Here is a 72,089-nt window from a genome sequence, read left to right as displayed (position 1 = left end):
GTTTATGCACATTCTCTTTATTTGAGGAAGCGAAGTTGGAAGTCGCGAGTCTATCCAGCATACACTGCTCTCCGTTGCCAGAATAAAGAGAAACCAATTGTATTGACTAATGCTCGACCGGAAAGCGAGCTATAAATGGCTCAGTGAAATCCAAAAGCAAAAAATAGTCGGCGATGGAAGTAGAAAATTATCGATGAAATAAATTTCATGAATAATGGGCAGCAAGAATGGAGCCGAGAACGTAAGGCCTCGCTTTGAAGTGAACACAAAATTTCCCTCACCTTTCCAGGAAAGGGAACGTTTATGGGACAGGGCAACAGAGCTTTTCACTTTTTATTACATAACTTTCAATATAAAGTGAACTCAAAATGAACCCGCAGAATAATAAAACAATAAATTAGGGGAAACGCACGAGAAATGGAACATTAAAAACTGTAAACTGTTGAAAAATTACTTTAGACACCATACGGTTTTCTTACGAAAAAATTACGTTTTCAATTACGCCTTCGAGGATCCTCAAGTCGGCCTATACATATTTTGTCACCCATCGCGCATTTAAATGTGTTTACAAAAGTCACCTCTCGCGTCGCTGACGGACAAATTGATACGAGTTTCACGGGAAAACATGGTGTAATTAGGGGTATTAACAGACATATATACGCATTATAATGTGATCTATCAAATTCATAACTTATTAATGCTATTCTTCACAATTACAAACTTTATAATGCAAAAATTGGAATATAGTGAATCGCATTGCACTCATCTCCGCGCCGAGGGCATTTTTTTAAACCGAATTAAAATACGACCCAAATGGCAGCAGAAATTCAATTCCAAAGAAAGCCTTCTTTGGAATTAAATTGGGCCTCCTCTATAAAGTCCCCCTGAATATATTACTGAATAAAATTATACAGAAAATTTAGCCTAATGGCATCGGTAAGATAGAAAAATAATGATGGCGTAAAACGAGAGCTACGGCGAGACAACCCTGGGATTGATGACCGCCGATGTTAAAAAAAATCGCATTGAGCATTTCAAAGCGACTAGTGAGCTAATATTCTCGCATGAGCGAGAGAATTTCTCATTGGAGAGAGAGAGGGTGGTCGGACGCGAGTACAGAGGTCAGCGGCCCTCTTCCGGTCTTCCTTCCCGATTTTCCTCTCGTCCGACAGAGCCGACCGAGGTGGGGAAGCTGCCGGAAGGCTAATGACACCCAACTTCTGGCTTTTCAGCGGCCGCCAGCTTCGTCGGTGCCAACACATTGGGAGCGGCAGATGGGTGCAGACGGCATTCTGGCGGTGGAGAGGAAGGCTTACGCGGGGGCGGAACAGGAAGGAAGGAGGGTGGGCGAAAAAAACGTGCCAAAAAGCGTATCTGTAGGGTAGGGAGGAGAGGGCAGTGCCTTTTTCTCTGGCCTCCGCGAAGGCTGCGGAAGACTGGTTAAGTTCCGGTCTCGGGGATGAGGAAATGAGAGAAGACTTGATGGCGGGAAGGAAAGCAAACACACGTGTCTGACGGGCGTTTTAGTAAAGGCGAGTGTAACCTTAGCAACTATGGGATTTTACTCTTTTGTCCAATGACAGAAAATCATATCTTTAATTAAAAAAAAAATTAGAACACTTCGATGTAACGTTTAATCTATCTCAAAACGTGTTCTTACGACATTTATATACACACGGTTATGAACACTGATAGTAAAAATTTACCGATTTTTTCGCTTTCGACAACCAAAAGTATACAAGGAAATGGTGGAGAAAAAAATGTCAAGAACTTTTTAGCCCTGGATATCTGATGCCAATAGGAATCAAAATTAGCAATCATGTTTCGTTCGCACCATTTTTAAACTACAGAAACTTAAAGCCAAAGCGCTTCGATTAGCTGTGAGTTTGCTCTGTTGCCGGATGCTCTGGGCAACTTATATGACTTCGAATAATTTGCCTGCCGTAGATCGCGATGTATCCATGTAACCGTGCAAACTCTCGGCCAGTCGGAGCGCTTGGCTCAAAGTCTCTTTAGTTTAAAAATGGTGAACTTTCGACCGAAACATCATTTAAATTTTGGTTACTACCGGCATCAGCTATCCGGAGTTAAAATATGGTGGCACAATTGATCTCCACCCAGTATATTTATTATAATCACTCTATCACTGACAACAGAACGTTACGGTATTATATATATCAACGAGATACGCTTATATTTCGAAGGTTTTTAATTACGAAATAATTTAAACATGCAATGCAAAAATATTACACTCAAATAATCCATTTACACTAACACCCATTTTTAAGGAAATAGGATCGAAGTTTAATACCAATAACTGTAAAAAAAAAAAAGCCTCTAAAAACTATCTTGGCACCACGATTCGCGTTTAATGGGCATATCCTGTTCGTTTCACAATATCTGGATACATTTGTAATTCTTCAGTTCGGGAATTTTTTTCCTTAACAATTAATACCTTGCCTTCTAACTATTAGTAGGCGCCGATTTCCTTTTGAACAGATAATTTCTCAGAATTCCTAGTTTATGGGTTCTGTTCACAAAGGCATTATGTGTATTATACCCTAAATTTAAATTCTGCTTCAAATTGATCCCAGGGTGTAGCAGCATAAATTAACAATTTGATTGGCATAGTTCTGTAGTCTAAATCATGAGGCTTTATCCTCTGCAACAATTTTCTAATCAATGCAAGAATGGTCTCTTGGTTGGATAACTATTGCTTTTATTACTTTAATTTTTTAATTAATCAGGCGTAAATTATTAAAATAGTAATTTACACCTGATGATGATGATGATGATTATTCATCGAAATCTGGGTCGCCTTATTAAAAAAGAAAGAATTGCTCTAAGCAATAGTTATCCAACCAAGAAACTTAAAATAGAATACCGCACAGTTAAAAATGAGTTAGTGATTTTGTTCGTGAATACAAGAATGAACTAAAGGGTCATCACTGATGCCAGATGGATTCCCCAATCTGAAAATACTGCTTATTCTCTGAGAACTGAGGACATTAAGCGCTTAATACAGGCAAACACGCGCTGTTTGCTGAATTGGGCCTTTGTTTCATTCTACACCATTGTCTTCAATGCATTGTTCACGTCACCGTATCCTTTTCAGCCGAACTGGAAGGCCGACCACGCCGCCGCTTGCTCGCAAAAGGAGGGAGGAAGTCAATACTTTTCACCCAAAACACCCTCGGGGCTGTGCCAATGGAGGAAGCGTTATCGGCTAGGTTTTAGCGTGTGAGAGAGTGAGGGAGAAATGGAGAGCTTCACGCATCGTTTAACGGCAGCGCCGAGGTCTGGGCGGAGTCGGCCAGTTTATCTCCCGGGCGACCATCCCTCAGGGCTCACTCGCTCTCACCCTCCCCCCAATGCGTCCACCTCAGCTTGTGTGCGATTTTCTCCCTCCCTATCCCTTCTCCCATCAAAGCTCTCTCCCGTCCCCCTTTAAATAACAATAAAACAGCGAGCGAAAGACAAGTATCGACACTCGAATTAATTGTCAAGGGAAACATTCCCCCGGACCAGGAATCGAATTCTTTGCTATTATGCTAACCTTAAATTGTCATTGATATTAGGTATTATAAAAAGCGTAGTGGTCTACGCCGGTATCCAAAAGTATATTTTGTGCTTCAGTCGAGGGAACTGGTGAAATATATCGTCAAAATAATGAGAAATAGCGTAACGTCAAGGTATTATAAAATTCCCTACGATGAATCAGATTTTTTTCGTACCTCTTCAATGAAAGATATAGTATCGACTACAATACAGTAATATCTTATTTTTATAAATAAAGGGAGTTATAAAGACATACATATTTAATAATCCAGAAATCAAACGCAGATGAAGTAGCAATTTGATTTCTGGGCTCTCTTCGATTTCAAAATTTTTGGTCCGACCGTAGGATATAATATGTACCAATTAGCGTACATATTTATGATTCTAATACATATTTTAAAAAATATGTAATTTAATCAACTACTTGAGCCGCCGCCATTCGACTAAACATAATCTGTTTTGTTTCGAGGGAAAATATCCTGAAACAATTGAGTTACGCTAAGAAACAGATAGGCCTAAAATCAAGCAGAGATTATTCCTCTATGCATTTACTTCACGATATAATCTTTAAAATATGGAGTAGAAACTGACATAAAAAGAGGATATGATAAAAGCATGTCATTTGAAAATTAAAATAAAAAATACGTAAAGGTTTCCTAAAAATGATTCAGGAGTTTCTCCAATTTTCTTACTAATGAAGCCAATAAGAAATCTACTTAAAGCACAATCGAAATTCAAGTAAATACATACCCTTCTTCACGATTTATATTTCCCATTACACAATTTATATTAAAGCAGTGCTGCCAATCGATGGGCCGAAAAAGGGAATTCTCCGTAGGCACACAAATAAATATTCAAGAAAAAACTATTTACAATTTTTCATTGTATCGGTAGATTTTTAATGCCTTTTTCTTCCCATCCTCACCGGAAACACTCTCGCTGTTTGTCGGCCCAATTCCATCCTTCATTCGGCGCCAATCCCTCACTCCATTTACCCTCGTCAATCTCCCCTCGATTCCTGCTCCCCGGCAAAATCCCCGCGCAACTAACCAGTCGCCCCCCGGGAGGCACAGCCATCAATCCATCCTTCCGCCATCCCCACTGCAAAAAAAAATCAAACACCCCCTCTCCCTCTATCTTTCCCCTCCTCCATTGCCCTGAATCCCCGCTACCCCCTTGGGTCCTCAACCCGTAACTTCCGATGCCTTTAGCCCGCTCTTCCTTCCCTTTAAACGAAGGCTTTTACCCCTTTTGCGCTGTCTCGAGCATTCCCTCGTGCCGCTTGCACTCGATTCCGCTCCACATATGCACCACACAGAAATTCCCCGAGTCTCTCACCCCACCGATAACGTGACTAATAGAAATAAGATGACTCTCGAAAAGCCGAATTGATGATGTTCTTACAAAAATACTTTACCTAATCGTTAAGTTCGTTGAAGTTGAAAACGAAATTTGTTTGGTTACAAGAAGATTTTTTCGCTCCATAATCAACTCTACAAAATGCCTGATTAATATCGAATCCAAAATATAGTCACTCAGTGTACAATTTCATGTAGGTAGTAATTGACCTAGTAGGTTTCTCTGATGATATTATTACCATGTATCATTCCCTTGAGTGAGCCGATCGCGAATGGTCGAACGTCGGTCACTAGCAATGCCAATCACGACCGATGTCGGTCACGACCCATGTCGACCACTAGCCGCAAAGCCAAGGGGTGGAACTTTGGAAGCTTCAGCCTCTTCCTCTCAACAATCCCTGTAGAATGACAAATATTATTTATTTTATTGATACTTTTGAGTTAACATTTTGGGGCAAGTAACGACGCAGGGATTTATTTGATTAGTCCTTTGTATTATTTCACTTAAGATATACAAATTTATCTTTAGCACTCCGGTGTTCAAAATAAAGTTTCCCTTCGTAGTAATCGATCTTGATCTAAAAATATATATCCTTCGAAAATATATCTCAACGCCACATTAAATAATTCATCTCTGATTTAAGCCATTTTTTGATCGCGAAGGATTTTTGGGAAGAGCCGTAAACACTGAGAAGAGCATGAATGTATGAGCTGGTATAAAAATAGTGATGGCCTATGAATGACATTCAAGCCACAAATATCTTTGAAAAATGAAAAAGTAGGAGCAATTTCCACAATTTTACATTTATTAATACTACCGGTTTCGCTTTTCAGCATCTTCAGACCTGATGATGCTGAAAAGCGAAACCGGTAGTTTTAATAAATGTAAAATTGTGGAAATTGCTCCTGCTTTTTCATTTTTCATTATGTCACGTTTCCACTCCATCTCGCCTGAAACCTCAGACTACAAATATCTTTGACGAGTAGACAAGAAAATAAATGGGATACCTGCACCTTCGCGTACGCCGTTTTTGACTTCTCGCTAATTAGGCAATAATAGTTGGCTTAAGGAAAGTATAAACTATCAAAAATCACGGGAGATAACAATTTTCTCATCATTATCCACATGAAACCATTCTTTCTTTATTGACTTAAGAAAATGGAATGTCATCATCGGTCATAAAATTCCTATACTTGGGTAAAATAATCATACGCAGTCACCATATTCCCCAGAACAAACTGAAAAATGCAGTGTTACAAGTTAACTTACAACAACGTTATATTATGCAGCATTACTTTATTTAAAGAATTAGCTGTATTTCACTGATTATATGTTGTTATTTTATTCATTAAGTTATCACATTTATGCAACCAACTTTTTGTTTCGCTGCGAATTTTAGGCACAGCAATATATTAAATTAATTCAAAATGTGTCGAACCACATAACGTCGTCTTCAACCAAAAGCTCTGTCAATACATGGTCAAACCAATGCAGCGAGTTGATAGTCCTGCCCCTCAGGCACAAGCGTCCAAAACTAATTCAAATCAATTTACTTATTCTGACGAAGTAAAATTTTTAGATGGCAAAATTGAGTTAAGGTTAATGAAAAACAACATAAATATTTTTGTTGGTCTTTATGTAGCATTAAAAAAATATTAATTGTAAATACAAGGTACGTTATTTTGTAATAATAAATTAATTTTAATTAAAAGTTTTATTTTATTGGACGAATAGGAATAATAAAGGAATTAACACAAAGAAATGGGGGAAACGAGGGATCCGTGGAGCACCATAAACCAAAGAAGAACCCGGTGGATGTAATAAGACACGCCATAAATGTAATTGAGGGGAAAACTGAAGAAGAACTCCCTGGAGGATGACTGAAAATATATAATCCATTTTTTTCGAAATTAATGAAAAAAGCCGACGCTGGTTGTATTTGAACTTTATTATGAGTGGCCTTTATATTTTTCTAGCTCAGAATCCGCAAGTGACCTTTTTACTTACTTAAGAAATATTTTCAAAATCCCAGATTAAAAAATTGTACAAAGTCAAGATAGAGATAAACTACATGACTATTTACAGTGCTCAAAACGTATTTCCTTTTGAGAGTATATTCATGTTTATTCAAAACAAAATGCCTTTTTATCACTAAATAGATGGAAATGCAAAAGAAAATGGTAGAGGGTCATAGAAATTTTTATAAATCTCAGAGAACCTTTATATTGTCCTATTTTGCACTTTTGATTAAATGAAGTAGTAAATATGGTGACTAGTCTTGTTTATGACGTACACACAAAAACGTTTAATTTTATCATTTCTCACTAAGCAATAAGAATTATTATTGTAAAGCATTACCTTGCGGTGTCAGTCCCGTATGCGACGACTCTCCCCAATTTACCCTACAACGAGCTTTTCGCAATACATCTGTTGAGGAGACCACTAGTCCAGGGGCATCTCCTCTCTGGAACTCCATTTTTCGTTATGACTACATTTCATAAAGTCAAACGAGCAATGATTTTAACTTTCAGCGGTATGTAATCAGGCACTCATAGTCATGTGTATGAATTGAATCACAAAACAGCTCAAAAATCAATTTAAATGCATAAATAATTTTCAAATAATGAATTGAAACATATTATTCTGAAATAATACTCTAATATTAATTATATAATCAAAATAATTATAATTATTCGCCGCATTTGCTTGAAAAATAGAGTCCATTAACAGAGGGAATGATGCTTTCGAACGCTAGGTTGCCTTAAAAGGATTTTAGGACCCTACTTACGTATCTCCATGGAATGGTATTTTTTAGTTCAAGCTTAGTTGTAGATTTGATCAATTTTCAAAATATTTAGATTCTACCATTAAATATAATGCATAGATAACTTGTAATTCATGCAATCACTCAATCATTCTCATCAATAGCACATAATGCTATAAAATATGTGATGCAACAGCTTTATCAACAGAATAGGTCTTTTATCATCATTTTGTTATGGAGGTTTTAAAATTGACACTGTTTTTAAGAGTTAACCTCAAAATATACGAAACAAAATTTTAATGGTGAGGTGGAATAAATACGTCAGCCCAATAACCACTACACAAACAGGATAGTACCCCGATAGAGTAACTTTACCCTTACGTAATAAAAATTTATATTGCCTTTTTACCTGCAACAATTATATTACCTCCGTAAAATATCCCACTCTCCAGCAAAAAGAATAAATATCCCATGCAACATAAAAATGCCCTAGCAACCGCGAAGCACCCCCTAACTCATCGGCAGCCTCCATCCGTCCCAAGATTTTTAGTCTGCTTTTTCGTACGAAATTGGATTTTTGTCGTACCACCGTCCGCTAATTTTCTCCGAAAGAAATATTATGGGTGTCAGAGGGAGTGAAAGAGAAGTGTAGGATATGGCTTGGATGAGGGGGATGGACTCCTTTGGAATAGAACGGGTGGAAGGAAGAAAAGGAGGGATGATGCACTCGGGAAAGAATAGAAAATAATCTGGCCAAAGTAAGAGAAGGGCTTTATTGTGGCCCCACTTTGTTATTATGCACTTTCCATTTCAGAGACTCTCGACTGTGGATACAGTTAAGGAAATTGGATTCATTGGCTCTTTTCTTCCTCCTTTCATCACCCCTCGTAGCAAGACCATACCTTCCTACTCATCATTCCCTGCTTCCCTTCTATCCACCCCTAAAATCTCTTTCCCTTCTTCTACTAAAATGGCTGTTCAAGAAACTTGTCAAAAGGGGTGCCGCTATGAAGGTTTAGGGAGGTTAACTTTGTGATAGGGAAGTTTCACTGACTTTGATAGTTATTCACTATAACTGTTTTCATACTTTATAAATTTGGCTTAAGCAGCGAATTTTAACGTTTAAAACAACCGAAAAAAGATTCTTTGAACATTATATCAACCATTCAAGCTTAAAAAAAAGTATTCCTTTCCAAAATCAAGAGCAGCATAAATGAACTTGATCCCCGGAACTTAACCTGGGGTGGCCGTAGGCAACGAGACTGGGTTCCCAAAAAAAACAATTCTCGGGACAGTTTTCGATGGCCCATAATTTGGCCATGAAATCGAACCTGGGGGGCTGCAACCCTTTCCATTGCTATTTTCTACCATTCCTACTGTTTACTCCTGCATTGTCCCTCCAATAATGTTTTTCTATCTTGAACATGCTTTTACAATTAGTGTTCGATTCAATGTAAGGAATGAATTTATGATTTTTCTTGGTGAAATAAGGATACAACCTTGGTTGAAAAATTAAGAGGTGAGAAAAACTTGGCTCTCACGTAGATTTTTTCTGTAAAGTTACCAACCGTGTAAAGATTTAAAAGTTCTTAAAAAATCGTCCATAATATAGCGGTTTCTAACTTTAGCCTTAATTATTAAAACATAACAACTAGTAACATATCACAAAAATAGGTAATAAAGTAACTGTGTTCACGAAATAGGCAAGATTAACAGACAACAGCGCCACTAACCGCATTGTAGCAATTGACATTAATGGTCTTTTATTTTGCCCTCGATCCTTTTTTGGATAATAATTTATTCATTTCTAGCAGCCTCTATTCTTTAAAGTTCATTTTATTCCGCACTCACAGCATGACATGAAATGAAAGATAAAATATCACTCGGAAAAAACCGCACAAAATTTTGCACAAGCAGCTATGACCCAATGATCACTGCAAATACGTACTGCAATGAACAGCCTGCAATCGAGATGATGATTGCTGAGCCGAAATTACATCTTCATATTTACGGCGAAACAGAAACCAACATGGTACCAATGTTTCAACAATGTCAGAATACCAAATTAAATTAGCAGTTGCCCCAATTTTGCGAATAAAATAGCAAAAAAAAACAATTCCATCAAGGTTATGCTGGCCCTACGTTTTGCTTGATTCAATATGCAGTGTACATTGAAACGCGGGAATTAATTAATTATTGCTGCGAATTTGTAATTCAAAACACACTGCCACAATTACCTACTTTTCAACGTTTTCCACCACACGCAAAACAAATAAACCACCTATGTTATTTACATTCCTGTACCTCATTTGAAAGTCCACCCTCATGCATAAAACACGACAAAATACAGCGATTGAACTTCTTATGATTAAATCAGTTTATTACAAATCGGTGAGACGCAGTAGATGCATGGAAAAACTGGCTTGGCAATGATCAATATCAATAATTCGAACTAAAAATACTTCATTTGGTAATAAGAGGTGGTAGAATAATTTGGATCAGCAGTTTTACATTACAAGAAGCGTTAGAAATACTGGTTCTCGCTCAATTTTCCCAGGCAATACTAAGCAAGTCAAAAATGCGATGGCAGAAAAATAATTATTTCGTGATTGATGAAGTTGTGATAAAAGAATCTTTGATAGGGAAATGCATTCTTGATATTACTGAGGTGAATTACGTAATGTTTTCATAGTCTAGACTCCCCAAAACATAATAAATCACAAAAAGCAGCGTAATTTCCCAGATACGAGTTTAATATTTCAACCGGCTAGAGAAAAAAACTTTAATTACTTCAAATCAACATTTTACGGGCTGTAATACACGAGAAGCCATCCCATAAGGTGAATGTATGACTAATAATAAGGATTTCCTCCACTTCATAATACTGCTTCTTGAATAAGCATATTATTTCTTTCGATAGGCATGCAAGCACCCTTCTCTAACCAGAGACCGTTCCTTCCACTCCCCCATTCTTCTTTTCCACTCGGTTACCACGACGAGATTTCGCGGTGAGTGGGGAAAAATTTTAATGGCGATACAAAGTTCCCGTCACTCATCATTAGCCTGCCCCGTAATATAAACGTCTTTTTTTTCGTCTTCGTGAGAAAAGGGATGTGTTTTTATATTTTCCCTCACGACGCGTCGCCCCAAGTTACTCCCCAGGAACGACCAAGAGCGAAGGAAGCGAATGGTAAAGGAGGAGGTCGAAGGATGGGAGGAAGCGGCAACCGACCAATAGGAAGACCTTTCCGGTCCACTCTACTCTTCTCCCTCCCCTCCTTCTCCATCCCCATACAAACACATACATCACCCCCGTTTCTCTTTCTACACCCCTTCCCCCACGTTTTTATTACCTCAAAGGGTAGGGTAGGGTATGAGACGCACGGTGGTACCACAGGGTAGTATTCTCTTCCCATCCTCCCCCCTCTAGTTGCCAACGCCCAAAACCCATGAAGTCCGTTCGCAGCCAAAGGGCCCTCAGTCTCCATGGTCCCCCTTTTTCCAGGGTCGCAACAAGAGGGATTTAAAAAGGAGCCTCGGCACGCATTCGAAGAAATCTCCCTGCCAGCAATCAACTAGGGCTTACTTCCACCCACCACGCTCAAGGACTTACCCTCTTCGCTTTCCCTGACAGCTTCCCTTAGCCTTGGGTCCCCTCTTTCTTGGATCCTAAGGGTTTCATTGAGTGGTCTTTCAAGTTCCACTGATCACTGGTTCGGAGATTTTCTTGAATGCACTCAGCGAAGGGGCGGGAAGGGGAAATGCTAATTTTCGAATAAGATGGTGAAATAAATTGCCTCTTGAAAAAAAAATGCAGCCTAAATATTGGACCCAACTTTAATCTCCTTCAGATTCTTAATGACGAAATGGAAAATTAGACATCCGCATCAGGGATACCCGTTGGTAGTACCTTCAAAGAACTTTGAAAAGCTAGCCTTACGCAAAATCAAACAAATTATTCTTCCAGTGCTAACTTTTCAAACATACAGTCAATGCGTGTGCAAATGATGTACGTTCCAACACAAATACTTATGGTAGGGAATAATCTATACTAGAGCCGAGAGTGGAAGACTGAACTGCCTTGATAGTCTTTAAATATTTATTTTCTTATTTAGAGACGCGTAAAATTAATGATTCTACAATGAGTATTGAGATAGAGAAGGGAATTCACCATTCCAAATGGCTGTTCTCCTTACCTAAAAAAATGTTTTCTGTCTATCTGGAAATGATCATACCAACTACCATACCAATACTGACTAACTACAAAACTAACATACCAATGATCATACTATTGTTTAAATATCAAAATGAAATTAAGAAGAGGGGAATGCAATCATTTTCAATTTTTTTATGAAAGGAAATAAATGGCTATGTAAAAGAATAAATTATTTTTAAAGTCATCACATCACACCACACTTATCATGTAGCTGGTATTGTTACAGTTGTGCTAGCAAAGTTTCTCGTGCAAACAAATTATAACACCAGGTTTTGTAGGAGATTTTTAAATGTTCTAATTAAATATTACCTACTTTATACAATTACCTTTATTAAGCAAGCAAACTTTATTTAAACTTATTCGACAGTGATATAGTTCATTTTTAGCACTGAAACATACTTCCTATTCTTAATTACCACTACCTACATCTGACACCCAAATCCAGAATCGGTTTCAGAAAAGCGTTCAATGAAATTAAACAAATGCTTTCTAGTTTTAATTTTGATTATATTCTATGCATAAACTAGAGAAATAAGTTAATTCTGAACAAATTGTATCTTTTTTAAACCAGGTATTAAAGGTGGACATTAGTGTGCGAGGCTCCGTTAAGCCAATCACGTTAGGGAACAAAACACTAAATTGATTTCTTTTGGCAAGACCCTTACATTCCGTGGCTTGACGGCATTCAACCAAGTCAACCAATCATCTCCTGAGAGACTCCCATAAGAGCATCTGTCCTCATCTCTTGAACCAAGGGACGACAAAAAAAAAACACCCGGATCCACACTCGAAGTGATCTCCTCCAATACGAGAGAACACAATATGATTGCCCCAAAGCCACTCCCGCACCCAATCCCTCATCAGGGACGTACTCCGCCCGTAGCACTCATCCGTCGCGTCGTAACCATTACTCGATATTTCACAAGGCTTAATACCTCAATTTGGGAAGACTTAGCGTCGTCCCTTAAGATTGGGACAGGGAGGGAGGCACGCCGCGGGGGGGGGGAGGAGAAGGGGGCGGGAAAGCGGAAGTTCAGCTGTTTGTCAAAGAGGACACTGTGGGGGTGGACAGAAAGGAGGGGAGGGGTCAGTAAACATCCCTTCAAAGGGGGAATAAGATCGTGAAGGAAAAACCTGGAGACACTCCCTCGGTGGTGAAGAAAGATGTTGCCTACGGAGGGGGGATGCGTGGACTGATGACAAGACAGCAGGGTGGGGGAATCTTCATTGCTGCAGGGGTGTGTGGTATGGGGTGTTCGGACAGGAATTGGGAGTGGGGGGGCCTAAAGAGCCATCCTCACACACGTGATGGACTTCGCCCGGCTCCTTCGGCAACCCACCTCACTCCCATGGCAAAAAATGTGTATCGCATCCATGGTATTTCTAATCACTGCCCTCATCTCATCTCCTTTACCCACTCAATTCCCTTCGAACCCTAGCTCATCGTTCGACCGTTATGGTCGAAGGATCGGCAGCGATTTATCGAAGTAGCCCTCTGTGTAAGGGTGGGGATCAGGAATATAAGGGATTGGGGAGGGCTACGTCTCCTTCCTCCGAATACTTCACACTTATTCATCTTTTGTAGATAAAAAATCGCAGCCCTAGACTCCATTTTTCATTTTATCGTAGTAAGTATTATTCATTCCATTAAATATGAACGCTGCCAGTAATGGATGAAAACTTACATAGAATGCTAAATTAAAATGAACGTTCCTCAAACAAATGGAGTAATTGAAATTCAATGCATTCTGGATGAGTGAAACCCACATCCAGGTCTTTGATTAAAATAAATAGACTCGAAATAGAGGATATTACACTTTATACTCCGTTTTTCAATTATTAAAATTATCTATTGTCTGTTCGTCTTCTACAATTTCCTATAACTCACTCTGTCTGTGAAAAGTTAAATTTTGCATCAATTGCGAAGATTCATGCCTATTTTTTTTATTTTTAAGAGAGCCGTATCTTATGAAGTTGGCCCTCGAAATATAATTTTTCTTGATTGTCTTCTGCTTCCTACAGTGTTAGTTGTAAGTAAGAATGATACTTACAACTAACACTGTAGGAAGCAGAAGACAATCAAGAAAAATTATATTTCGAAGGCCAACTTCATAAGATACGGCTCTCTTAAAAATAAAAAAATAGGCATGAATCTTCGCAATTGATGCAAAATTTAACTTTTCACAGACAGATAGAAAATTTCCTGAATTTTAACCGGGGTAATGTCACTCACTAATTCCGACTGATAGGATAGCAACTTCAACTCATCCCAGCGTAGGGACGTTGAAGATGGCAGCGTAGGGATCTCTCAGGAAAGAAGCGAGAATAATACAAGGGAAATAAATATTATGGCAAATGCTGATTTTAAATTGTTCTAAGCATAACTAGAGAAGTTTATCTAAAGATTAATGACACGAGAGGCGAGGAAAAATGTATTTCGCGATAGCAAAGGTTACAAAATGAAGAAGTTAAGATGACGCAACAAAGAGGCGTGCTAATAAGACGACTCAAAACGGTAGATAGTGGTAAAGAAAGAGTAAATGGCCAGAATGACCATATGGTGTTAACACGCGCCATTTGAATTTTCTATAAATTCCAACCCTCCCGTTTTCAGTAGATCCGGAGTTTGAATTTTGGTGGAGACAAGAATACTTCCCGGATAAAAACCAAATTGAAGGAATCGCTGAAAACTTATACAAAAAAAGCATTATTTTTATTCATATTAAAAAACTTTGGTCTTTTAAAAAGATACACTACTAATTTGAACTTCAATCCTCAAAGTTTAAAATCAAGTATATGTTATATAATTCACGAGTCAACAAATTTTAAATTTAGGATAAAATTTTTTGTGTCATAAAAATACATATAGTTGCCTTACAAATGTTACTGACCTCACACTTTTATCTCTTTTTAATTGTTTCAAATTCTACTCGTATTGTACGCCAAGTAAGACTTTTACTAAGCTAGCAATCTTGTCTCGTGAATTGCCTTCAGGAATTTTGTTATTCCGTGCAGCTCTCCAGAAATCAATTTTCACCCCATTGATATCAAATACGTTTAATTAGAATTGCGATGGAGTCATTCCGCTACTATTGACTAAATCAAAACGACCACATCATCCATGACTAACCTCCCACTAGTCAAGCGAGCTTTATGGGCTGTAATGACGTTTATTCTAGCTTCAAGATGATCAAAGTCCTCCAAAGCATGATAATGCGGTGATCATTCAGCGAGAGGTTTCCATGTTCAAGAGAGCGGAAGCAATTCCTTTCACGCGGTGCTACGAGGACTGATTGATTTCAGGTAAATATCAAAGCATGCGCTCCACAGATCGGATTGCAACACCTACCTATTTAATTAACACCTAAATGCAATATGTCTGGATCTAGGATGACACTCGGTGAGATATTAGAAAATTAGAAGAGCTATATTTCCAAAGTGACTTCCATCAAATTCCCTAGCGATAAATGTTTGAAATTAATATAGAAGGATCCATGGTAAAATATAAAAAAATCTTGGATCGGACGGTACTTGATGAAAAACACTACTCCTTTACACCACGCGAGGACACAACCACGACTTTTAGCCCTGAATACGTTGAACCGAGGAGTTGTCAGAATTGCACCATTTGACTCAAAAGTAACCTGTATTGCCTTCACCTGTAGTATATACCACGAAAGCATACAATCCTATCTACTGGAAAAAAATCATTATCTTAACGCGAAATAAAAACTGCGAAGTCGCGAAGAAGTTAAAATTATAATGTTTTGTCTTGCTGGAGTTGTATCAGTCGCATTTATGACAAAAATGTTTTATCGAAAATCGAATTGATTTATACGAACTCAAACCCGTCTAGGCCGCCCAGTAGTACGGCGGATTAATTAATGAAGATGCATACAGAAGTATAGAAAATGCCAGAATATGATAATTAAAACGTTGGAGGTGGGGTGGATCAAATAGTAACCAGCACTGGAGGGAAGAGGACAAAAAGAGCGATCTTAGTAAATGCATTGAACAAAGTAACTCGAGGAAAATTTGAAGTGATAAGGAAAACAATTGCATTAAAGTATACAAAACGGTTCTCATTTGAAAAAATCTCCTCATAGACCTCACTCCAGGTAACAAAGGTGTTAAGATTAGATATGGCATAGGAAACGAAAAATGTCCAAGCATTGATATTGTATAGAGTTTTATTAAATCCATAGCTGATTTATCTGTAAACTCCAGCAAATAAATACGCATGAGAACGTAATACGTAAACTCCAGCAAAAACATTAGCGAATGAGAAATGAATTTTTGTTGCAGATAGGACACATGTTTATGCAGAGGATAAAACAGCTGAAACGGAAACACACGACGCTGATTCCTTGATGTTCATCCCAGAGATCTCTTTCCTGAATACCGTCTCAAGCGACTCACTTTTCATTTAAAATTCTGAGTGTACACGCAACATCACCAAGAGCACGAAAAAAGGCTGAATAAGGCGGAATCGCAAATAATCCGGCATTGGATCGCCTCTCTGTAACACTTAAAAACCTGATATTAAATGTAATGCCAGCCTTCTCGCTAGAATCGGCTCCATATACTAATAGGAGAAACAGAAAAATATATTTAGGGATGGAGGGTTCACCGCCGGTATTAGCGTACGATGAACGAAATATTGATGGAAGTCCGTGGATAGATTACTCATTCAACAGACAGTGTGAGTGCACTCAAGAAAGGCACTATCTGAGGAGTGGTATTGTACACGAAAACTTTTCTGCCCATGTCCAGATACTTTTTATCGTTGGCCAGATAAAAATTTGACACTTAAATCACAAAGCATAATTCACTAGACTCACTATCTCGGGAATGATGTATCAGATTAATTTTGATATGCCACATATATTTTAGCTGCTCGCCATTAGCGCGAGCCGCACGCACCCATAATTACTACTTCCTCAGTGGCGAAATAAAACAGCATTCCCAACCGCATTTCTAGCAGAACTGAATTGGAAATTGTGAATGGAGGGTAGGGGCTCGGTTATCGGCCGGAAAAGGGTAGTTCTGGCAGGAATCGTCGAACCCTCCCACCAAAATCATACCTCGTCACGAGAGCAAACAAAAATCTCCCGGACACGAAATAAATAATGATGAACAGAAATAATCGGCCGGTGCGTCATCCCGGCTTGGAGCCGAGACGAAGCGTTCGTGGGTGAAATCGAAGATAAGCCGACAGCGGCACGGTTGCCACCCCCAACTCCCTGTCATAAGGAAACGCACGCCGAGCCGGATGCCAAAAAGCCAAGGGCCGGGGGGAGGTCGCCATAAAAAAGACGAGGGGTGAGAGAAAATGGAGGGCTGGAGTTCATGAGGCGAAAAAGAGAGGAAAAAAGGAGGGAATAAGTTAGTTTTTTGGGGATGGCGGGGGGTGCAGGGGGAGGGAGTGGACTAGCGGGGCACGCAGCGTGCTTGCATGCGTTGAATGAGAATGGATTGGGAGAGTGGTGGTGAGGGGGAGAATGAAATTAAACCGGAAAGAGGAATGAGACGGCTAGAATTGCGGCACGGGGGAATAATAGTGCCGCCAAGAACAGGGCTCTAAGGAAACCATGAAGGGCCATGGCGAACGAAAATTCTTAAGCAAAATTTTTATCCATCTTAAGTCTCCCAATGGGTGCTGGCAAACAGGTTTCCCATGCATAGGGATTTTCCATATTTTTATATCCCACAAACGATAACGAGTCATACTCCTCGAAGACTGGTGAAATAATTCCTCCTTATATCTGAATCTATAGATACTTCTCCAAAGGTGAAAAAATATGTAAGGGAACCTTTATTTGCTTCGTATTTTATCCTACATCGAATTTGTCGATAAAGGCTCTCTCATCGACACATTTTTCTGGAGAAAATGCTTTTCCAGCACGTGACTTCAATCAATGTCAGTAAATGGAAATAATTAAAACCGCAATATCTTTTTAAACTATAGCTGAGAACGCTTGACAATAAGTAGTAAAAATTAAAATATTACCTTTCAAAAAATATTTATGTGTCAGAATATTGCCATTTCAGCAAGAAATATCCATTTTCCTCTCCAATTACCAACGGTACATCATATTCTGCATTGAAGTTGCCAAAAAATTAGCGGTTTTACGACTAAACAGTTATTTTTTCTCTTTCGGCCTTTACAGTGTTACCATAGAAGAGTGATGCAGCTTCACATCTCTGATAGGAAAAAATAACTCTCATCGGAGCTTCACCATTGTACCAAAAAAAATTAGCTCAAATTATAAAGTCTACTCAATTTAATACCTGAGATACATCATATAGGGAAAACCTAATGCAATACAATGGCACATGGAGAGTGTTTGATGCATTTTAGGTGTCTAAGTCACTAAGCACAAAAATTAAACTCAATTAAAAATGTGCAAATAGATTATGAGGAAGATATCTACAGATATAGAAAAAGGGAATTAAGAGAAAGTGTTCAAGATGTAACAGTATTAAAACGCAGTGTGAAGACACCGGATTCTTAAAAAAAAAAACTTGTTCAGTGGTGAAAGAAAAGTAAAGGATGCTATTGCGGTATTAATGTGCAACGTGGTAGTTCACAATTTTTTCAAAATAGTTCAACTGCGATTCGAGGAGACCAAGGGCACAATTTGGACACCACTGTGCGTAAAAAAAAGATAAAAAATATTTAACAGCACTAATTCGCCAGACCTATATTACAGTCACAGATGAGATAAAAGTTCGCATTCTGCCCGTTTCATTTTTCTATCCTATCATCATCATGGCCGGTGTCCCCACTCTACAGTTTTTGGGAGCTGGCTAGGCTAATGCAAATGTAGATGAACCCAACGAAACTTGCTTTCCAACCCCTCTCCAAACCGAAACCATAAAACCTACCCTTCTTTCGAGTTAGTCCGAGGGAGGGAGGAAAGCATAAAACACCTGGGTTGAGAGGAAAGTGAGATATTTCCTTTTAAAAGTAGCAAAGCAAGAGGAGAGTGATTGAAAGGACTTCGAAGAAAAAAGGAGAAGGGAGTTTGCGAGAGGGGTGAAACCCGACTGGAATTGATGGCATGAAGAGAACGCGAGTACAAAGAAAGGGATACTTCTTGAAGCAAAGGGCGAATGAGTTCCGCGGACGAAAGGTTTGCCGGTATGAAACTCGGGGTGTAGTGGAATGCTCGACAAAAAAATGACGGGGAAAAAGAGGAGCTAAATGAAAGGAGTAGAAAATGTGGAGTGAAGGGGAGGGGAAGTAAGAACGCTCCTCTCTCTCTCTCCAAGAAAAATGTGGGAAGGATGCGAGGGGGTCGTAGATGATGGGGAAGTCTGGCACTAAGAGAGGAGGGGTGAAGATTAGAAACACTGTTTTCATGGGGTGCTAAGGTTAAGGAGAAAAGAGTAAAGGGAATGTACGTCAGGAAGAAGTTTCTCGGATATTACTCCGTAGGTTGCTCTAGGCAAGAATAACCTACGTGGATGAAGCCTCATATCTCTAAGAGAGGCAAACAATGGCGTTGGCAGGGAGGATGTAGTGCCGGCAGAGGAAAAAACTGCTCTTCTTCACTGCTGCTCATTTACAGAAGTGTTCGGGAAATAAATTTACTGACTGTCATACTGCATGAAGAGTGGCATGGATTAGATACAAAGACAGGTAAGGCCAAACAGTACATTGGTGCTCATTTTTCTCTCTTATTGTTCAAAAATTAACTATTAACAACCTCATTTCTTATCCATATCCCCTAATCTGATATCTAAATTTTTATTTACCATATAGAAAGTTGGTCCGGCAAGTTGTTGTGAAAATATCGTCGCCGAGTTTACTTCAAGAAAAAGCCGCAGTTTTAAGCACTGATAGGACACCCGTTTCAACTCTGCTCTTTGCGGAAAATAATTCAACGGCTCAGAATTTTTACGAGGAAGGAATCGAAATCAGTGGTTTGTTGCAATTCTACGGCGTTGCTGGAGTCGGAGATCGAGGGAGGAATATGACATTGTGTTATGAAGGGAGAGATGCGGACACGAGGCTTGAAAATTTCAATAAAAGCCTCCTTTATCTCCCTCTTAAGAAGTCTGTCTCCTCCCTCTATGTCCTCCGCCGAAACCGCCCCTTTACTTCAATTCACTCTTTATGTCTCCCTCCCCCTGTTTCCAAGTTCTGGGGGAGTACCCTCCAAATAACCTGGTCCATCCCCAGTCACCGAAACGTTTACTCGTATCTCTTTTGAAGAGGGGAGATCAATTTCCCTCCTGTCCACTTCTCAATCCAGAATAGTTCTCTGCTCTCCCGAAGAAAACTCTGTTCCTCCCCCCATTCTTTTTTTTCCTCCTGACTCGTATCTATCGCCCGTATATTTCTTCTTCTTCTCATAGCAACAGAGTCATATCTTTGTCAACATCATATTTTTATGCCTCATCTTCCTGCCATCGTCGTATCTACAAGTTTGGTCATTGGAACAAGTTAATGCTAAAATAGCCAAATTTCTGCGGTGTATAAGTCAATATAAATATATAAGTACTTACACAGCCAGTAGCTTTGAGGCAGATTTTACAAAATACAACCTAAAATAGTATAAGTCCACTGATTGAATAGGAGGGCTCTTCCAGTCTCCAATAAAAATTTTCGGAAAGGTTTTGAGCGTGAAGAAAAGCAAGTGATTGAATTGATTAAACATTACATTATCAATTACCACTACGGATTCGGATAATTATTTATCCAATATAAAAAATCAATTTATCATCACGCACTAGGCTTAAAGATAAAACTCATTAAAGTTCACACGCATATGAAGAGTATTCATAAAGAGCTGTGCCTAACGTAGCCGCTCTACATTCAACAAATCTGAGTTATTTTTCAAAACCTATATTAGTCTATTATATCTATCCAGCACAGTAGCGTAAAATCCTGTGAGATTTCCAAACCCAGAGATAAGGTAAATGAAATATTTAGGAGTTGAATTCATGCTTGGGGTAGTCCATGGGGAGGAAAAAATATTGATGGAATGATCTTAATGCAGCAAAATATACTCCAAATCAACGAGATGAAAATAATCCCTCCCTGTTAGAGCACACATTTGCAACTCAATTTCCCATCACCTATGAGATATCTACAGGATATAGAATGGAAATATCTAGTGTTGGCTTCTAACCATGAATCATTTCCTTGAAGTCAGAATATATTATCTTAATATGCACAGCCTTCCACTGGCTTCCCTAAGTGTTAAAAACGTTTTCAAAAGCCTCAAATCGAATCGATAGAATTGTAAAAAAGCAATTATTGCTAATGTGAGAAAATTAATACCTATCGTGTGAAATATTTTAAACTTTCAAACACGCTTCAATCACTCATTACAGTAAGTTTAAATTCACACAATTTTCTTAAAAATCTCACTGCTTTGCATGAGTTGTCGAGCAACACAGCTGATATAATTAAATAATCTATAAGCAAAAATACCAGTTGTATGCGTTACTTGACATGATGCAATTTTGGAGTCACTGGCCTCCATAATTTTTTCCTGCATAATCCCATAAAAGCATACCGGACATCATCATCAAAAACACGGAAAGATTGCAAAATATTTTTAAATTTTCAATCCATTCATATTGCTAAAAAGTCGAAAATAGCTTATATTAAAATCTGCTCTACTAAGGCCACTATTCTTTTATTAAGGGCTGAATGAGAAACCTCAGTGACAATATAAATGCTTAGAATCCCAGCAGAACAATTATTGATAGATCCTTGCGTTGGAATTCTTACATGTGAATTATAAACTGGAACTTGAATTTTTTAATTTTATTTACTCTAACTCTGTGTAAAATTATTTTTATCGTTAATAGCTTGGCGGACCAAGCTCTCCAAATCATAGCTGCTTTTTTCATCTCAAAAAACTCCGATAAATTGTAAATATTTTCTACAGACGTACCTTAACCGAGACATTCAAAATTATGATATCCATTTCATGTCTGAAATATAATTTATTATTTCCTGTATTCCACCTATAATTTTATATCTTGCTCAGAACCAAAGCTTTTATATCTGTCACAAGCGTTTGCACAAGATCCGGCCAATTTTTCAAATCTAGAGATAAGAGAAAACAAGACAGGAAGGAGCTTGAGTCATAGTTGGGAAAATCCATGGGGAGGAGAAACAACTTGAATCACCTTCTCAAAAGGTAAAATTTCAAACAGTCTGGAGACTTTTTGAAAGCAACATCGGAACTTATTTTATTAGCAAGCACATAATCGATAGGCACTTTGTCGTTTTGTTCTGTGAGAGCACCAAACTACAGGTAAAGAATTAACGGCTACATTATCTAAAGACAATTGATGTTATGCATATAATGAATAAGAGACTAATTTACCCTCATTTTGTTCTAGTTTCTCATTCATCACTTTTATTTATCATCAATAATAGATATTCTTCGAGTAGATCGCTGCATACTACTACTGAAAGAATGAAACCTAACAAAACATCTATCTATTCACAATTCAATTTAAATATTACATTGTCATATATTTAAACACTACTAAACTAAGTAACAACAATCATTATAAAAAAAGATATTGAACTAATTTCGCAAAAATCTGCTCATATTTTATGAATGCATAAAAATGAAGCAATTACTTCATGCAAATTTTGAAAGTGCAAATTTTTAATCTATCGATTATATTTCTTTTTAATTTAATCCATGATAATGAGTGCAAATGTCGATTTTGTTATTTATACTAATGGAAAGATGGATTTATAGTAATGGAAAGAATGGAAAGACTAGTGGAATGACAAGTGGATGTCATTAACAAATAAAGGAAATTTCACCACTATTTTATACCGGAAGTTCCACCTTAATACATGAAATTCGCTGGCACCTTCATTATTCTTTAGTCCTCTCAAGTTGTTTCCTCGAATGGGAGAATTTTCCCACACGTATATCTAGTCCTTTGATCAGGTAATAGCTATCATCAGACAAATTGAAATCAACAATTTGGAGCATTGAAAATGGTCCTCTTTCGACCTGTGAATAATACACGAAACAGAGCCGTAGGAGCACAAATGCATAAATTCATTTCGAAATTTTTCTCTCTCGAAAACGAACAGGCGAAAGCCAATTTTTCCCGAGAGCGGAATAAACAAGCACGCATTTTCAAAATTGCCTCTCAACTGTCGCTCTTTTTTCGATTACCATAAGGTTCCTAACGCACCATCCGACTCCGCAACCCAAATAGGACCTTATGAATTATCAACGAAGCCGCTGACTTCTCCGTAAGCAGCGTGGAATAAATCAACGCAACTGGTACTTGAAAACGTACTTTTTGAAATTATTTGGCTACCACCTCTCACCAAAATGAAAAGGATGAATTCACAGCCACTTACAAAGAAATGAGGAGAGAGAAGCTTTGTTAAGAATGGTAGGAGGTAAATAGACCATCTCATACTGCAACAAAAGAAAAGAAAAAAGGGGTAAATATTGCGATGATTCCCTAATTCATGAAAGTCAATGTGGAAAAATGCGGAAAGGGCTGAGCTTGGCATTGAATGGAATGTGAAGGTGAGCGATATTGCGTTCCATTATATAGTTGAGCGCGTCAAGTATAGAATCGGCTTGGTACCAACCAGTTGAATACGTGTAACTCGATTATCTTAAGTAAATATATAAAATTGGATTGGAATGGGAGATTTTTCAATGGCATTTAAACTTTTCAAAAGCGTTTGACAAGTAATTTCTTAAGATTACTCTTTTAAAAATTTTATAAATATTGTTCATAAATTTTTATAGTAATTTATTTATTTATAATAAACCTGTTCAAATATAATGCATCCAAAGATAAATAGAAAATAAAAAGTCTCTAAGCTTCCGTCCGGGAGATGTTTAGGGAGATGATGTTTCATTTTATCTGCACGTGTTTAATCGAAGGGTATAAATAACATGAACGAGGAAACGACACATATCATTTATATGAGCTCAATGTTGTGCTATCACCAAATAAAAAAAATAATTTTGCATCAAATGTTTTTTTTGTAAAATAAATGTTTCATCGTCATCAAATGTGGGAAGTATAACATTCTGAGAAAACATTCTCAAACTAAATTATATCCAAGAGAAAAATCTATCTTATTTTCCAGCGGTACAGCGAAATCATCACACCTACCTCGGATGGCAATGATGGAAGAACACAACTATTGTACTGTGTTCTTTCACACTTCAATCAAGCTTACACCGACCTTAGTTTCAACGAAAAACCGTCATTCTCATGATCGTGTGTTCTTCTGTCATCATTTAAAAAAATTCCATCAAAATAAACCTGAATGTATTGTTCATTCTCTGAAATCGAAGCCAGTGAACACGTTCTTTGCATATGAACAAGTCCTGGACTAATAGCCATTGTCATTTCGTACTTAATTGATGAATCGCCAAATATAGAATTTTTCCAATACTTACGGATTGAAATTATATATTGTAGCGATCTTCTCAAATTTCCTTACATGATAATGGAAGACATACTCCTCACGTAACAATTTACACGATACATATAATTCTTTAAGATTCATGGATGGAAATCAAAAAAAAAATTGAATTTTAAGTTTCATTCCATTCAGGTAACGTAAACAATGATAGAGCGCTGTACAATTTAAGACAAGAAAGGTAGCATAAAACAAAAGAAAAATGATGATCAAGTGGCAGAGAGTATGCTGCGCCACCGACGATAGAATTCATTTAGAAAGATAAAAATGTTTACACGGAGGGAGTTGGAAAAAGAGAGCCGAGGGATAAACAAACGAACAGAAGCGAGATGTAATTGGAGGTCGACCTTGGAAAGGGGGAAAAGGCAAATAATAGTTTTCCAGATGATGAAAGAATGGAAAGAGATGCCTATGATGAGATGCTTACACATTCAGGGTCGCGAATAAATGAAAAGTGGAGAGGAGCCATCTCGGATGGGATGGGAGGCTAGGATGGGAGAGGAATGGCTCACGGCTACCGAGGTCATCCTGGCAAAGGGAGATGAGGTTGTAATGAGGGGTACCTATCTCGCGGGAAGAAAACGGCGCGAGGAGATGGTTTAATAATGAGGCGACCCGCAGAATATATATGAAAGAATGAAAATTTTTGGGTTAGCTAAAAGAGAGCAATTTCGTGCAACAGGGCACTACACGAGATGAGACCTCCATGGAAACCAAAATGAGTGGAGTCGCCAACGCGATGCTTGTATTAAGAAAATCGATGCTTACATAATTTTGGATTAGATAACATCACGCATTACGATATTACGGCTTTTTAGTTTTTTCTAGATTTGCAATAATTCCACAAACTTTTATTTTCTGCTCTACATTAAAAATGTAAATATATATCTCAATATATTGATTCCCATCAATTTCTTAGAAGCTTCAATTGAAAATGATGACTTTTTGGCGAGTACCGTATATAAAATAGCAACTATTTGAGCGTGATAAGATGATGATTTCGCTTTATTTCCTCCTACAGAATTGAATCAGTGCAATGGATTGTTTGATTTGCATCAGCATTAAAAATATTATGATGATTTCATGCGTCCGATTCTGTTTAGATCTCGGATACTTCATCTGAAAAAGACAACGACTTTCACTAGTTCTAAATACAAAATAACTAGTACTTGAACGTCGTAGAATTAATAGCAAAATTAAAAGTATAAAAAATCAATATTTACTGGGTTCCCGATCAGGATATCAACAGCTCGTTTGCTGATTCAGTTTTTTTTCGATTACATCAGATCTGAAATAAACATTAGCGAAAAAAGTACCTAAATAACCCAGTTGATAATAAAAATAAACCGAGTTCTCCAGAAGCATAACAGAAGAAGATGTTTAAACTCATTTTAAATAATTGGTTGAAATCTTCAAGAGGCAATTAGAAATTTCCACCACGAAGCAGTGGGAATAGTTCCCAGAATCACGAGCCATCGGAGAGATATAGAGAGTGACAGAGAGAGAGGAACGGGAATCCCTGCACATCACTTCAATCCAACTACCAGGGCTTACGCTTCCGAGCTGTTAGATTCCGCGTCCCTTCAGGTGCCTCATCTATTCCGCCCATCTAGCCCCTTTGCGTTCTCCGCGGACGCTAAACAGATAAATAGCGTTCGCTAATTATGGCTTCCTCCACCGCCGCCACCCCAAGCAGCCACGCTCGGATTATATCCAGTTTCAGTGCACTCGGCCGCGAGGCCAAATTGATGTCTTGATGATTAATGATTCCCAAACTCAACCTGAACCTCTTTCTCTCACCCAATACTTCTCGCTTCTTGCCGTGTACCCCCAACCCCACGGAACTACGCCAATTTCCACTCAAATTCCTTATCCCTTATTCCAGTCCACCTCTACGCAAATGATTCCGTTGCAATATCGAATATTGGCACGCAGACTCATAAACACCATACTACCGGGTGGCCGAACAAATAATACCTATTACAGATACTAAAGTGATAGCATATTTAATTGAATGAGCTAGGAACGTTCACAAGGAATATTTTAACGACCAGATAAACACACTACAACAACCTTCCTTCTGCTTCTGTTAACTGAAATAGTTTCTCAATAAGTTTATTAGGTCAATTATTTGTATATTGACCTTAAAAATCTTACCGCTATATCACTGTAGGGTACAAAATTCTGAGTGAAAAGTGGTGTATGAATTACTGTAAAATTTGGGTTTCAATAGAGTTTTTTGTTAAATCGTAAGTATCTAGAGCAATAATACGTATTCCAGGAATTAATTAAATAAAAATTCAAACATAAAAATTTGGTTAATAAAACAATATGTTAGCGCGCGTTAAAGTATCATGGTACACAGCATGTGAAAAGATTTTCAAGAAATGAAAGAAATGTAATACACATGTTAATATTATTACAACCTAACGACAATCAAATCCTTATGCAACATTTCTTTATTCTCCCACTCATTGATTCAACCCGAACACTAGAATGATAGGAGAATTGGCGCACCCCAGACTAAAAGATATCGGTTTCCTAGGCCACCTCACACTTAGAGGTATTTCGATGAGGTATTGATTGAAGGCTTCACCCTAAAATTGCATCCAAAACTCTTTGATCAATAGCCAAAGGATTCAACCATTAGGCCACCATACTTCCCTACTTAGTTACTAAGAGAACGATAAAAGTTTTTTAAATAGAATACAGAACAAATCCGGGTAGAGATAGGCTTTTAATATTTCCTATGCATTATTTTGTATTGTTTATTCTTAAATACCACTCAATGTGGCTCAATTATAGTATCCACTATTAATTACGACTAACTCTGTAGCATGGGAGGCAGGCCGAGAATTAGAAGCAATTTTCTAAATAACTCCTTTGAACTATGATCACTGGAAGTAGTATATTCTCTATCATCGTGGCAACTGCAAATTTATTCAGCAAGCTGAAAATGGCGAGTGAGAATTGCATCGACCAACGTTCTCAGGATGCCTGCTAAAGTTTACTTCCCTTTGCGACGATAACGATGGCCGACGGCGAAGGTAGCAGGTGTGACTCTCATTCTATGTAAAACTCCGGCAGTTTTAAAATTTCCCGTGAGTGTATATTTTGTCGTTGAAAAAGCCAAGGTCCGACAGCTGGCGTCGTCGACTGACAAAAGGCGCGCTCCCGTAACACGCAACGCGTTTGAAGTTTCACGCTTTTCAGCGTTCGTTTTCTGTCCGGAGGTGCCCTCACGGTGAACGAGCGAGAAGAAAATTAACGATGCAAAAATGTAAACGTGAGCTTGCGTCGACGCCTATTGTATTCGACCCGCAGCAACATTTGCAGTTTACCTTCGGCCGTGCAGCTTTGAAAAATAAGAAGAATCGGGAGGTCATTCTTTGGATTATTTCCACCGGAAATTTGCAGGCAACGCTTGTGTTTATGAAGCGCTGTCTTTGACAAATGTGCCGTGCCTATTTGCAAATACGCATGAAAAGGCCTGTCAGTCCTTTTTTTTCAAAAGAATATTTGGTACCATTGTTTGACTTACGCATTTTCTCTAGTATTAAATTGTTTGACTACTACCAGGAAAGTGCCACCCGGTAGTGCTGGAATTCAATTGCACTTCGCAAAAAAACCCTAGACCTTTAATCGCTCGCACAGAACTTCGGAACAGAACTGGAAATATTTTCCTGACAGTTTCAAAATAAACAGCCACTATAAATTGAAAAACATAGAATTAATAACAGAAAGTCAAATTTTAACTTCCAATGCTAACTTTTCCACGGAAAAATTAGCTGCCTTGTAAATACTGCCAATGTGATGTAGCAGTCGGTATTCTTCTTTCGCTCGCAAAGGACAATGGTCCATTTGGACCTTGAATATGTATATAACTGTGAAAAATAAATTAAGGGATATGCTGAGCAGTTATAAAGTCGTTTGTGAGAGAAAACCTTTGAAATTCAATATAATGTAATAGTATTCAATCATAGATTTCAATGTTTGATTCTCTTGATACCGTTTCCTTTATAACTTCCAGAATTCAAGTCGTAATTCAGGCGTTCCAACATCATTTAGTCCATTCAACCACCAAGCTAAAACTTTGAAAGAAAAGCCATAGCGTGAGCCAGTCCATCTCAAATAAATCCTCTAACATTCACCCCATTCACATCTGAATAAAGAGAATTCAATTTAATATTCCCATTCAAATTTCGCCACCAAATCGCTATTCATCAAGGCACCAAGTAAAATCAAATGTGATTTTTGCAATGAAACCCCATTCCGCGAGCTATTATTTAATGTACTTGAAATATTCTTTTGAAAATTATTTCGTTTTTCATTTTAATGACAGGGAAATGAATGAATTCTAGGAAATTTTAACTGGAAAAGGCTTTAAAAGCTGACTGTCCACGTGTAGCAGTAAAAATATGTGCTTTCACTTCTGCTTTCATTACTTTCACCATATATTCCCCAAAACCAAAGGGACCCGTGCCCTTCGCGCAGCATAGATATGTAAGTAATGCAAGCAGAAGTGAAAGCACATATTTTAACGCCCCGTTGCTCTTTTCCACGCCGCTGAAAAAACGGAATTCATAGGTTGATCGTGAGGACTATTTTACTGTTTATAATTTGAGTGTAAGCAATAGACCAGCGCCATTTCTCTTTTGAATAGTGGTTAACTTATGGTAGCAAATTTCAATGAAATTTTTAATGAGTCATGTTTAAACTAAAAGGCGATTAACTATGATTTTGATGTCCAGAATGCAAAATTAAGAAGAAAAGTTGGATGGGTACATCGGGTACATCCGAATGGAGCAGCCAGTCTCCGAGTGCTATGCTATGAAGATGCACGCGCCCCTTAGGTTTTGGGGAAGATATAGCTGAAAATAATGTAAGCTCAAGTGAAGCCACATGTTGTTACGCATGATTCCACTTTTCCACACAATCTTTGAGCCCCTACCGGCCCTGAAAAGAGCACCGGTGTGCCACCCCCCAGCAATCACACGACATATCGGCCGGATGGATGACCGCCGATGGGTCGTCCCCAATATTCCCAAAATCTCCCGCGAGCCGAAAAAATCTCCGGAACCCGGCGTCTCTCGACCGTTGTTAACTCTCGCCCCTCCAAGCGTTCACCGATTGGACCAGCGTCGGGTTCTTTTGGGCATGAGAAAGCTGAGATCACTGGGGCGGGGAAAGGGGATTCAGTCACGTGGCAGATACCACCACAAAGCGCTTCGGAATGGACAAAGCATCGCCCTCGATTTAGTTCATTTTCCGTCACTTTCGGGGACGACAGGCAACTTTTTTTCATCCGCACCATTTAAGATAAGTCGGCTATCGGCTGAATATCATTTGGTCATTTCAATAGTGGTAGGAAGATTGAGAGAGGGAAAGCATTCCATTGTCTGAAAATTTTCAACCGGATTCCACGTACACGTAACGCACCCAGCTGTATCATCGCTTATTTCACTAAGAAGTCAACCTTTTTTTTACATTAGAAATCAACGGATTGCAATGCTAACTCCCCCCCGCAATTAAGTACTTTACTCTCCAAAATCTTGTTAAATTTGAAAACTTGGGAAAAAACGATATAATTACCCTTCAGCATATTTTTTACGCCACTGCTTTTATCATTTGATAGCTTGTAACTTCGTATCTACCTGAATGTTTTAGCAACCGCAGCTGCCTAAAATGACTGCATTTTTCCATTAATAAATCTCGAAAGATTTCCTGGCAAATCGTAAAACCGTAAGATTATCACAACAAGTGATCAGAGAGCACTTGTAATGAAGTCCACTTCACCACCATCATAGGTCAGCGATCCAAATAATGGTTTAAAGCAGCTCTCTTCTAAGCTCTTACGTCAGTTAAGTTACCCACTAGGACTCAATTTATGCCCCATAACATTAGCAAAACGATTCCTTCATTCGAATATGAGTTTTATAAATAATAATCTGAGATTTACCTCTATATCTCTGACTTGGTGCGCTCGAATTTCGCTAATTTAACCGCGAGTGGGTGGGGACTCACGGGCAAAGGGATACAGTGGCTTTTGGGAGCTCAGATAGGACGCTAGAAGCGTATAGGGGAGGGCGGGAAAATGCGGTGTGGGGAGAACGAAGATAGGAACGTAGGGGCGCAATGCTACGTGATCGCCGTATGAAACGAGCTCATTCTTCGGGAGACCGGGGCAGAGACTGCGGGGGAATTCAAGGAGTCGTCGCTCTGTTCCCGATGTATCGCTTCGAGGAGAGGTTAAAGTGAGAGAAAGAGAACGAACCTTGAAGTAGGGCACTGATCATGCGGATTACTTTTGCAGCCAGGAGGTAAAATGTATGGAGGAGTCTTTGGAAGTTCCGATGAGGAAAGAGTGGAAAAAGAAAGGTGGAATAGAGGAGGAATTTAATGAAGAAAAGGTTTCTTCTTCCCTTTAATCTTTTCTATCTTCTTTCATTCCTCTTATAAGATAGACAGCGTCGAATACAAGGATTGAGATAGAGAGAGAGAAAAAACACGAGAGTTTAAAGATATGAAATTGAGTCCCAAAACGAATTAAAGTCGGTGGAAAAACAGGAGTCACAGGTTGGCTGAAAGGACTCTCTTGCTGTTCATTGCTTCAGTGCAAGCAATAGATAGGTGCCATTCTTTTTTGAAAAGTGGTTAACTGAGAGTAGACTCTAAAAAATTAATATAGTAAATCTCAATGAAAATACCAATAAGTGATGGTCAGGTTTAAAGGCGATGAACTATGATTTTGAAGCCCAAAATGCAAAGTGAAGAAGAAAACTTTGACAATTCAAATAGTTGTCAAACTTTTAAATTTAGCATAATTCTCATTAAATATTACTTACATTGTTAAAATAAATAGAATACTGAATATTGTCTCAACTCTAAATTTATTCTTTACAGAACAACTGATGCAGTATTTACTTTAATGTGTAAACCGAAATTATGAAAGAAATGATGAACACTAAATGATGACATTATTGTGACGTACCTTTGCAAGCCTAGAATAAATATTTTCATGTATTTAATAATGAAAGTGATAATTGATCGTAATGAGTATCACTACTTCCTACGCTATTGGCTTGGGAATTATATCCTTCCAGTAATTTTTGCGATATGGTGAAAAAATTAAAAAGAGAAGGCTGATGAATACAAGTAATAAACTAAACGGTACTCACCAATATTGTAATTTTTGAAATTCCAAAATATATCTTATATACACACAGTGAATATTAGCCCATCAACGAAATACGCATTGCCGTGAAAATATCGTGGAGAAATGGCCTAATTTCCTCCAATGACTCCAGTTCGAGACAAGTTCGATTTGAATTTCTCAATTCTTATCCCCGATCTCTTAAACTCTCTCTCTCTTACGCTCATTTTCCTTTCTAGTCCATCTCGCTCCAGCCCTCTGAATGACTCAACCCGACAATCTCCCGACGAGAAATATCTTCCCTCACGCCACCACTTTCCTTTAAACCCCTTTCTCTCCCGGCTCCACTCTTGGCCTATTCCAGGAGAGAAAAAAACCGCGAAACGACCCGAGGAATGTGCCCGGGTTTCAAACAGAACGCGCTCCATCCTTTTCATTTTCCATTTAATCCTGCGACAGCGCTAAAGGTTTCGGCCCTTTCGAGGTTTTATTCCCGATTTATTCCGTTATCCTCGACCCCACTCGCACATTCCCGTCACTTTGGATATACCGACCTCCAACACTATCCTCACGTCTTTTTTTTTCTCTCTTTTTGCTCTAAGCCATTGGCATTTTGGAATGGACCTTTTTTTACCGTCAAATGATGGATCTTACGCCGTATTAATGTTGATCGATAAATTATGGGTCGAATATAAATCCAAAGTGTCGCAGTTGGATAATGCTTAGCATTAAAAAAAGCGCCACAAGGATCAAGGTCCATGTAATAAAGAGAGAACTCAAGGAGCTCTTTAGGGCAATAAAAGATGTGAGATTTTTATTCACAAGAAGTGTATGTAGTATAATGTGGGTACGATCCACTCCCGGAAATTCGAAAACTCAAGTTTGATAGTTCCTGAGTATACTTCATAAGCTTAATGAAAATTATTTCGAGAACGGTTCGTGTAAATCAATGTTCTTCGAAGAGGATAATTCTACACGCACACACTAGAAAAAAATATAATTTCTAAGAAATAAATTCGTTATTTTTCTGTAAAATAAGCATGAATGGTAATAAAATGCTCAAAGTCATTGGAAAATTTGAATGGACCATTTTTTACCGTCGAAAGATGGATCTTATGGCGAATTAATGTTGATCGATAAATTATGGGTGGATTAGTAATCCAAAGTGGCACAGTTGGATCATTCCTGGCATTAAAAAGCACCACAAGGATTAGAGTCGAGGTAATAAAGGGATAAGGCAAGGTTATCGGTTAAGGGTAGATGTGAGACTGTCATTCACAAGGAGCATTTGTGGCATAATGTGGGTAAAATCGGCTCTCAGAAATTCGAAAATTTAAGATTGATAGATCCTGAGCATGTTTAATAATCCTAATAAATCTTATCTCGAAAATAGCTCGTGTTAATCAACTCCACGCTTCAAACCTAAAATGTTCTTTTATGACTTAAATTAAGAAAACTCTTCGTAGAGGTTAATTGTGCTTACAAACGCCAGCAAAAAATTTTAAAGTTCTTTGAAACATATCCGTTGCCTCATTGGAATAAAAAGTATAAATTGCAATAGAAAATATCCGAATAGCCTTTCCTTAAACTATGCCCTTTTTTAACTCGCACATAACTATGATACTCGCATGTGAAAAAAATTACTGCAATTTCTGAAAAAGAGAAAAGCTGATCTTCAAAAACGGAGATATTATCTGAAGTAAAAATTTTACGATTAATAATACAGCATAGTTTTAGTTGATCAAAAAATGCGAAAACGCCAATGGCTAATAGCAGATCTTTACATAAACGAACCATTCCCAAACATAGACGAAGATACACACTTACATAGACTAACCGAACGCGAAGCATTTTCGAAATAAGATTTATTAAGATACACAAATTTTTTGACAGAACTGAAGTTTGACTATGGATGAAATACTTTTACTTTCAAATGGGTGAAAGTATGGGAGAGATTAGTTATATTTTTGGTAAATTTTGCTCCATTTCAAGATATAGGAAATGGAGTTGAAAAAATATAATTGTATATTCATAAAATGAATTTTTAAGGCGCTGTATTTATTCCCTCGGAGACGGGAAAAAGCTCCAAGAATCAGTACGGCAAAGCCTTTTGCTTTCTTCATTTAAATATCAAACGAATGAGAAAGGAACAAAAAAATGAAATTTGGCGAATTCCATGCATGGGATTACATTGCAGCCAAATCCCCTTGCGAAGTCGTTTGATCAACGCGTTATCCCGAAGTAGCTCCCACGGAAGTGTATGCCCAGCAGTTTTAACGCGAGAGTCAGCTCCGTTTGATTAACTGCATTTCGCAGGGAAGAATCGTTAATTAATACGATCCAGACTAATTAAGATTTATTCCCTGCATCATTCGAACCACCTCTCAATCCAAAATACGAATCTTTTCCGAAAATGGAGACCTCATCAGAATCTCCTCCACTGTTTTTCTCACGCGATACCACCTTACTTGTAGGGTGGGAAAAATAAAAAACAGAACCACATTTTTTACTTTTTTTCGTTTAGTTTCCTGCCCATCAGCCCACTCACTTCATCTCACCCTTTTTACTTTTAATTAAACCAAATTAATCGGGCAATAAATTCTTCCCCTTTTGGGAAAATTCTTTCCTCGGAGAGAGAGTGGGAGACGGGGGGGGGGATTTTTTTATCGCGCGAGAAAATTCGAAGCATCCAGCCAGCCAGAACGATCACGTGAGGGACGTAGGAAGGAGGAAGAGGGGGATGAGGGTGTATGGTTGCCTGGGATTAGTACGAGGAGAAACCGTCGCACGAAACAACGACGAAAAATCGAAACTCCCGGCTGAAAAAGTGGTTCCCGTCACCGCGATGCCAACCCCCTTTAGTACCGGGAGGAGGGGGGGGGGAGTGGACGGGGACAAACTCCGCTTAACCCCGGTATCCACGCGTGTATGCGTCGGTATATATACGGGCGAGGGGATTTCGGCATTAAAGAAAAAAAAAGAGGAAGGACGCCGTGCGTCGCCTTAATCCCGTGCGTGGACCGCGCGCCATCTATCTCCTCTCTCTCTCTCTCTCCCTCTCTCTCTCTCTCCAAATGAAGGTCCGGTGAGTGGAGCGAAGGGTTCTCGCGGACCAGTGAGCCCAGTCCTCAGTCCTCGCAACATTGAAGACCTAGAGGGCAGCAACTCTATTTCAGTTGTTTAAAGAGGTGTAAGAGACAGTTAACATTTCAATTGTGAGGAATAGAGCCCTGTCTTTCTCTCTCTAAAAATATAAGCACTTAAAATCTTTTCAACGACAAATTCCTAAATTCAGCCGACCCGAAATTTTACTGGGAAACTTTGATAAAATATAGTGGATATGCATCATGTTTTTTTTTAAATATCGCCATATATTAACCAAATTTTCACCAGAGAAACAAAACCTTAATCCATGGTACTATGTGCAAAAAAAAACATTCTTGCTGGGACTTCAGCAGCAGATTGTATAGCCTTCCAGTGTGTAGCTTACGATTTCTGACAATTGAAAATTGGTACGATGAGTGGAGTGGATGGATCGCGCGAACTAGTGAGCCCAGACCTCGTAATACTGAGAACCAAGAGGAGAGCAGCTATTTCAGCTCTCTCAGGAGGTGTAACAAAGAAATCGAAAGAAAGAGACAGGTGGTTTGGACTATTCAAATTTAAAATGAGGCACAAAAATGCGTTATAGGATCGGAAATAAACTGATTGCGATTTTCGAGTATTAAATATATAAGTTCTTAGTTTATAATTATTTCAAATCATCATAAGTGAGATATCTCAAAATTTTAAATTCAAACTGGAGTTGATTGTTTGTGCCCTGATCCTCTCCTCTCAATGAACATTTGTTGTGCAAACACCTTACCACTCATCATCATCACTGGTCAAGATTGGTTGGACGCAGCTTTCCACTAAATTCCTCTATAAGTTAATATTTTCACGCCTACATATTTCTTCTCTTTTTGACATCCTCCTTTACCTCATCCATGTATTTCATTCGAGGTCTTCCTTGTCCGTTCTTGCCATCCACTTGTCCCTCGACGATTGTCTTCATCAGGCCGTCATGTTCTAAGATATGGCCTATAAGGTTGTTCCGTCTTCTTACTAAGGTTTTCATTAAGCTTCTCTTATTTCCTACTCTTCTTTGTAGTTTCTCATTACCAACTAGGTCGATCCATTTGATCCTCATCATTCTTCATTACCATACCATCATCATACCACTACGTTGCAAAAAATTTGCGTGCAGAACTTATATTCAAATAGACAATTCCTAACGTTTAAAAGGACTTCAATCATTTATTCTAAATTTCCACTTGGAATTAATCATTTAATCTTGACAATGGTTGAGTATTTGAATCAGAAATCGACAACTTCTACTAACAAATCCATAGTCAGGCAATGCTGATGAGTTAGAAACTGGGTTTTAATTTCAACTCGTCACCTTGGAGGTAAGGCTTTTAACCGGTCATTTCCATTCCCAAGAGACCAGATGAGGGATGAAAACTTGTTTGGATTAAAGGGATTTAGCACCTCGTAAAATTTCATTCATAAATACGGTCATAGATTAGGCTACGTTGGAATAGAGGCACTCAATGTAGTCGCAAATAAGCCATGATTACTCATTCGCAACTACTTTTTTCCACTTTCATAATTACACTCATCCAACTAATTTATTGTAAATGGCCACTACTATCAGAAAAGAGAAGAAAACTCGCTACTTCTGTTCACAAAATAAATATCCTTCAAGCCTGCTGTGCGCGATCATCTTTCAAGTTCTTTCCTCCCCTTTTATGACATGACCCCGTTACAAATGAAGATATTTGATCTCCAAAAACTTCCCCTAAGATACACAAGCACAAATTCGTTTGCGCTTCTCATTATTTATCAAAGATAGGTTCAAGTAAGCCTACTCAAAGGAGAACGAGGGATCCTGCGCAGGTCGGAAAGTCAGATTCAAAGACTGGTGCAGCAAATCCCTCAGACATTCTTCCTTGATGCGCTCTTAAGCGGAGAGATCCTCTTGAATCTGAATCTTCTGAAGGATGCTTGCATTCCTCAACTCCATGCATATTGCAGCGTGCAAGTAAAGATACTCCACAGTTTCGTGAGTACCGTTTCTTTTAATTCCAAAAAAATATTTGAAGAAGACAGAAGCCTCTTATTAACGACTAGATTTTGAAGGATAAAAATGTCTAACATACCTACTTGTACCGACACAAGTGTGTGTAACTTATACTCCAAAAACGTTTTGACAACCTCGTCAAGTACTCGGATCGGAGACGGATGGGAGCTCCCTTTCACTTGGATGGATGAAAATTCTTAAGTAGCTGAAGTCTTACCTTATTCAGTTCACTGCCTCTTGACGGTTGACCATTTTGATTTACTGCGAATATTTTTCTTTGTCTATCTCATTTCCCAAAGAATCTAAGACAATATCAGGCATTTCAAAAGTTTCCCTACGGAATTAAGGCAAAAAATACTGATCAGCTATCATTTTCAAGGAAGTGTATAATTTTTCAGTTTGTACCTGTTATTTTTCAGCCTTAAGGGCAAGTATTTGTTTCATTTTTTTAAATTTGAGGAATCTCTGAAGATTTCGAATTATTTTAGTGAATTTAAAATGCATGCCACTAATATTATGGTAGTGGAAAATAGAAAATCATAAGTATCACTAAAAATAAATGGGCAAAAAAATTCATTCACAAATTTATTTGCGCCTCTCATAATTCAGCAAAGATAAGTTCAAGTACGTCATATAGCCTACTTAAAGGGAGCTGAGGCGTTCTGTGCAGGTCAGAAGGTCAGATTCAAAGACTAGTTTAGCAAACCCCAATTAATAATGAATGATTTAAATTGTGCTAAAGTGAGTGCAAATCAAAATTAATGATGCACTTAGAAATTTTGGTGCTATATCCTACGTAAAAGAAAATGCTCCCTTAAGCCCCGGAGTTTTTGGGCTATAAAAGAGGAAAATTCAAGAGCACCGAGGCAGTGTTGTTGATCGAGGAAGTTGGCAATATTCTCATTCGCAAAAAAGTACACAAAAGTAAGTGGATACATGAGGGTGCGTAATATTGTAGTGAGAGTGAAAGAGTGAAGAGATGCACAAAAGAAGAGAGGGGACTTTGGTAAGTAATTGAGAGCTCTAACCCGTGCATCAAGCTCGTAACAGCATAAGTGAAAACGCTTTATCTTGAAAGACTGATATTTGGTATTAACTTGATATTCTCGTATACCTTGTTTAAATACCTTTCCAGCCTTGGTGTACCCCAGCGGGGTAAAGTCCTCGCATGCCAAACTGAGGGTCGCGGGTTCGAGTCTCGCCCGGGTAGGATGCCCCTACTAAAGACGTGGTCGTGTTTGATAATCGCTGTTGCATGTTATTTTCTCCGGTATAAATGCCTTGAACGAGCTGTTTTCCGGGCGATGAAGATATATATAATTAATAAATATCGTAGCCCTCCAAAGCCAAGTATATCATATTCAAAATAGGTATGTCAAATACGTCATGGTAATATCAGCAATTGGGGAAAAAGACTTAAAGTTATTGGGGATTTATCTGAACCTAATCCAAGAAGGTTATTCTGACTCTGCAGAGCTCTTTGAAAAGTTTTCGTAATTGCTCAACCTCAGCTTTTTTATTATATTGAAAGTTTTGTTATTTGCTAAAATGAAAAAAAATAATAAACTCTTTTCAAATTCAGTTTCATCGTCGAATTCCCAATTTCGTTTTTCCCACATGACTAAGTGGAACCTATTTCTCAACAAGAGGCGTGCATTGAGGGTAAGCAATGTAATCTGCGCTTGGCCAGCAGTCGCCAAGGCTGCAAGGCACTTTGAGATCACCACCCTCCAAAAGCATACGTTCTGAATTTTTTGGCGATGGTCATCAGATGACAGTGCGTCGAGCCCTTCGCTCTCTGAGTAGCGTTGGGTATCTTGGACCTAGGGTAAGCTAAACCATCTTACATCCCTTTTGGTCCTTTCTCCAAAGGAAAACAGTCGCTGCCATATCGCGGGATATGTGGACTTTGGTGGCGAACTCCACCAAGTGCCCTATGCAATTCCATGAATAAAACGCAGAGTTAAGAAACTAAGCGGTTATGAATCTTGTACAAAACGGACCCCCTTCCATAGTTTTTGCAAGGAATCAATTAGCCAATACTGTGCATTCGAAGATATTCGGGAGCCTCCATTAGGAGTATAAATATACGAGGATCATAAGACGATCGTCGACGTTGTCGTATCTCAACCGGAACACCCCGGTGTGCAAACTTAAAGAATACGAAACTTAGTATATTATTAGTAGAAATTTGTAGAAATATTTAGTACTTCATTTTTGCGCCACTCTTGAACGAAAATCTCTTAGGCTTGCTGGAAGCCGTTCCCTCATAAAAATGTTTCGCTGGCCATGTCTCGTCTTCCCCACTGATATGAGCGTGTGAAAACTTGTGGCTATTACAAACTTAATAATCTTCCTAATTCCATCGTCAAGCATGGAAGACTGTAGGAAAATATCCGTTCTTTCGCGCGACTAGCTCGTTTTTACTGAACGCGCATTTTGTCAAGCCTGAATTCCGTGCAAATGTGAAGCGGCAATATAAAACCGACACCAAGCTCAGAGGAATAATTAACTGATCACCTTAATTTTTAATCACGCTGATTCCAAAATTTATTTTTCGTTGTTCAATTGAGTACTCAAAAAAAAGTTGACGGTGACCTGCGGGATGAATAAATATATATATCATAAGTTAGAGCTTACCCCAGGCTCATCATCACCATACGCCACCACCCTAACCCTATCTCAGGGCATAAAATATCATCCTACCAATCCCTAGCGTGGACCTGATTAACGGAAGATTCCCTGAGTCTAAGTAGTTAAAAAATTTACCACCTCTAAACATTAGCGGGATATTTCTTCAAAACTCACTGCTGTTCATTAATATCACATTCAAAACGGTTTTCGAATGTTCTCAATTGGAAGGTAAAGAAATAACTATTAGAGTTCACAAGAGAAATGCGAAGAGATTTCGAAGCCTGCGGCGAGCTAAAGCTAGCCATCTAAACCGAAACCTCCATCCGGAAATTACGGATGCGAAAGTATTTTCCTTTTAGTCTAGAGAGAAAGGCATTGTTTACAATGTTAAATTAGTTTCATTTTCAAGAAATTCTCTATTTTGCTTGTGAAATAACCTCGTTGGGGGTAGTTTTCTATCTCTTATGCCTCAATTTTTCCATAGCAATCTTGCTTACGCACAAAAAATAATTAAATTGGAAGCGATGTCACAAAATATACTGCCTAAGGTTTCGAAGAACATCCGTCATAAATTTGGAGCTCCATTTAGACATGACTGAGGCATAAAAGTACTAGGAGAAACACAAGGTTTCCTGGAGGCCAAATCATGTAGAGCGATACTTTACCGGTACAAAAATCAGACCTAATGAACTTCAGGGTTAGCAATCTACTTAAATGGGAGAGATAATTTAGAAAATAACTCATTCTATTCAATTGATTTACTTGCTTCACATCTATTAATTTCAAATTCTTCATAAAATGGCTCTTTTATAAAATACGATCTTGATATTTATTGAACAGATCTACAAATAAATCTAATTCGAACTTTGTTCATACAACTACAACATAAAGCTCTACTACTGAAAACATATCGTTCATGTGGCTTAAAGATGTTGACCAAATATTACACCAGGTTTGAGCTTCATCAATGAGTTTTAAATACTAAGGAGCACAAATAGCTGTCATCTTTCAGGATATACACTCGATAATCTTCATTTAACACCTTCTCCTGGGCATATTTATGATATTTCGGAGATATCACTTCGCTGTTTCAGTTGAGTAACAAAGAAAGACAAACGCTGTATAAAATTTATCTCGAAAGGAGATAATCGGAATTTAACAGCTACGATTTCCGCTGGAAGGGGAGAGGCCTCTATCTTACCTCCTCTATTTGCCCATTATCTCTTCCTGCTCCTCTCCGTCACTTTCCCTCGTCAGCTAGCCCATCCCTCCCCTGGGGCCGACCAACCGGGCCAGGGAAGAGGCGCCTGAGAAAGTAGAGATCAATCAGGGGTCTTCAAGGAGTGTGACGGGATGGGAGGGGGACCACTCATCCCCCCTTCCATCAATCTCATCCCTCCCTTCTCCACCGACTCGAACGGTGAGAACCACTTTCCTCAAATGGTTTCTCTCTTTCTCTGTACCTCCCCCTCTCGCCTCGGTTTCCTGCCATCACTCATTTAGCCTGTGCCTTGAACACTACCCCTTTTACTCCTAAGAGTTACAAAAGTGAAGGATTTTGTCTTTATATCACATATTTCGTTTAGAATTATATTTTGATTTCGCACTCTTAGTTTACTCAAGCGTTCACTTGATCTATACCGAAACCAGCGAATATTGAACAGTTACTTGTCTGATACTGCTGCCAGGTTTTCTCCTTCAGTGGTATGCTCTCGAAATATACCGAACCATTAGAATTTACATTTCATCTATCGAGAATCGATTTTTTTCGTTAAATTCAAGAAAATTATTAAAAACCTTGGTGCGAAGAAATACGGCTTAGTGGGATTCGATTAAGAACATCTGTTTCTATCCTTCTGGAACCATTTCTCGAGTATATTATCGCCATACAGAGAGGACCTCATTGAAATATATCATCTATGCAATTTCGGACGTTCAAGGCATTAACTTTTTTTAAATTTCTTAAATTAAATAAAAAAAGAGTTGAAAAATTTGGCATAAAAAAAGATCTCTCAGAACGATCAATTATGTATTTCCAAGCCCCAATAATGTAGTCACGGTTCCACAACTTTTGATTCAAACAGCACTTCTATCGTCCATTACCAACAAACTTAATCGTTAGATGAATGTAGCCGTTCACAATTATCTGCTTTTGCAATAAAATATACTTCTGTTAGCTAATATTTAGGTGAAAAGACAATGTGATTTCTAGCATGACTCTCAGTTTTAAAAGTTTCTATACTCGTTTAGAAGAATGAATCACACCAAAGCAACCGCAAACGTGGGAATCAATGAACTATTTCACCTCCCACCTGTCTTTCGCAGTTTTCAAAGCTTTTCTCACTCGAAAATCGACACTATTTTCCTTCCTTTCCCTTTTGCGCCCATGAGAAAAAAAACGAAATCCCTCCTCTCCCTCTTCTATCCCTCCAATTTCCGTGCCCAAAGAATATCCACCCAACCATTCACATCGTTCTTGAATATCCGGACATACACACTCACACTCCGAATCAATTTTAATTCAAAAACGATATTCAGCAGCCCTGAGGATGAGCACCGAGTCGGAGCTCGAAACGTCGACAAAAATGGAGCTTTTTAGCCTGGTTGAAATTCCGAGAACGGTTCACCAGCATACTTCACCGGAAAACGTCAAATAATATTTATTTGATTAAACACAGTGTTTTGTAGCATGAATATGAATTAAAAATGACTCAATACGTTTCTGTTTTTAAAGTTTCTTTTTAATTCTTCTCGTTGAGAAGAATTAATCACGTTGAAACCACCGCAAACGTAAATATTAATTAACCATTTCACCTCCCACCCATCTTTCGCATTTTTCAAAGCTTTTCTCCCTCGAAAATCGACACAGTTTTCCTTCCTTTCCCTTTCCGCCGATGAGAAAAAAAGAAATCCCGTATCTATCCCTCCAATTTCCGTGTCCAGGGAATATCCACCCAACCAATCCCATTGCTCTCTCGGATCCCCAGACATACACCCACACATCAGAATCAGCTCTTCCTCTCCCTGCCCACATCCCTTCCACCACGTCCGGCAGTAGCGCCTCTCCCCCTCGCCGGCGGGCGCCACCGTCCGGTCCCAGGGAAGAACTAACCACCCCTTAGCCCCCTCACTCCTCCGCCAATCCATTCGACTCAATCTTTCCTCCATTTAAGTCTCCTGCGGCGCCGTGATTCAACCCTTTTTAACGCCTCTCCTCCCTCCTCCTCCTTCCCCAGCAACTCTGCCCGCCGCATCATTGACGCCTGGCCATCGGACCCATCGATCGCCCATCACTTTCCGAAAAAGTCATCCAAGTGGTTTCGACGCATCTCTCTCTCTTCTTTTGTTACCATCGGGGCCATTTAAAAATCCTCCCTCCCCCCTGTTCTTAAAAGCCCCTGAGTCCTCGCCAAATTCGCAAGTTGCGGTCCCCGTTCCTTCCTCTTAATTGTTTTTTAGCTCCGTGACATTCTCACCATTCCATCAAACCTCTTCGTCTCATTCTCTCTTCCATTCCCTTCTGCTCCCATATTCCTTCCAATCCCCATCTCTCGATTTCTCTCTCAGTGTCTCTCAACTTCTCATTCCCATTCGCACTTTCACGTCTCGATAATGACAGCTTTTATCGTGCCTTTACCAGATTGGCTGGAAATTGGGGTTCTTAGAAATGGCAATAAGCTGCGCTCTGGAAAAGTATTCAAGAATGGTCTTCTTTCAGTTATCAGGCGTTGAATCAGATGAAATTTTTACCGTATAGCTCTCGAATGTTTTTTAATACTCTCAAAAATTTACCACTTTTTAATGGTAAAATGATGTTTTTAATGGAAATTTTTCAACGGAATGTGAAAGCTGAAGTCCGAGTTTTTTAATTGAATATTAAATGCTGGAGTTGAACCACAAAAAAAAACGAAGAAAAGAGTCGTTTCCTGATCATCATGATCCACAGTATAACATAACTTTGCTCTCTTTCAACTTAACACGAACTTTTACATTTTTATTCTCTGCCACACATCTTAGAATTTTAGTCTTTTATAATCAACTAGCTGACCCGGCGAACTTCGTACCGCCTAACAATCAATGAACTTACAGTTTACTTACACCATTTATAAATCAAGAGCGGCTGTATCGTTTTTAATCATGTTTAATTTATTATAATAAAATAAGGATACAAATTATACAAAAATACGTAAATGAGTACCAAAATTGCTTGTCAGAAAGACATTTTCTTTATTGAATCTTCATAGTGTGAATCGGAGCACGTTTACGCGGATTTTTTTCAACAAATTTTCTTACGTTTTAGCTTAAGAAATTTTGGGCATTGTGGTTTAATAAAGCAGTTCATGGAATAAAAAGTATACGCATTCAGTTGTTGGCTATTTGCGTTATTAGCTGTAAAAAAATGTTTTTAGGTCCAAGTCTGTTGCATACACTTGGCCCATTCAGGGGGCAGGTTGACACGACCCCAGACCGACGCTTGACTGATGCTCAAAATCATGCAAGAAAAGACCCTATGAAGCAGCATTCGCATTAAATGACTTAAGGCGCGCCAGTTTTAGTATCTCTGTTTGGAAAAAATGCACTGCGTAAACGTACTGCATGCGTAAACGCACCACGGTGAGCCCTACACATTCGGGTTTAATGTCTTGCGTCAAGCACCTTCTGAGAAACAACAGTTTTTGTTTTGTTATCAGGCGCAAGATGAAGCGGATGAAGCTAAATAAATATAGCGAAGCAAAGCAGTGACGCAGCGAGGGGAGGTTTTGGGGGATAAACCCCCCCCAAGAGCTTAGAGAATTTTTTTATGAAAGATTTTGTTATTAATATTAGGGGGACGGATGACTAACAAACAAAACATATTTAACTATTCACACAGCCACAAAACCCACTATTTTGAACCATTTATCTTAAAAAATGTCTGGGGGAAGTGCCCCCACACTTCCCGCTTACCTTAGCGAGTTTTCTATACCCTACAGACCCGTGGTATTAGCTGCGCCCAAAACCCCCTATCCTAGCTACGCACTTGAAGCGAAGGAAGAAATAGAGAGGATGGTTTATCGACTCGTGAACATAGCACGCTAAATTGACCATAAGAAAATCATGGGTTTTCATTAGCACATGAGCACAAACAACACAAAAACTGAAAGAATGACCATGCGATTTTTTAATCGTTATCACGAATGCAACACGAATTGTAAATTGAATACGCTTAAGCTCAAAAGGGCATATGAGTTGAGATCATGGAATCTACGGAATGAGGACTTTACCTTTGAATTGACCTAACCTTTGAATTTTCCTTTGAGTAAAGTTGCGTGAATCACATTCATCACCAATTTTTTTAATGATCAAACACGTTCCGTTGGATAGTTATGGTTGGTTAAGGCTTCGAAAGATCATGAGCACAGAAACTACATTTTTCTGTAAATCGTGCCTTGGTAAGCCAGGTACGTCCAAGGACTTAAAATATTCAGATAGATAGTTGGTGATTTCGTCTTCGTTTGTTACACATTTAAAAGATTTGAATCCATGCAGAGTACGAACTATTTGAATTTACCTCGTTTTAGTCATCCACATCTTCGTTCTTGCTCGCTAAATCAACCATCTTTGATTCTTTTGGTGATCAATCATATTCTGGAACTCTTTGTTGATGAGCTCACTGAAACTAATTTGCAATCATTCCAAGGAAATGAGTTAAAACTACTCGATTCCTCGACAGGAACACGGACATTACCGTTTGTCAACAATTGCTTGGAAATTTGTTTACAAACACGGTAGTGAAGTGTCAACTCGAGCTGGGCCACGGCTGGGCTTATAATCAGCTCGAATTAAATTTTAAAAATGTAATTTCAATTTAATTAATATTTTGAATATATTTAGTAATTAAAATGCTATATTGTTACTAAATTCAGTTATTAAAGTGGTAAAAACAAAACAAATTATTTAATTTGTAGTTTTGACCGACTTATCAATTGTTGTGTTACTATAACTCCTAAAAGCATGCCCTTAGGAAAGAGATATTTTTTTGGTGAAATTATCCTTTTTTAATGGCCTATATGTTAACCCCGCCTGAGTCGAATCCAAAGAACCAAATCTCATTGAAAGCGGTGCAGCCGTTCTCGAGTTATAAGTGTTCTAACTAACACGATTTTCGACTTTCTTTTATATATATAGAAGATATAGGAGCTATGGATCCAGTCTCATTTTAATTTGCTCAAATGGATTTTTTCTTCAAATATCCCACAATTCATGTATAATTTCTACATACTTATGGCTATGAAGGATATTTTTTCCTAAAACATGACAGTAAGGTCATCCAATGGCATTTGATGCTTTCACATTATTTAGGCACTAAATAATTTTTGCGATAAGCTTCTTTTAGAAAGGCTTGAGTAGTTACTGAATGAAATACAACTGTAATAAATTATTCAACGCATTCAATGGTCATTCGAGTAATGAATGCACATCAAACTATATTAATTTTAGCGTTGATACTCTTAAAATAAAATGATTGTGCTGACAAATACCAACTACCACCTATTTTCATAATTAAGTTTCTAAGCAGCTTCCTAAAATCCTATCTATAACTGCCCACCTCATCTTGTGACTATGTAAAATAATTTGCCTGGCAGTAAATTATGTCATTGGATGAAGAGGAAATAATATTTTGAATGCTAACTAGATTTTGAAAGAGCTTTAATATGTGCCGCATATTTAAAAAAAATTAATAAACTCTAATGTAAAACTGCCCCCGATGCATTATTTAACGCTCAGCGTCTACTCAATCATGCATTTATCCATTTGCATTTCCAAAACGACTTCTTAAATACATCACACATGGTTTATTGATGGTATAAAAATACAAAATGATTACACGGCTCTTACAATGACTCTTTTAAACACCACGGCCTTGGCTTCATTAAACATGCATGGAATCCATCAATGCGTCACATTTTCCGGCCGGGTCGCTTTTTTATCTTCGCTATTAAATCTCTTTAAAACAATGAATGTTTAATTACACCGGACTAATTTTTATCAAATTAGTGAGACGAAACAGAAAGGTTAAATTATCTGCACCAGTATGAGCATCCGAACAAAACCAACCAACCGCTCGGAGGGGGAGGGAGAATTGAAGCTGATGGCACGGAATGCGATTGAGTGAGAGGTCCTACAGTCCTACTACTCGATGATGAATTTGCAACATCGCAATGGGAGAGGCATGTGGATAGAAGGTACGCCGTTACTGAAACCTAGGTATGGTTAAATAACTAATCTCATACAATAATCAACGTACTTCCACAACCTTGGCCGTGCATGGTATGGCCAGTGACGGCCAAATTCATAAAAGCTTACCTCCATCCCTGACTTATTTTATTTTATTGCTGTATGAAAACTTTTATTATTGATCAAATGTGCGTTGAAGCATGTCTAAATATAAATGAACCGATGAAGTAAGAATGTATAGAACAAATTGAGCTTCTGATGTTGCCAAATGAATAATGTTTCCTCCCTAAATCTGTTAAATTCTGTTCATCCTTTTCTTCGGTGTAATAATAGTATATGATACGCTCTTTCAATACGATATTCCTGAAAATAATATTGTCTGAAATTCGCGTCTTGCTCGGGACAGGTAATCTCAGGTATACGCAATTAAGAATCAGAATTGATATATTTAGAATTATTGAGAATTTTTTGGAATTATTAATTTGTATGTAACTGCAAAACTTAGTACGTGGAGTGCTTGCCGTTAAGTTCCAAAATAAATATATGAAAAGGAATTTTTAAAAAAATTTCTTTTAACTAGCGGATATGGGCGTATATCACCCCAATGTCATCTTTTACACATTGACCTGTGCATATACTGGACGCTGAGCCACTACCCTCTCGAGGAAAAATGATTTCAAATACCGCTCCTCCATCTAGCGCCAAATGTTTAAATTAGCACCGTAATCATAACACTCAACAGTGACAAAGAAGTTTTTATAATACGATGGATAAATTTACCGTCAATGAGATGTACTCTGTCAGAATTTTATCCTGACTGGTACTTTTTACGTCTTCCCGCACTATGAATTATTGCCTCAGTCAGAGAATTGGTCAAAACAACGCATAGCTGTATATAGTAAGCACAGTGTATGAAATGATAATATCTTTTAACCTTTTACGAACATATAAAAACCGTTGTTAACAAGGCTATGTCAGTGGTTGGGACCCTATATCGTCTGAGCGAGATATCCGAACCGAGTGCCTTAAAATTAGTCTTCATTAGATGTGTGCAACCCATCCTTGAATATTGCTCTCCCATTTGGTTAACTGCTTCTCCCACCATACTCAAATTAATCAACCGTCCACTCAATTTCTTCGTAGCAATAGTTCGACATCGCATACCTCACCTCAGATTCTCTTCACGTGCCGAAATTATTCATTGACTTGAATTATTACACCCCAACCACCGCAGATTGACGTTAGACATCAAATTTCTTTACCGCATCATGAATGTGTCCTTCAGATCCAGTGATCTCCGAACATTCTTTTCACTACGCATTCCTGCTCGCAAAAACCGCAATACTGAAGATCCACACCAGCCCAATTTCCCTCTGGCAATATCTCATAGATCCCTCTTTTTCCGCCTACCATCTATTTTCAATTCAATCCCCAATACTCCTTCCTCTCTTGCCACCTTTGGCTCCGCTCCAATTTTAATAACCAATTGAAAAGTCTATCTTATTAGCACCAACCTTTTGTATGTATTGTATACGTTGAAAATGATTGCTATTTATGATATTATTTTTTACGTGTTTATTAATTATATTTACACAATTTATTTTGTTTATAAACCCAATGTAAAGGCCTTAGTGCTGTTTTTGGTGTGATATAAATATATAAATAAATCTCATTGCTAAGAAATATCACCTTCATTAAGTTGGCTTGTATGTGTGCGTATAACACTGGCTGTACCGAATCCTATTCTTAGACATTGTTATGCCTCCGCCAGTCATTAACGCGAGGGAAATTATGCGCTATTCATAGCGTTAAGTAGCATCATTATTCAGAACCATAATAGAATATATTTTGGCGATTGCTAATGCCAAATGCTGTTTTTCTGCATTAAATTCATTCTTTCGGAAGTACTTGCAAGATGACTATTCTTCGCTCGAACGCAGCTCAAATCCGAACAAAAATCAAATCCGATTGAAAATATCTGAAATCCTGGGGCAATTGTGACCCACTGAATTCATTAATCGAAAGTAAATGTATATATTTATCTATCTGATTGAAGGTAAATGAGATAATTTTGATTTATATATTGTATGATTTTCAAAGATAAATTTTTAATGGCTTTACCTGAGATTTGTACTTTATTTGGAGGTTATTTGTAGGAATGAGAACTTTTGCTAGATGGGAAAATACATAGCTTTCATAATGCTGTATTGGGATTTACACTTCCAGACGAGGCGATATAATCTTTATCTATGGTGTGATTTAACCAAAATTTAAATCATAAGAGCCGTTTCTTCACAATATTTCTTGCTTCAGCTTCACTTTTTGGTTTTGGCAGTATATAAATCGTCATGTATCAATTTTTCCTATTCCCTCTGCTCTAAAAGCTACCACTACGAATGATTTTCATCCTTCAAAGTTTTTCGTGTTCAGATTTATAATTAATTCTTCTTTACATTTTTCTTAAGAGCTGATCGAGATTTATCTAAATTTATCTAAAATAGAGAGATTATCTACTTCGTTTCACGATGACGGCGTTAGTTTTTTTTTCATTTAGCGTAACTTTAATTCATGGAACTTGAGTATTTGCCGTGCATAAATAGAGCTCTCTTATCTTTACTCCTATAGTTCTGTTCTGTAACAATTAATTTTGAGTTAAATGTTAATGTAAAAATTAATGGGTGAAAAAATGAAACAAGTGATAATGGACGGTAATTGTTTCTGACGGCGCGGAAGAGAGAATAGGGGAGTATTGTAATGAAAGTTATGGCGTGCGGATTAAGTGTCTTCGCACCCGAGGTTTTCGCTGAGAGAACTGATAAAAAGTTTTCTTAAAGCTTATTAACTATATTTTTGAAGTGATGAGTAAAGAGGTACGCTACATTTAACTGATATTAGGTGTTTACAAAGAGCATTAAGCATATTTGTGAAGTTTTCGAGGAAATTAAAACGTTACAGCTCTTTTATCTTACGGTAACATGCCTTTAAAGTTAATGCAACAAAATAGATTTCAAAACATTGGTAACAGCTTAGTTACATGTAAGATTGCGTAAATTTAAGATAAAAGACGAGTCCATGTTTTACCATTTTTATGATGGTAAGACAAGAGTTTTTTTCTGATTCACGCTCGTCTTTCTCCATGTACTAATATGTTATTCGAGTATTTTAAAATTCTGTTCACTTTGCTGAGGAATGGGAGCTTCTAAAGTCAGAATCCCGTGAACAGCAAAATATTCATTGATATTTCAGCGTCTTGGTATCTCCAAGTCTTAATGTTAATCCACGTCTCTCTTCTATGGATTTGAATTCTGAACTGCCATCCACATTTTCCATGGAAGCATAGAAATTCTCGCAGGAAGATATGAATTGTTATTCATACTTTTCCTTGCAATCATCCTATGTATAGTACGAGTAGAGTACAAGCTATAGGGTACAATACAAGCCTATCGTGAATATAAATCAACTCTTAAAATTTATTGACGTCGTAGGGTGCTATAGTAAGTTATATAAGAAGGAAATATTTAGTTTTGTATTTCTTTATTGAAGACCAATTTTCACGGGCATCTTATGGATTAACCGACATCATACTTTGTGGTCTGCTGCTTTGCCTCCTGGCGTCCTACTTTTCCTAAGAACGCTAGGAAAGTGATCAGTGAATTAGCCGCTTACGATATATCAACGCGGAATAGACGGCAGAATCTGCCGTCGGCAGATGCTAATTAAATATGATGAAAATTCTATCATTTTTAAGATCATCTTGAAGTTTAATCAATGAAAGTACTTAATACTTCACCAACATTTCGACTAATATCTATATTATCCTCAGGGATTGTAAATTTATTGGGGAATTTTCAGTTAAAAACAGCCATTCAGCGTCAATTAATTTTTGATAATTTTGTTTTTCATCTACAAGTCTTCCAATGAAGTTCTAAGCCCTGAGGATGACACATATATTTGCCGAAAAATTGGCATAGAATTAACTACTTATATTACCAAAACTCAAGGTAAACTTAAATAATTCCGTCTTTTCGTGGTCTTAAAGGACATCCATAAAAATTAGACCACCATTAGTTGTTGCTAAGGAGAGAAAAGAAGACAACTTATTTATTTAGTCCGTACCACACGTGGTGTGAAGAGCGATGTTTGACATTTAGGTTAGACTGCAAATAGAGTAGTGGATGTAAGGATGGGGAACGAGTGAGCGAATATTTGCGAACAGTTGAAAGCCATAACCCCTAATGAACATTCAAACTTCACGTCCTGGAACTCAGCAGCCCGGAGCATTGCTATTCAGTTAAAGATGTTCCTGTAAAACGCCCTCACCATGAGCAAAGGAGTTACCTAAATTTTCTCTTCATATGGCATAAGAGAAGAGAAAAGTAATCGTGGATAAAAGGAGGTGTCAGATGGTGTTAATGGAGCTAGTTCTGGTCAAAGAGGAGAACCTGAATACAGTGAAAGAGAGAATTATAAACAGGTAAAAAAGAGAAAAAGATCTAACAACTTTTGAGTTGACCTTGTTGACTTCAAAACTGACGGCCTACTGAACTGAAGAAAGAAATGAGATATGCTTTGGGATTACCATATTTGTCACAGGTAACACTATGTTAAACAATTAAAAACTTGTGATTGTAATAAGTTAGTAACTTCAAGTATATTTCCTCTTCCTAACATACGTGTTGTTAATTTCCACCGACCTTCGTTCCGGTGAAAACCCCCATTTCTTTTCGTCCTCACCCTAGCTGGAGTCGTTTTCCCGCCTCCGCGCCCCGAGGTCGAGATTCGAATTCTGAAATCAATGGAAAGGCATCCCACGCGGAGATGAGATGGAGGAAGAGACAGGGCCTGAGCGAAAATATTCCGAAAGACCTCTCTCCACTCTTTTATCCACAACCTTCATGCAACCCCAACCCCGCCTCTCCGAATCTTATCCGCAGAAAACCATTTGCCTCTCGACCGCCCGGCAAACTCACCTTCCCCAAACCTCGCACTCTCTCCTGCATCTATTTCGAGAGAGAGACGGAGATACCCATTTCCTGCGCTCGCCGTGACTCCTCGCCTTTGTTCGCCTGAATCAACGGTACCACTGCAAGTCCTTCTCACTCCGCACTCGATCACTCTCGAGGCCAAAAGAGAGATTTTCATGCACTTGCAAAATGATGATGCTCTCTCTCACTCGCATATGACTCGGAAAATGGGACCGAAAAATATTTCTTCCCCCGTTTGAATTCTGGAACCTGCGTCGCAAAGTTTTTTTTTCCCCTCTGCACTTAAATTTGTGTGGAAGAGTAACTTAGGCGAAGAAAAGCATAAATGGAAAGTGCGGAAAGGAAAATATTACTCTTTTTTTTTTGCTAGTGATCTCTGGCAAATGAGATGCCCTCGATTTGACTCAATGGAGCATAGTCGTGGTTTGAAAATGTTTCGTCGCTTTTTGCTCGTGGTGAGGATGATTCACCGAAATATCTCTAACTGAACGACAATATTCAGGGCTGCTGAGTTCCAGAAGTTCCTGAAGTTTGAATGTTTATCAGGGGTTTTGGTTTTTAAATAGTCGTGAATATTCGCTCGCTTGTTGCTCCTTACATTCACTCTTCTGTTTGCAGTGTAACCTAAATATTCCACATTCATGTTATGTCTGGTGCGGACTACATAAAACCCGACGTCTATTTTTCTCTTCATCGACTTATCCCCATACCTACTTTTCTTGAAGTAACGCTTTTTCGAAATTTATGCATACGTAATTATTCATTTGCCTTTTACTTAAAATATTCCCACGCATTCTTTTCCCAGCGATTAATCCAATAAATGTGTTACTTTTATAGGCAGGCATAAACTATCACGAATAAAAATTTTGAAATTGCCATAATTTTCCTTTTGGACCGTTTCAAGACCCTATTCAACCTTGTTTCCGATAAGTAAATATTCTTCAAGATAAAAAACGTAGCGAGAAGCATCAAACTTACTAAGTTATGTCCTGGAACGAAATCCATAAGTGTTGTTTCAATTTCAATGCCGTAATAATAATGAATAAACGAATAATACTACGTGCTGTTTTTTCAGAGAAAATAAATATCCAAAATAATCTCCGTCACTATATGCACATTCCTCGTGGATCTTAGTTTTGCTTGTAGGCACCTCACATTCAGTCCCGTCCCACCTAAAATTGTTTCAATGCCCATGATTTCATTTCAGTCCAATCTTGTGCGATAAATAAATGAAAATTAACCACTGCACTTTTCTCATCATGAACGTGACTATGAAACATTCAGCCTTTTCCTAGATTATTCACCAAGTCGTTGCTATCCATTATTTCTGATGAAAATTGGTGCATCATCACTAAGTATCTAATAATTTAGTAAAACTAAACTATAACTTTTAAACGGGATATTGAAGTAAATACTGCTCGAAACCTAACTCTAAGAAACGAAATTACTGTATGCGCTCGATAGGTGGGCAGTAAGTACTTGACTTCAACTGCAAAACTTACTTTATTCTCTTCTCTGATAACATCGGTTACCCAATTACTTACCAATATTTATCATTTTATAAAATTTCATTTCATACCATTTTTTATCAATTTTAGCATTATTAATAGTAAACCTATGTGCTATATACGATCATGAATGAGACACGTTTTGGAAACGACGCAGGTGGCTTGACTGACGTTGCTTACGATTCAAAGTGTAATGAATACCTTTCCACGTTGACTTTTATCGCAGCAGCCAATATGTTCTACAGATTTTAACTTTAGACACACCATTCGAAACCCTACCCTTTGGCAAGAACTATGCGTTCTATTTTCCTTGAAGTTTTTTTTTTTTAATTCTTGCAGTCAGGAACTTTTCCAAAAAAAAACGGGAGCATTTTTCTTGCTGAGATTGCTCTCCAGTTGGCGCGGAATTTCCCAGAATTTTTGCTTCCTGTCTGATATTCGGAGGTTCGCTCATTATAGCGTGTTGAAGTTTATTTCGGTGGATGAAATTCTAATGCACGGAAACGCGATATTATTAGCGAAAGCTTCCCGAGTTGATTCATTCAGCTTTTATTAAAAGCAAATTTTAGCGGAAAATCATCGGTTTAAAGTGGACTCATTGCATATAATTTCGTGTACGCCCAAGTAATAAGGGCTTTCGTGCAAAGTTACTCCCTATGGTGAGCGGGGAGATGGTGGTATGCATGGAATCTGCGCTTCGTTTGTGTCGACAAAACTTTAGAGGCGAGACGAGGTTTGGTGATGGATGAATCCTCCAAAGTCAAACGAATTCCTCCCTCGCGGAAGTCTCGTTTTGCTCTTTTTCGCCCTTAAAGTTTATACAGGACAGAAGTAGAAGCTAGAATCGTGGAAAATTTCATCCATAAGTCAGAGGCGTCGCAACGCGTAACATGGTATAATCCCTAATTTCGTTATCCTTCTGGCACCAAACGTAAGTTTGCTTTTGGTGACGAAACATGAAAGCAGACTTAGAGGGGTGATTTCATGACAAAGAAAGGGAAAAAATTCGTCAAGCAGATGGGAATTTTCGATTTGAAGACTTAATATTTTGCACACCTGAATTTTTATTATTTTCCAAAGCGTGTTTCATGTGTATTTAAAAAAATTTATACATTCCAAATTGAAATTGAAACAGTCTCCAGCATTTAAACTTGAATTAGATTGAACCCTGTCGTTATTTTATAGTGAAAGCATTTCTGTTCTATATTTTCTATACTTATGAAAAAAAATTAACATCTGGTATTTAAAGACTTCAACTAGAGTAGATGTCAGTGCCTAAAATAATAAGAGGACTGCATACTTCATTTAAACGCGATGATAAGAAATGCAATCAAGATGTCAACTTTAGAGTCAGCAAAATACACTTTTTATCAATATGTAATGCATTTTTGGAATTTATTCGTTTATTAAAATTCAATATTAATATATTTTCGACATAAAAAATCAACTGGGATTGCCAACATACAAATTTTACTTAGCTCTCCGTTCAACTGCGCACGCACAGGTCATTGCGCAACTCATGGTTGTGGATACCATTGTACATTTTTGGAGGATCATATGGCTATACGTTATATGCTTTCGATCCGACTATGAACAATTTCAGAGCTCTTCAGAGGAAGGTTGGAATAACTTTTTTACTGCGAGAAATCAGCGTTGGTTTGACTGCTAGGTTTGATTTAGGCCACTTTGAAGTCTAATATCTCTTTCCTTGCCATTCTTGACGCAAGTACTAAGTAAAATGAAATATTTCAGAAATTTTTTTACGGTTTTGCACTAAGAGAAAAGCTGTGTAGTATACTCAAAAAGCATGTCTTGTTTTGGACAAAAAAGGGGAATATTTAAAAGTTTTCTCTCTCTTGCTTTGTCATCCTTGATTCATAAGCTAAGTAGAATAAAATATTTCGGTATGATAAACGTGTTTGTGCTGTTTTGCACTGACAGGGCAACTGAGTTCAAAAGGCAAGTCTTGTTTTTGATGGAAAAAGGGGAAATGTTTCCCAATTTTGCCGTGATTATGAAAATATATCTTCAGTATTCAAGACAATTGCGCATGAAGCAATGTTAAAAGTTCCTAATTTGTGTTGTTTTGCACTAACAGGACAGCTGTGCAACACATTCAAAAAGTTAGTCTTGCTTTGGATGGAAAAAGGAGTATATTTGTTTCAATTTTGCCGTGACAATAGGAAATATGTTTAGTGTTTAAGGTAATTCAGAATGCACCAATTTTCCTCACACATTATACCTAAACCAATTGATATTGTAGCCAAGAAGAATTATTTAACCGGAAAAGAGCCGTACCGAAGATTATCCAAAATCATGCCCCCAATGATTCGGCTCAATTAGAGCAGGTCATCCGGTCGTTCGAAATGGTCCCTTTCATTCTGGCCTCGCGAAAGCATCCGCGTTGAACGCTGATCCTCCTCTTCGATTTCTCTCCACCTAACAACCTCATTCGGAATCCTCCTCCTCACAAACGGCTTATCCCTCCCATCGCCTCAACGGATTTAGGCCCTCCCATCCCGCAATACAGAGAGAGAGAGAGAGATCTTCCTCCTCCTCCTCCTCCGTTCACCAACCTTTTAACCCTTCATGCCCTCGCCACGCCATTTGCGGACCCTTTTCGGAGCCCATAATAGGATTATCCGTGCTGCCAATGTCTCGTTTTCGGAAACCCTAACCCACTCACCCGCCCAAAACCTCTCTCTTGCGCCCATACTACCAATGCGTGCACATGTTTCCTCACGGATCTTCGTCGCTAGCATCTCGACTTTCCTTCAAACAGTCTCACTGCTTCTTTCTCCTCCCTCCACGAGAAGGATCTCCGATGGCTGTTCCGGCTCCAGTTTGCGAAAGAGGTGCAGTTTGTGGCCAGAGACGGAGGCCATCGGGATGGAGTGAAAATTCTCAGTGTTTCCTCGTTGCTATTGACCCGAGTTGCCATAGAAATGCTATGATATACTTTTTATACAGTTCAACATCATAGATTTACCCTTCAATTATTTTAGAGGAAAATACAAGGGCGAGAATGATGGCAACGCACTTGTCATAATTCGACGAAAATATTGAATTCCCATCTTCCGTATTACTATGTTAAATAGAAATAGTTGGCAAATGAAATTTATTTTATAAATGCTATGATATTTCCCATTCCTCATGGGTGTTCGGTTGATGGAAATAAAATTTTTTGTCGAAATAAGAAGCGGTCATGAAAACAAACGTTTTCATCAGCCAAATCAGACGAATAAGATTCACGGATTACACTATTTCTATCTCACTGGCATTTGCATGGGCCGATAAGCGCTATCTCCTGCACCTTCTCGGATATGTAAGCCAGCAGATGTGTAGCTAAGGTGAAGTATCATTTCCCAGAGAACATCAAAGAAATTAATAACTTTTATGAGGAGCGTAATTTTAAAAAATAAGAAGTAAAAATAGAGCGATCGATTACTTATACTTATGGCCATTAAAAATCCCTTTTTAGTTAATAAACTTTCCCATAGAGATTCAGATAGTTATTTTGGGTTTTTATCCGCGTACACCAACCTGGTTCTGCCACCCAAATAACCGTATGGAATAAACGCGTAAACCCCCGCTTGGACTTCAATTTTAACACAGGTTTATGAGCTCTTGTGATGGCGTATATATTTTAGTCTCTAATGGGAATGAAAAGTAAAAACACCAACAGGTGAAAGCAGTTTGGTATTTTCTCTACCGCTTAAATACTTCATTAGCCATCTGCGATAGTCTAGTTTACTTGGAAAATGAACTCGTTCGCTTTCTATTTTTATTACGACCATGCTTTTATTATTATCAATTCTGCTTCAGTGCGCCTGTAATATCTATTTTAGTGAACGAAAATAAGTCCTCATTATTTTCAAATGCAATGTTCCAGTTAACGGTATATCCGGCTTCAATCTTAATAAAATAGAGTCAAAAATAAACATTTTATATTCCACACCGTATTTAAGCTTATTTTTTAATATATGAAATGGTGTGAGGAATATTATAAAGTTTATATTTGAATCTAGCATGTCACCGTTCCACGAAGTTAACTCGTAAACCATTGATTGGATCCAATCTTAATACGGAGACTACTGTGAAACTTTAGTGGAAGGAATTCTATCGCAATCAAGAATATATCTTTTATTCATCACTAAAATTTTCAGTTTGAAAAAAGAGCCGAATAGCAGGGTAAAATTTTCAGGATTGGAATAGAAATTAGTGATGTATGAGAGGAAAAAATATCTAATTTCACTCCGGTAGTATTTTATTCAATTAAATTAATTGAATAAAAACCATCTTGAGGGATTTTCCTTGTTTTATATTGTTGGAATATTAATACTCTGTATTCATTTTATTCGCACGAAACGGCTAGAATAACAAGCGTGATTATCATACTTTTACACCCTCGAATACCCTCAAATCGGAATTTGGAAAGCATTGTGTCTTATATTTTTGGCGTAAAATTTGCAACTTACTAGTAGTATGCCGAAGATAATACCAATAGTAAACCGTAAAACGGAGCTAGGCCAAAAACATTAGAGAGCCTATAAAGTTTTCCCCATTTTTTATCGCCGTTGAATTAGAAGTCTGGATAAAAAGTAGGAACAAAAGATACGCGATGGGTGAATAAAAAAATTCTGTAGTAAAATTCTAAACAAGCTGCGAAGGGTATCATTCGCGATAAAAACGAAATTGAGAAGATACCAAGGAAATTATATGTAAGTGACAAGCATGCAATAGAATTGCTTATAATAGGTGGCCAAGAAGGTAGCAGATGTGAGTGGGAAAAACCGTGAACGAACAAATTTTGAGGCATAAATTGGGCAACGAAAAAGAACGGGGTGCAAAGGAAAGTGTATGAAATTCGAGGTGAAAAGAGTGGCGGTGCGAGGCAAAGAACGGAGAGCGTCAGCAGAGGGCGTGAAAATTGGACTACCTAACCAGCCTGCCGAATCTTGAGAGGACGACAAAAGGTCAACGCTCAGCCGTTGCTCTCCGTGCCACTGATGCAATTACGTCTGCATGACCGGGTTGCTCACCGCCTTTGTTGATTTCAAATCACTCTGGCGACGCCAACGCAGCAAAGGACCTCGCAGATGAGAAATTACTATGAGCTTGCCAAAGTGGCGAGAAATATTGTTTTCTGGGATGTGATCTTGTTTCGTGGGAAAATATGTTCCGGATGTGGAAGGAAAATTCACAAAAACGGGTCATGTACCTGGACAAGAAACCATGTTTTATTCTTCTCTCTAAACCTATTTTATCCTTATTTTGCTACGCACAAGGAAATAATTGTGCTCAGTCACTATGTTATTAAAGTGTTCCACCGATTAAGGTCGGTTCTCATGAAGCATTCTGGGAGCCTATCCCTCATTCAGATACATTCCTCTTGAATTCACTATAAGGCCTACTCCCTTTCATTCTATCAAAAAAATCCTATCATTTTCCTTCCTGTTCCTCGTTTACCCAACATTCTACCATACACACTATTTTCACCATCCTCTCCCCGCAAAGTACTCCCTCCATCCATACCTTCTGTATCCTCCGTATCTTATTTAAAAGCTGCCTCTCCTCACCCACCATGTCCAGCACTTCGTCGCTCCTCCTCCTCTCCGTCCACTTCACCTTCTCCATTCTTCGCCAGACCCACGTCTCGAATGCCTCCAGTCTTCTCTCGTCCTTTTCCGTTATTGTCCTCGTTTCTGCACCGTAGAGCGCTACACTCCAGACTCTTCACAAATCATTTCTTTAAACTCTTGCATAGGGAACCTGTTATTAGCTCCTTCCTGTTCATGAACACCCTTTGCTAACGCAATTCTCTTCCTGATATCTTTGCCGCTCTATCGGTTTTCCTCTTAGGTGCTACCCTAGTAGTTGAATTGATTTACCGGTTCAAGATTCTCCCCATCAACTTTTACCTTGAGTCTCATATTAGTAGTCGATGACGCTTTATAAAACTGCATAACCTTGGTTATCTTGTGATTAAGGTATAAGGTATTGGTACCAAAATATATATTTTTGCCGCCATATTGGAGGTACAATGAAATCTTCAATCCTTTCTGCCCTGTTAAGTACCAATAAATAATACTCCGCGCGAGATGAGGTTAATCGCTGGGTTCCAAGAGAATGGTTCTGTAAACTATTGCATCACTCACGAGAGATGCAGACAGCATCCGTAGAATAAAAAATGCAAATTTCCATAACAAAGCCATGTCAATACCATATTTTATGATAATACTCCTTCCTTACAGAAAATGACGAATGCGTTTTTTTCAACTACTTTATTTTTTAACGTTTCAATTAAATATCCTATTTTCATTTCATTTCTCTTCATTTTTTCCATAATTCGTTCCAAATTATTCCAGTTCTCCTAGGAAATTCCTCTTTATCCTATTACTATCATAATCCATTAGTGAGTTTCATTGATCAATTAATTTATGTATCACTTATATCGTACCACCCAGCAGCAATGATGCTCTTGTGTTCCAATATTGCGTTTTGATCTTGATACAAAGGGATAACTCCATGTTTTCGCCAACTGTAGTGATTATTTTGTTTTGTTACCTCTGCATTTTGACATCAAGATTTTTTTTCGGTTGAATGCATTTCTTACCTCGTGAATCACCACCTACGAAAATCGATCATTTACTGAGAAATAATTGCAGTCATTTCCTCCTCTTGACCACCTGCTTAACTTTCGAAACAAGAAATGTTGAACCCGTATTTTAATCTACAGATGTTTATCTTTTTACATTTGGCGATTAAAATACAGGTATCACTTTCAATGCTACTTTTTATCTGATGGAGAACGGGGGTTAACGAAAAGGGGGAGTATGTGGGTATTAAATAACGGACGATATTCCCATCCCACCCAATGCTCTTTTACCTGCCGGGCTTTCATTTTTTACTCCTTGTCGGCCATTTGTGTTGATAAATGAGAAAATATGTATTTATATTGGGATAAATGGTTGAGTTGTTATTATTTTTTTTGCATGTTACGATAACTATTTTTCATGATTATCCTCTTTCAAATATTAAAATATTCAGTGATTTCCATAACAGTCGTTTCACTCGGCGGACGAGTACTTATTCATTTTTTTCAATTGAAAATGTTTTATTTCCATACTCCTGCACGGGTGTAAATTTTGGAGGCAATTTATTCATTAACAGATTAACAGCCGTATAGAGCTCCTTTCTCAATTCATAGGAGCCCAGTGGAAAACATTTCAATTTTTATCTCTTGGTATGCAATGTAGCATAAATTTATGCCTTAATCAGTCCCTGGCTATTAAGGCCTTCATGAACCAGATAAAAAAGTTGATTTGATAAAGGAGAGAATGTTGGAGAAATAAAAAGCTTTGAGGTAATTTTTATTTCAGCGTAAGCATTTTTCTCAGAATACGCAACCTACTTTCCAATGAACATCCTCTATTTTTATAACTCGTGTATATTTTTAAAAATTGCCTAGTTTTTGCCCCCAGTTCCAAATGCAGTTGCAGTCACTTTACTTCAAATATCTAATTAAAAACCTGTTACATTAATGTGGTGATTTCCGATGAACACTCACTGGCGATATAATTCAATTTTAATGCTAAGGCTCTTCGGTATTACAATTGATTTTACACTTGATTCATATTTTCAACTATTCTACTACACGTTTTACGCAGCAACTGCTGAGATTTATATTCTGAGCATACATCAATGCAGAGTTTTCATAAATTTTTTCACCCAGACGATTCTTCTTTTCAGTCGGAGTCTTTTTCTCCCATAGTGCAATGAAGTATATAATTTAATTTTTACGTCTAACCCGTCATTCAGTGATAATCTATCACATAGTCGTTATTGAAACTTAACGCAGTGTAATTCTACTCATCGTCTCACATAGACCATTGATTAATACATGAAGTATCCCCACCTAGAAAGGTGTTATGAAATGAATGTTGCATATTGATTATTATCATTTTGATAAACAGGTGTAGTAGTGATAAAATTATGTACGCAAAAACTTAGATGATAGTAAAGAAACCAATTGGTTTTTTGCGTATAAATTCCACTTTTCTTGATAGGCAATTGCATTAAGCTATTTTTGTGGGTCTTGGACGGTGCTTCAAAAAGCACGAATTTTTCCTTTCATTACTTTTTGAGGATTCCTAGCGGAAATCAAATGAATCGGCAAATATATGGCTCTCCACTTCTCTGATTAATGACCTCAGCTCTAAGGGTCGGATGTCCAACGAATAACTCTCCGTAACTAAATCTTGAGGGTCTAGTAATGCTTTGAATGTGTGTAAAAATGAGTCTCTCACGAGTTGAGGAAGGCATAAAGGTCAGCCGTGAATTTCACGAAGGTGAAAGAAGGGGCAGAGTGGGGCCAAAGAGCACTTCAGAGGTCCAGATTCTATAGGGAAAACGGGATCCGAGAATTGTGGGCTTCGCGTGGAAGGGTAAGAGGGGAAGGGGATGGTTAAGTGGCGAATAGGATCCTCGTGTAGCTAAATCTAGACTCTTGTGGTAAAGCAGAGGCGATGTTCAGCTTTCGGATAAAATCGATTGCTCTCCACTGTGAGGCGGATGAGGTCTTTACTTGTTAATACTTAAGTTTTAGAGCACCCTTTGAAAATCAGCTTGGCAATTCAGTTCCTCAATAGATGCTTATTACAATTCTGTTGTATTCTAAATGTTGACGAATGTGCCCGTAGTTCTCCTCACAGTTGCTAATTTCTCCTCTTACATTATTAGGTCTTAACTATATTACTTAGATGTAAAAGCACGGATATTCCATACATATGATTTCATTAATAAGGAATAAAATAAATAGACTTACATTATTCAGTAATCACCAATTTTTAACCTATGTACTACTTTAGCTGGAATGAGCCTAATGAATTGATAGGTTTATGTTAGCTCTTAAAGTATCCAGTGAAAATACCTATATTCGTTCATAGATGTCTCCTAACCTGTAAAAACGGATAATATTTCGAAAAATATTTCATTATAGCAATTGCTATGCAACTTAATTTTTTTATACTCTCGATTTTCAACCTTCGAAGACAGTTTGAGCCCACCAATCATACAAGTTACTTTGCAAGCGATATTTAGAGTAATTTCCAATTTTTTTCATAAATCGTTCTCGTGTTTCGGAAATATTTAAGATTAATTTAACAAAATAGTACCCAAACTATTTATTCACTTTCTGTTTGCAGTCCAAAATCGAAGACTTTTCACGGTAAACATGGAAAGTAATACGCCACATCGCGGAAAAATATTTCCAAATCACAAAAAATATTTAAGTTTGAAGTAAATTTAAGCAACTTATTACTTCTACATAGAATGTGATAAACTTATCTTTGATAAGGACATAGAGCATCCCTGTTCATAAGCATTGATCAAGAAATGATCAGTTTTGGTTGTCATACGTGATGACGCTGCGTAAATTTATGTGCGAGGGTCTCACTTTGCAGTGATACCCACGAAATAATGATTATGAGCCTAATTCGTGCTCCATTTAATGTTTTACTTGCATTTCCAATGCGTGAAGAAATTATTAGTCGCAATAGACATCACCATGGGCTCGGAATAGAATAGTCGTTTTCCTAATATTCTCCTCTTTGAATAGTTTTTTTTTATAAGGGACAAAGTGCTCGACAAGCTCTCCCGAAGATATGGAGTAAAAACTCTAAAGGGTTGGATGAAGGGGAACAAAACCGAAATCTCAATGCATTTAAGCCATTCATGTAGAGGGAGGGTGGAAGGAAAAGGAGTGCGACACTCAAACAATGAGGACGAGAACACGATGCCGGAGTAAAAACAAGATTCCATGAGTGTGGAAAAAAAAACTGTGGATGAAACGTGGGAAAGGTGTAAGAAGCCATTCATTAATCGCCTCAAAAGGGTTCGGTTCGAACATGACTCAGCAAATTTTGTCAACTGCTTGCTCGTTTTCCCGAGTACAGGTTTAGTGATAACCTAGAGGGTCGAGCGCTTTGTGGCTGAGACTGAAGGGCACCGGGTTTAAATTCCGAAAGCCCAGATGAAAAGTACTCTAAGTGCGAGGTGGCCCCGGGAAAGTAACGGGTACCTCCTACGCTGAATGTGCAAAATTCACACGACTTCATCTCTCCAGAATGAGCTCTACCCTCACCTATCCCAACCAGCGATAGGTTTTTATCAATAAGTGAGAGAAATTGATTGATACAGTGGGTCAAGATCACTCTACTTTTTTCTTTTTCGGTTTCTTTTATCATTCAAAGTCAACTGGTTGGCATTTCTTAGAAATTTGAGACGCAAAATTTTATCTGATTTCTCACTCATTATTTTCAAATTTGAGCTGGAACTGTGCAAGTCAAATTTTTTACCAGAACGTTCATGCTTACCAGGATGAATTCTGAATCACTGTAACGAAACCCCTTCCTTATTCCAACTAATGTTTTCTTAATGCGTCATGCTTATATGAGATTAAACTTTAATCAATAGATGACTCTTGAATATTATAAAAAGCAAGTCTACTTCTTTGGGAAGATAAAATCCAGGGATGGAGAGGATCATAATTTTGTAGCTTAGCAGTCCTCAGAGTTATTGCGCCACCCATATGGAGCTCCAGACGGCGGCGAGGGAGGACCCATTGAAGTGGGTTACATTTGGGGAGTATTAACGGTAGGTATGGAAGCCAAGCCAGATTATTAAAGGACAACAAGGAGGAAGTGGGACGCGATAGAAATTTCGGAATATTAGGGTCCATTGGGTTGTTTAGAGGGAACCAGTGGACGGATTATTTAGGCAAAAAAGAGGTGGGATCAGGGAGTGGGTTGACCCTGGTTGCTTCAAAAGAACGGAGGATAAGGATGAAATTGTGGGCGGTGGAAAAGAAAGGAGACAAAAAATGGAAATGGAAATATTGGATTATGGGAGAGAAATAATAAGAGTTAAATTTAGTAATAATAATTTAAATTTTTTTATAAGTGAGCTACCCATTCACATACAAAATTAAAATAATAATAGAATATTTATTTCACGGGCTTAAGTCCTAAGTCATTCTTAGTTCCATCTTTAATCACAATCTATATTTATTCTTCATCTCTAGCACTCTGCAATTTCACCCCACGAGTACCCTTGTTCTCAAGTTCTCTTTCTTCGTCCTATGTTCCTTAGTTTAGGAAAACGTTTACTGCCTCAAAACGAATTCAATGGGCCAAGTAATTCTATATCTACGCTTTACTCCGCAAGCCGACTCAATGGTTATGTGGGAGGATGTATTAGAAGGCCAGCTGTTAACCTGTCAGGGAATACTAAAGCATCAAGGTGCACGTTGTGAGATATTTGGTGACAGCCAAGGATTTAATGAAATTCTCAATTATTCAGGAACAAATGAATTTTTATCCTTATACGTTCGGCAAAAATCTCATATTTTATCCTTTCTGTCTGGTAATCTAGAAGGTCAAGAATCTAGAGGTCGTGGTTATAAAGAAATGTTTCAAGGTGTTGATCTTGGTGCTACTCATAGAGATATCTAGGTCTAGATACATGTAGCTACGTAATGCGTTGCCTCTGGGACTCTATCGGCTTCCAATCTAATTTTCATTAAAGCTGCTTATTGTATTTGATAATATATTTTACACTGGATTTCAAGCATTCCGCTGCAATGGGTTTAGCCCCATTTGCAATTTGATTTTATGCTAATTTCGACATGTAAAATCCCGACATGTTCTGTGAGAGTATAATGCTTGCTGAGGAATTCCCGTGAGATCACGCCAAGCAGTTAACAGAGAATTTCATGTTAGGGTAGCTGAAAAATGTGGTATGTAAACTATGGAGTAATTAAAAGAACGAAGAAAGGAAGAGAAAGCATCCATGCTGCTTGGTTCGGAGAAGAGAATTTTGAGAACAGAGAGAGAGAGAGAAATACGAAGCAGGAATTGGAGGAAGAAGAGAAGAGAGAGCAATAGCGGGAAAAGGAATACAAGCCGATGTTGGACAGGATGGGACGGGGGGACACAAAAGACAACAACAAAAAAGGGCTTTAGGATGCTGTAAACGGAAAGGGGTTTAAAGTTCCGGCGGAGGTCGTGGTGAGGGAAATGCGAGAGGGACAAATGAAGGAAGAATTCCGGAGAGGGAGATAAAGTGGATGGGCCGAAAGGAAACAATGGGAGCATAATCCGGAGGGAATTAACTGGGCGGTGAGAGACGGACCGTAGTTTGAGTGCAGAGGAGGGACTAAGCGTGCTGGACCAAAGACCTAGTGATGGAGGCTGGGGAAACTTTCCTCAACCCTTTAGTTCGGCTTCCCAAAAGAAGAATATCGAACTACACTGTCTCTCTCTCGTCCCACTTTAGTATTTCCATGGTTTCCTTCTCTCCTTCCACAGCTGCCCTCCTTCAAAAGGAAATATGACTACCGGTCAGAAATGTTGCGCATAACGGGCTCAAGATGGCCCCGTTGCTAATCTCTTGCCTTCCTCTCCTGTCCTTCTATCGTGCGTTCCCTGGTTGTTGCCATTCAAGGCTTACCCTAGACACTCCCCGCTTGTTCTTAATGCCCTCAGGGCTGTCTGACTTCTTGCTCCGTGTTAAATCTGTCTGTTAGACTTTCATGCTTCTCTGGGTATGACATCAAACCCGCTCTGTTGGTACTAATCCATATAATCCGTGTAATTAGGCAAGCGAAAGGAAACTGTTCGAATTAAAATTTGTCGTAGGAATGGTAATTTTTATGATGAAGTGTCTTACAGACTCGGTCTTTTGAGGGAGTTTGTCCTAATTTTTATGCTTAGTAATTTTTATAGGTAAAAATTCTTAATAGAACAGAAGGATACGTAAAGAAATACCTACTTAAGTTGAAATAGAAATAGTGCCTTACCTCTCAATCCTGAGACCGTCATGGCTCCATTATTCTCTATTTCATGGGAGTTATATTTCAGAACTATTTTATCCCATTAAGGTACAACGTTCATTGATATTCGATTAAAAGTCGATTTGAGTACAAAATATTGTGGAAATATACCTAGTAGCTTCTTTGGCATTGTTAGTCACACATTACCCTCGCACAATTCAACATGCTCTATATGGATTCTAGCTCGAGTGGAAATTAAAGCGATTTGACTTCTTCATTATAGAAATTCCGAACCTAGAGTACACGTTTGGCTGATTTGGCAAAGCATCACCGAAATATTACCCGATTTTTTTCCAATTTTACTACTTTACTGCCCTGCTAAGCCAATTTCTACTCGTAATACCTACCTACCCACTCGTCAGGCTAGGCGCGCAGTGAACAGTACTTTTCATATTTAAATTTCAACGAAGAGATTGGGTTGAAGTGGTGGCTATGGTGTTGGTTTTCAACCCAGTGGACTCGGGTTCAAATCCTGGCTATGGTAGAGAATTTTCAGAGGCTGACCGATCCCTGCTTGAGTGTTGTTTGGAGGACAATTGAAGTTCAACACTCCGTCCGTCAGATGAAACGCTAAGCCATGGTTCACTTGGCGCCTTTCTTCAAGAGAAGGCTAATGCCGACACCGGGTTTCTCTCAACCCTTCCATTCTAAAAACCATCAATATTTTTTTTATTGAGAGGGTCTGAATCGTATTTTACGTCAAAAGTAGGCGCAATGACGAAATTGGCTCAATGCACAAATGACCTCAATTGTCGGTCACCTCCCTCAAATACCATACCATACCAATTCCTATGATCGACAATCGTTTTGCATGCTCTGATATTTCGGAAACCACTTTTGACGTAAAACGCGATTCAGACCCTCTCAATAAAAAAATATTGATGGTTTTTAGAATGGAAGGGGGAGAGAAGGATATGGGGAAAGAAGAGGCCGGACTCATTTTTCTGCGAGATGTGTCGCGGAAGTGATGACGAGGCGAAATTTTTACGGGTGCCGCCGGAACGTAAAAAGGCATCGAGGATAAGAGTCGTGGCATGGGGAGAGGAGATATTAATGGGGATTGCGGTGATCTAAGCTTGGGTAAGGTATACTATGGAAATACGACGAGAGTGGTGCACGCCAATCGAATGGGCAATAGGGGAAGGGAAGGAAAAGCATTAAGAGAAATGGAAGGAAAAGATGGATTGTCGTAGAAAGTTGTGCGGAGGAGAAAAGGTCGGATTTAAGTAAAAACTCGGGAAAAAAGGAAGAGGTCTGCTCAGTAAGGCTAGAATATAGAGTGAAACACTTACAGAGTATAAGTGGAACAGAGAATTATCAAGTAGCTGGAAGAGAGTGCTATAAATCAAAGAAATTTGAAAATGTTTTTGTTTTCTGTCAGCGGGAATGAAGTTATAAAGCATTGAAGGTTGTCAAAGAAACCAACAGTATTCTAAGTTATGTTCTGTTTCTATTAGCACTCGATAACAAGCATTATGTGGCCGTTTGTTCGCTATGTACAATACCTTTTTTGTCATAATAGTTGGAGAATTGATTGCATGCGTACTTTTTTAGCAATTTTACCCGAGGTCTGTCTTAATTCTCAAAATACTTCCAGAGCTATTTGTTCATATTTTTGGTTTAAATTTGAGTAAATAATTCTTCCCCAGAGTATCTTATAAGTATTTGAGTTTTGTATCAAAAAATTAATGTGTTTCACTGAATTATTTACCTCGAGATCCTTGAACATTATTCATCTTGGTAAAATTAGAATATTAAAACTAGCGCGAATAATGTAAGTATACCTTAACATATGTTGAAGATGATAAACAGTGAGAGCCTCCAATTCATTCCATGTACTAGCAGTATTCAACACATTTACATATTAAATCAAACTTTTGGATCCCCAATTCATTTTTTAATTCATCTACATCAATGTATCTTCTCAAAAGTATTCGATATCACCACGAAAAACCTCAACCCAAAATTTAAAACGCTAATGTTTTGCGAATCCAAATAATTTGTGGTAGTTTTGATAAAAAGCAAGTGCATGAAGAGAGCCGGAGTGTCTCATTGAATATCATCTTCAACATTTGTAGAAGTTGTAGAAAAATACTTATATTCTCCGCGCTAGTTTAAATATTTTAATTTCACCAATATGCAAGTACCTCGGGGAAAATTATTTGGTGAAATACTTAAATGTTTTTATCCGAAACTCATAATTAAGATAATTATTTAGTATGCTATTGCTGGAGTTATTCCGGACCTCTTTGTGCTTAGGGTACACTGCGCAGCAAAAGATAACATTTTGTCATTTTTTTACCCAGCATCACGAAATAATCATGAAACTCAAAGTGGTATTAGGTACTAAAACTTTGTCTCAGTATTGATAAAACTATTCATACTAACGATCGACTAATATTCATTAATGTTTAAGCTGTTTTTTATTATAAACTACGCAAATGATTACGTCTATGAAGCAGTGAATCAAACTTATGATATGAATCAAATTTTGAACTTGTGGAAAATAGCCACCAGCTGTTCTGGCCAGATAAAAAATTTATCCAGCTGAGATTTAAAGGGAGTAACTCGAGACGGTAAGGCATGACGATGAGAGGGAAGACGAAGTTCGACCCGTCCACTTTCCCTATCAGAACAAAAAGATAGACGCTGACCCGAGCGGGGCTTATAGCCAAGAATGCACGCGAGGCAAAAACTATTCAATGGAGACGGGAAATCTGATAGATTCCGGTAAACTATGTGGATTGAAACTATAAGGAAGGAAATCGATTAAAATGAGAGAGAGGACAGTAGTTATACGTCGAGGACACGAATATTACAAAATAGGATCCTAAAGCGTGCTTCAAAATGTGTTTCCACCCACTGCGCATTTAATCTGGTTTACAGAAGTCGTCACTCGCGTCGCTGACAAACAAATTGATCCGAGTTACATGGGAAAAGAAGGTATAATTAGTTACCAACATTTATATACATGATGATGTGATCTATCAAAGTCATAACTTTTCAATCCTATTTTTCGCAATTAAAAATATTATATTGAAAAATATTGGAAATAAAGTGGATCTCAATTGCACTCGTCACCGCCCCGCGGACATTTTTGAAAACAGATTATAATGCGAACGAAGTGGCTACGGAAAGCGCCTTCTATGGTATGGAATTGGGCCTTCTTTATACAGTCCTCTTAGTCGTGGGAATGGAAACTTGAGAGGAGGGGAAATTTTTTGTGAGGGAGTAAACCCAAAACATTGGGAAATGCCCTTAACTTTTTTCCGTTGCATATATATGTACGAATTCTCCTCCCCTACATCTCCTCCATCATATTCTCCCTCTCTCCCCTTCAATCTCCTCTCCATTTCTTGCCATTAAAAAAAATGTACTTAATGTGATATAATTCCACAAACGAGTTTAAAAATCTGAGGGGATGGGGAATAAGCGAGGGAATGTTGTTCTTTTGGGGAAAGAGAAGTTCTGCTCTCCTCCCTTGGGAGAGGCAGAGCACATAAGAACAAGACATTAATAAAAAATAAAATGTAAAAAAAGCATCCACTCGGAACAAAAGGAATAAGTTAAATTGACAATACAAAAGGATTTTAGAGGATGAAAGAATTTCCATCTTTTGGAGGCCGTGTAAACCTAATTTTTATTTCTTCCTGGGGTCGGCAAGACACGTGGCTTACGAGGCCTTTTTGGTGTAGCGGTGTACAGGGGGATGAGTTTGCCACGCGAAGCAATATACTCTCTTCAAAAGCCATTTCATACAAAAAAGTAATCTCCCCGTCGCTGCTTCAAGTGATGCGAAATTACCACACAGTTATTTCATTATTAAGCCTGCAAGTCGGTTCTTGTTTGCAGAAAAGGGGTTTAATTCACGCATACATTTTCGAGGAACAGAACTTTTATGACGGCGACATTGTTCACGGTGCAAAGTGCAATGTTAAGACTTCTTCAGTAACTGTTGGAGACAGAGGAAAAAATGGACTTAAGGTGAAATTTCTGTTTAAGGAATTGTAGGGTATATTGTGAGGCTTTAACGTAGATGTAGCAGGACTCTTGTACTGATTTTGTTCCAATTTGTGTTTTTAAATTTTAATCCACCTCTCGTGCCATTCACTTATAATTATTAGCAATTATTTTTATCCTGAAACAGAAGCTTTACATCGACTTTTTACTTACCTGGCAGTAATAGAGCTCAGAAATTAGCTAGACTTAGAGATAGTAAAGATAGCATTGCACACTCCTTATACGCTCTTTACACACTATAAAATCACTCTCTCGAAAGCGTGATAAGGGTTTAGGACACTCTCATGCACAATCCTGTTTTCACCTTCTTAGGTACACCTCAGAGGGAGTGCACAGAGAATATTCACACTCTACACATTCTCTGATTAAGTGCTGCCAGCACTGTAAACCCTCGTTTCACATTCTGGAGAAGGCGAGAAGAAATTTTTGACTCCCTCTTCACTCGCTCCAGCAGAGTGCTGCCAATGAGTGCTTTGCGACTTCAACTGCAGTCGGAAATGGGCTCTCACCTTCCCCATTAAAAGAAGGAAAGAAGGGATGGACAATAACTTGACATCGGTGTTAGTTTGCCCCCAAGTAAATATGCCAGTGGATCGGGACTTAACTGCCTATGCGACAGCCCACGTTATTTGCTCGAGTGTAACTGTAGTCAGAACTAACGAATAAATATTATACGAGTTTTATGTGAATCTCTTGAAATCATTATACTTTTAACACACAAAGGATTTTACGTGAGGTGTGTTGATTATGACTCTATGCAAACGAGTAAAGACCATATGTCCCAAATTATTACCATACCTTTTCTATTTCGGGAAGAAATTCGGTGTTTTTTTCAGTCTATTGTTCAATAATTTGATGAATGAAGTTATATGCATATAATTCCAAGTAGAGGTACATTCATTCACAAAGGGATTCTGCGCGGTTGAGGTTGTTGTGACATCAGAAATTGAAGTTTATCACGACACAACTATTGCCGTAGAAAAACGTCTAATTAGTGCGAAATTCCTACTTCCTCTATTGCAAACTAAAGCATAGTTCATTTGTTCAAGAGTCATTGAATTAGACTTCGAGCTCTTTATTGCATTTGAACAGGGACAGATAGTAGTGAGGGGGCTTCTAAAGGATAGATTTTATAAGGTGGAAGGAATAGAGGAGACGCCGCCCATGGAAAGACCTGATCCAAAACGAATGACATAATCCAGGGAATTACGGCAAAGGAAATGCTTCGGGCATGATGGAGGATGTTACGGTAGTAAAAGAAGAAAGAATGAGGGTGTGTTTTGGCAGAAGGAAAGGACGCTACAGCCTCTTAATACTTAATACGCCCCGATAAATCAAAACAAGAGAAAATCCTCGAGCAAGGATCAAGATCGGATATAACCTCGTTAAAACGGTTAACGCCCTTCTGTTGTTCCTTTTTTTCCATACTTCCACAGGAATAAGTCCTTAAGTCCAGATTACTGCTATTTTGTTCTAATATTATGGTGAAAGAGGAATAATGCTTCGAGATGATCCTTGCTCAAGTCCTAAGCTTTAAGTAAGGGCGCAGAGTGGGACATGTAGCGCGGCCTCTCGCGGCTGAGAATTCTTCTGGCAATACGTAACATTACGATAACATTTTCTTTCTTTGAATATTTCTTTTACCTTTTAAGAATATGAATTATCTATATCGTATATAGTCTTCAAATTGCTTAAATAAATCCTTCGCATTTTCCTCTGGTATGGCGATTTAATTTTTTTATGCAGAGCAGAAATTGGGAATTGATTCCTTTTTTCTTTATTTCCACGGGAATAAGTCGTTAGGTCCAGATTACAGACATTTTCTAAGATTATGGTAAATCAGGACTAATGCCTCGGGATGATCTGCACTCAAGTCCTAAGCTTTAATTAAAGGTGCAGAGCGGAACATGTTCCGTGGCCTCTCATGGCTGAGAATTCTTTTGGCAACACGTAATATTACTATAGCATTTTAATTCTTTGAATCTTACTTTTACCTTTGAATCGTCTAAATTATCTATGTCGTACATAGTGTTCAAATAACTTAAATAAATCTTTCTCATTTTATTTTGGTTTGGTAATTAAACTTTTTATGCAGAGCAAAAGTTGGGGATTGGATTAGGAAAGTGTGTGGGTACCAAAGGAGTGAGATTGTGGAACAGGTTTGAATCCCAAGCTTCATGAATTGCTATGAAGTTTACGATTTCCGGAA

Source organism: Ischnura elegans, chromosome 1 (genome assembly GCF_921293095.1).
Source record: "Ischnura elegans chromosome 1, ioIscEleg1.1, whole genome shotgun sequence".
NCBI lineage: Eukaryota > Metazoa > Arthropoda > Insecta > Odonata > Coenagrionidae > Ischnura > Ischnura elegans.
The sequence above is the reverse complement of the archived record's forward strand: the minus strand, read 5'-3'. Positions refer to the sequence as shown.